Raw genomic sequence first — 72,089 nt, forward strand, 5'->3', positions numbered from 1 at the left:
GCCCATGTCCAAGGCTCCAAAGCCAGCTAAAAAGTCAATAATCAGTAGCTAAAACTTGAATTGTACTACATCTTACTGGCTAGTACATCAACTTAGAAGCTTCATCGGTGTTTTACTATGGTGCTTTTACTGTCTCCGCATACCGCAGCATGCGACATAGCTTTGCAGACGATAAGTACAACCGTTTCGGAGGGAAGAGCAGCCAATGTGACGATCTGGCTTTAAGTCGATTCGATAACAAATGACGAAAACGGACGGATTTCTCAGGTTTTTACTACATATGAACACTTTTCACATTCTCCCGTGCAACTCGGCTGCTAGTCCTCCTTTCATGCAGAATCTTAAGGTAATATCTCATGTCCAAGGCACCAAAGCCAACTAAGAAGTCAATAATCGATACCTAAAACTTGAATTGTACTACTTCTTACTGGCTATTACATCAAATTAGAAGCTTCATCTGTGTTCTAGTATGGTGATTTTAGTGTCCCCGCATACCGCAGCACGCGACATAGCTTTGCAGACGATAAGTACAACCGTTTCAGAGAGAAGAGCGGCCGATGTGACAATCTGGCTTTAAGTCGATTCGATAACAAATGACGAAAACGGACGGATTTCTCAGGTATTTACTACATATGAACACTTCTCACATTCTCCTGTGCAACTCGGCAGCTAGTCCTCCTTTCATGCAGAATCTTAAGGTCCGAGCTCATGTCCAAGGCACCAAAGCAAGCCAAAAAGGCATAATCGATACCTAAAACTTGAATTGTAGTACTTCTTACTGGCTATTACATCAACATAGAAGCTTCATCTGTGTTCTACTATGGTGCTTTTAGTGTCTCCGCATACCGCATCACGCGACATAGCTTTGCAGACGATAAGCACAACTGTTTCAGAGAGAAGAGCAGCCAATGTGACGATCTGGCTTTAAGTCGATTCGATAACAAATGACGAAAACGGACGGATTTCTCAGGTTTTTGCTACATATGAACACTTTTCACATTCTCCCGTGCAACTCGGCTGCTAGTCCTCCTTTCATGCAGAATCTTAAGGTAACAGCTCATGTCCAAGGCACCAAAGCCAGCTAAAAAGTCAATAATCGATACCTAAATCTTGAATTGTACTACTTCTTACTGGCTATTACATCTTCTTAGAAGCTTCATATGTGTTCTACTATGGTGCTTTTAGTGTCTCCGCATACCGCAGCACGCGACATAGCTTTGCAGACGATAAGTACAACCGTTTCAGAGAGAAGAGCGGCCAATGTGACGATCTGGCTTTAAGTCGATTCGATAACAAATGACGAAAACGGACGGATTTCTCAGGTTTTTACTACATATAAACACTTATCACATTCTCCTGTGTAACTCGGCTGCTAGTCCTCCTTTCATGCAGAATCTTAAGGTCCTAGCTCATGTCTAAGGCTCCAAAGTTAGCTAAAAAGTCAATAATCAGTAGCTAAAACTTGAATTGTACTACATCTTACTGGCTATTACATCAACTTAGAAGCTTCATCTGTGTTCTACTATGGTGCTTTTAGTGTCTCCGCATACCGCAGCATGCGACATAGCTTTGCAGACGATAAGTACAACCGTTTCAGAGAGAAGAGCGGCCAATGTGACAATCAGGCTTTAAGTCGATTCGATAACAAATGACGAAAACGAACGGATTTCTCAGGTTTTTACTACATATGAACACTTTACACATTCTCCCGTGCAACACGGCTGCTAGTCCTCATGCATGTAAAATCTTAAGGTCCTAGCTCATGTCCAAGGCATCAAAGCCAGCTAAAAAGTCAATAATCAATACCTAAAACTTGAATTGTACTACTTCTTACTGGCTATTACATCAACTTAGAAACTTCATCTGTGTTCTACTATGGTGCTTTTAGTTTCTCCGCATACCGCAGCACGCGACACAGCTTTGCAGACGATAAGTACAACCATTTCAGAGAGAAGAGCGGCCAATGTGACAATCAGGCTTTAAGTCGATTCGATAACAAATGACGTAAACGGACGGATTTCTCAGGTTTTTACTACATATGAACAGTTTTCAAATTCTCCCGTGCAACTCGGATGCTAGTCCTCCTTTCATGCAGAATCTTAAGGTAATATCTCATGTCCAAGGCACCAAAGCCAACTAAGAAGTCAATAATCTATACCTAAAACTTGAATTGTACTACTTCTTACTGGCTATTACATCAAATTAGAAGCTTCATCTGTGTTCTAGTATGGTGATTTTAGTGTCCCCGCATACCGCAGCACGCGACATAGCTTTGCAGACGATAAGTACAACCGTTTCAGAGAGAAGAGCGGACAATGTGACGATCTGGCTTTAAGTCGATTCGATAACAAATGACGAAAACGGACGGATTTCTCAGGTTTTTACTACATATAAACACTTATCACATTCTCCTGTGTAACTCGGCTGCTAGTCCTCCTTTCATGCAGAATCTTAAGGTAATATATCATGTCCAAGGAACCAAAGCCAACTAAGAAGTCAATAATCGATACCTAAAACTTGAATTGTACTACTTCTTACTGGCTATTACATCAAATTAGAAGCTTCATCTGTGTTCTAGTATGGTGATTTTAGTGTCCCCGCATACCGCAGCACGCGACATAGCTTTGCAGACGATAAGTACAACCGTTTCAGAGAGAAGAGCGGCCAATGTGACGATCTGCTTTAAGTCGATTCGATAACAAATGATGAAAACGGACGGATTTCTCAGGTTTTTACTACATATAAACACTTTTCACATTCTCCCGTGCAACTCGGCAGCTAGTCCTCCTTTCATGCAGAATCTTAAGGTCCGAGCTCATGTCCAAGGCACCAAAGCAAGCCAAAAAGGCATAATCGATACCTAAAACTTGAATTGTACTACTTCTTACTGGCTATTACATCAACATAGAAGCTTCATCTGTGTTCTACTATGGTGCTTTTAGTGTCTCCGCATACCGCATCACGCGACATAGCTTTGCAGTCGATAAGTACAACCGTTTCAGAGAGAAGAGCAGCCAATGTGACGATCTGGCTTTAAGTCGATTCGATAACAAATGACGAAAACGGACGGATTTCTCAGGTTTTTGCTACATATGAACACTTTTCACATTCTCCCGTGCAACTCGGCTGCTAGTCCTCCTTTCATGCAGAATCTTAAGGTAACAGCTCATGTCCAAGGCACCAAAGCCAGCTAAGAAGTCAATAATCGATACCTAAAACTTGAATTGTACTACTTCTTACTGGCTATTACATCATCATAGAAGCTTCATCTGTGTTCTACTATGGTGCTTTTAGTGTCTCCGCATACCGCAGCACGCGACATAGCTTTGCAGACGATAAGTACAACCGTCTCAGAGAGAAGAGCGGCCAATGTGACGATCTGGCGATTCGATAACAAATGACGAAAACGGACGGATTTCTCAGGATTTTACTACATATGAACACTTTTCACATTCTCCCGTGCAACTCGGCTGCTAGTCCTCCTTTCATGCAGAATCAAAAGGTCCTAGCTCATGTCCAAGGCACCAAATCCATCTAACAAGTCAATAATCGATACCTTAAACTTGAATTGTACTACATCTTACTGGCTATTACATCAACTTAGAAGCTTCATCTGTGGTCTACTATGGTGCTTTTAGTGTCTCCGCATACCGCAGCACGCGACATAGCTTTGAAGACGATAAGTACAACCGTTTCCGAGAGAAGAGCGGCCAATGTGACGATCTGGTTTAAGTCGATTCGATAACAAATGACGAAAACGGACGGGTTTCTCAAGTATGTACTACGTATGAACACTTTTCACATTCTCCCGTGCAACTCGGCTGCTACTCCTCCTTTCATGCAGAATCTTATGGTCCAAGCTCATCTCCAAGGCACCACAGCCAGCTAAAAAGTCAATAATCGATACCTAAAACTTTAATTGTACTACTTCTTACTGGCTATTACATCTTCTTGGAAGCTTCATATGTGTTCTACTATGGTGCTTTTAGTGTCTCCGCATACCGCAGCACGCGACATAGCTTTGCAGACGATAAGTACAACCGTTTCAGAGAGAAGAGCGGCCAATGTGACGATCTGGCTTTAAGTCGATTCGATAACAAATGACGAAAACGGACGGATTTCTCAGGTTTTTACTACATATAAACACTTATCACATTCTCCTGTGTAACTCGGCTGCTAGTCCTCCTTTCATGCAGAATCTTAAGGTAATATATCATGTCCAAGGCACCAAAGCCAACTAAGAAGTCAATAATCGATACCTAAAACTTGAATTGTACTACTTCTTACTGGCTATTACATCAAATTAGAAGCTTCATCTGTGTTCTAGTATGGTGATTTTAGTGTCCCCGCATACCGCAGCACGCGACATAGCTTTGCAGACGATAAGTACAACCGTTTCAGAGAGAAGAGCGGCCAGTTGTGACGATCTGCTTTAAGTCGATTCGATAACAAATGATGAAAACGGACGGATTTCTCAGGTTTTTACTACATATAAACACTTTTCACATTCTCCCGTGCAACTCGGCAGCTAGTCCTCCTTTCATGCAGAAACTTAAGGTCCGAGCTCATGTCCAAGGCACCAAAGCAAGCCAAAAAGGCATAATCGATACCTAAAACTTGAATTGTACTACTTCTTACTGGCTATTACATCAACATAGAAGCTTCATCTGTGTTCTACTATGGTGCTTTTAGTGTCTCCGCATACCGCATCACGCGACATAGCTTTGCAGACGATAAGTACAACCGTTTCAGAGAGAAGAGCAGCCAATTTGACGATCTGGCTTTAAGTCGATTCGATAACAAATGACGAAAACGGACGGATTTCTCAGGTTTTTGCTACATATGAACACTTTTCACATTCTCCCGTGCAACTCGGCTGCTAGTCCTCCTTTCATGCAGAATCTAAAGGTAACAGCTCATGTCCAAGGCACCAAAGCCAGCTAAAAAGTCAATAATCGATACCTAAAACTTGAATTGTACTACTTCTTACTGGCTATTACATCATCATAGAAGCTTCATCTGTGTTCTACTATGGTGCTTTTAGTGTCTCCGCATACCGCAGCACGCGACATAGCTTTGCAGACGATAAGTACAACCGTCTCAGAGAGAAGAGCGGCCAATGTGACGATCTGGCGAGTCGATAACAAATGACGAATACGGACGGATTTCTCAGGATTTTACTACATATGAACACTTTTCACATTCTCCCGTGCAACTCGGCTGCTAGTCCTCCTTTCATGCAGAATCAAAAGGTCCTAGCTCATGTCCAAGGCACCAAATCCATCTAACAAGTCAATAATCGTTACCTTAAACTTGAATTGTACTACATCTTACTGGCTATTACATCAACTTAGAAGCTTCATCTGTGGTCTACTATGGTGCTTTTAGTGTCTCCGCATACCGCAGCACACGACATAGCTTTGAAGACGATAAGTACAACCGTTTCCGAGAGAAGAGCGGCCAATGTGACGATCTGGCTTTAAGTCGATTCGATAACAAATGACGAAAACGGACGGGTTTCTCAAGTTTGTACTACGTATGAACACTTTTCACATTCTCCCGTGCAACTCGGCTGCTACTCCTAGTTTCATGCAGAATCTTATGGTCCAAGCCCATCTCCAAGGCACCAAATCCAGCTAAAAAGTCAATAATCGATACCTAAAACTTGAATTGTACTACTTCTTACTGGCTATTACATCTTCTTGGAAGCTTCATATGTGTTCTACTATGGTGCTTTTAGTGTCTCCGCATACCGCAGCACGCGACATAGCTTTGCAGACGATAAGTACAACCGTTTCAGAGAGAAGAGCAGCCAATGTGACGATCTGGCTTTAAGTCGATTCGATAACAAATGACGAAAACGGACGGATTTCTCAGGTTTTTACTACATATAAACACTTTTCACATTCTCCCGTGCAACTCGGCAGCTAGTCCTCCTTTCATGCAGAATCTTAAGGTGCTAGCTCATGTCCAAGGCACCAAATCCTTCTAAGAAGTCAATAATCGATACCTTAAACTTGAAGTGTACTACTTCTTACTGGCTATTATATCAACTTAGAGGCATCATCTGTGTTCCAATATGGTGCTTTTAGTGTCTCCGCATATCGCAGCACGCGATATAGCTTTGCAGACGATAAGTACAACCGTTTCAGAGAGAAGAGCGGCCAATGTGACAATCAGGCTTTAAGTCGATTCGATAACAAATGACGAAAACGAACGGATTTCTCAGGTTTTTACTACATATGAACACTTTACACATTCTCCCGTGCAACTCGGCTGCTAGTCCTCATGCATGTAAAATCTTAAGGTCCTAGCTCTTGTCCAAGGCATCAAAGCCAGCTAAAAAGTCAATAATCAATACCTAAAACTTGAATTGTACTACTTCTTACTGGCTATTACATCAACTTAGAAGCTTCATCTGTGTTCTACTATGGTGCTTTTAGTTTCTCCGCATACCGCAGCACGCGACACAGCTTTGCAGACGATAAGTACAACCGTTTCAGAGAGAAGAGCGGCCAATGTGACAATCAGGCTTTAAGTCGATTCGATAACAAATGACGTAAACGGACGGATTTCTCAGGTTTTTACTACATATGAACAGTTTTCAAATTCTCCCGTGCAACTCGGATGCTAGTCCTCTTTCATGCAGAATCTTAAGGTCCTAGCTGATGTCCAAGGCGTCAAAGCCAGCTAAAAAGTCAATAATCGATACCTAAAACTTGAATTGTACTACTTCTTACAGGCTATTACATTTAATTAGATGCTTCATCGGTGTTCTACTATGGTGCTTTTAGTGTCTCCGCATACCGCAGCATGCGACATAGCTTTGCAGACGATAAGTACAACCGTTTCGGAGGGAGGAGCGGCCAATGTGACGATCTGGCTTTAAGTCGATTCGATAACAAATGACGAAAACGGACGGATTTCTCAGGTTTTTACTACATATGAACACTTTTCACATTCTCCCGTGCAACTCGGCTGCTAGTCCTCCTTTCATGCAGAATCTTAAGGTAATATCTCATGTCCAAGGCACCAAAGCCAACTAAGAAGTCAATAATCGATACCTAAAACTTGAATTGTACTACTTCTTACTGGCTATTACATCAAATTAGAAGCTTCATCTGTGTTCTAGTATGGTGATTTTAGTGTCCCCGCATACCGGAGCACGCGACATAGCTTTCAGACGATAAGTACAACCGTTTCAGAGAGAAGAGCGGCCAATGTGACGACTTGGCTTTAAGCCGATTCGATAACAAATGACGAAAACGGACGGATTTCTCAGGTTTTTACTACATATGAACACTTTTCACATTCTCCTGTGCAACTCGGCTGCTAGTCCTCCTTTCATGCAGAATCTTAAGGTCCTAGCTGATGTCCAAGGCGTCAAAGCCAGCTAAAAAGTCAATAATCGATACTTAAAACTGAATTGTACTACTCCTTACTGGCTATTACATCAACTTAGAAGCTTCATCTGTGTTCTACTATGGTGCTTTTACTGTCTCCGCATACCGCAGCATGCGACATAGCTTTGCAGACGATAAGTACAACCGTTTCAGAGAGAAGAGTGGCCAGTGTGACGATCTGGCTTTAAGTCGATTCGATAACAAATGACGTAAACGGACCGATTTCTCAGGTTTTTACTACATATGAACACTTTTCACATTCTCCTGGGCAACTCGGCTGCTAGTCCTCCTTTCATGCAGAATCTTAAGGTCCTAGCTCATGTCCAAGGCACCAAATCCATCTAAGAAGTCAATAATCGATACCTTAAACTTGAAGTGTACTACTTCTTACTGGCTATTACATCAACTTAGAGGCTTCATCTGTGTTCCAATATGGTGCTTTTAGTGTCTCCGCATACCGCAGCACGCGATATAGCTTTGCAGACGATAAGTACAACCGTTTCAGAGAGAAGAGCGGCCAATGTGACAATCAGGCTTTAAGTCGATTCGATAACAAATGACGAAAACGAACGGATTTCTCAGGTTTTTACTACATATGAACACTTTACACATTCTCCCGTGCAACACGGCTGCTAGTCCTCATGCATGTAAAATCTTAAGGTCCTAGCTCATGTCCAAGGCATCAAAGCCAGCTAAAAAGTCAATAATCAATACTTAAAACTTGAATTGTACTACTTCTTACTGGCTATTACATCAACTTAGAAGCTTCATCTGTGTTCTACTATGGTGCTTTTAGTTTCTCCGCATACCGCAGCACGCGACACAGCTTTGCAGACGATAAGTACAACCATTTCAGAGAGAAGAGCGGCCAATGTGACAATCAGGCTTTAAGTCGATTCGATAACAAATGACGTAAACGGACGGATTTCTCAGGTTTTTACTACATATGAACACTTTTCACATTCTCCCGTGCAACTCGGCTGCTAGTCCTCCTTTCATGCAGAATCTTAAGGTAATATCTCATGTCCAAGGCACCAAAGCCAACTAAGAAGTCAATAATCGATACCTAAAACTTGAATTGTACTACTTATTACTGGCTATTACATCAAATTAGAAGCTTCATCTGTGTTCTAGTATGGTGATTTTAGTGTCCCCGCATACCGCAGCACGCGACATAGCTTTGCAGACGATAAGTACAACCGTTTCAGAGAGAAGAGCGGCCAATGTGACGACTTGGCTTTAAGTCGATTCGATAACAAATGACGAAAACGGACGGATTTCTCAGGTTTTTACTACATATGAACACTTTTCACATTCTCCTGTGCAACTCGGCTGCTAGTCCTCCTTTCATGCAGAATCTTAAGGTCCTAGCCCATGTCCAAGGCTCCAAAGCCAGCTAAAAAGTCAATAATCAGTAGCTAAAACTTGAATTGTGCTACATCTTACTGGCTAGTACATCAACTTAGAAGCTTCATCGGTGTTTTACTATGGTGCTTTTACTGTCTCCGCATACCGCAGCATGCGACATAGCTTTGCAGACGATAAGTACAACCGTTTCGGAGGGAAGAGCAGCCAATGTGACGATCTGGCTTTAAGTCGATTCGATAACAAATGACGAAAACGGACGGATTTCTCAGGTTTTTACTACATATGAACACTTTTCACATTCTCCCGTGCAACTCGGCTGCTAGTCCTCCTTTAATGCAGAATCTTAAGGTAATATCTCATGTCCAAGGCACCAAAGCCAACTAAGAAGTCAATAATCGATACCTAAAACTTGAATTGTACTACTTCTTACTGGCTATTACATCAAATTAGAAGCTTCATCTGTGTTCTAGTATGGTGATTTTAGTGCCCCCGCATACCGCAGCACGCGACATAGCTTTGCAGACGATAAGTACAACCGTTTCAGAGAGAAGAGCGGCCAATGTGACAATCTGGCTTTAAGTCGATTCGATAACAAATGACGAAAACGGACGGATTTCTCAGGTATTTACTACATATGAACACTTCTCACATTCTCCTGTGCAACTCGGCAGCTAGTCCTCCTTTCATGCAGAATCTTAAGGTCCGAGCTCATGTCCAAGGCACCAAAGCAAGCCAAAAAGGCATAATCGATACCTAAAACTTGAATTGTAGCACTTCTTACTGGCTATTACATCAACATAGAAACTTCATCTGTGTTCTACTATGGTGCTTTTAGTGTCGCCGCATACCGCATCACGCGACATAGCTTTGCAGACGATAAGTACAACTGTTTCAGAGAGAAGAGCAGCCAATGTGACGATCTGGCTTTAAGTCGATTCGATAACAAATGACGAAAACGGACGGATTTCTCAGGTTTTTGCTACATATGAACACTTTTCACATTCTCCCGTGCAACTCGGCTGCTAGTCCTCCTTTCATGCACAATCTTAAGGTAACAGCTCATGTCCAAGGCACCAAAGCCAGCTAAAAAGTCAATAATCGATACCTAAAACTTGAATTGTACTACTTCTTACTGGCTATTACATCTTCTTAGAAGCTTCATATGTGTTCTACTATGGTGCTTTTAGTGTCTCTGCATACCGCAGCACGCGACATAGCTTTGCAGACGATAAGTACAATCGTTTCAGAGAGAAGAGCGGCCAATGTGGCGATCTGGCTTTAAGTCGATTCGATAACAAATGACGTAAACGGACCGATTTCTCAGGTTTTTACTACATATGAACACTTTTCACATTCTCCTGGGCAACTCGGCTGCTAGTCCTCCTTTCATGCAGAATCTTAAGGTCCTAGCTCATGTCCAAGGCACCAAATCCATCTAAGAAGTCAATAATCGATACCTTAAACTTGAAGTGTACTACTTCTTACTGGCTATTACATCAACTTAGAGGCTTCATCTGTGTTCCAATATGGTGCTTTTAGTGTCTCCGCATACCGCAGCACGCGATATAGCTTTGCAGACGATAAGTACAACCGTTTCAGAGAGAAGAGCGGCCAATGTGACAATCAGGCTTTAAGTCGATTCGATAACAAATGACGAAAACGAACGGATTTCTCAGGTTTTTACTACATATGAACACTTTACACATTCTCCCGTGCAACACGGCTGCTAGTCCTCATGCATGTAAAATCTTAAGGTCCTAGCTCATGTCCAAGGCATCAAAGCCAGCTAAAAAGTCAATAATCAATACCTAAAACTTGAATTGTACTACTTCTTACTGGCTATTACATCAACTTAGAAGCTTCATCTGTGTTCTACTATGGTGCTTTTAGTTTCTCCGCATACCGCAGCACGCAACACAGCTTTGCAGACGATAAGTACAACCATTTCAGAGAGAAGAGCGGCCAATGTGACAATCAGGCTTTAAGTCGATTCGATAACAAATGACGTAAACGGACGGATTTCTCAGGTTTTTACTACATATGAACAGTTTTCAAATTCTCCCGTGCAACTCGGATGCTAGTCCTCCTTTTATGCAGAATCTTAAGGTCCTAGCTGATGTCCAAGGCGTCAAAGCCAGCTAAAAAGTCAATAATCGATACCTAAAACTTGAATTGTACTACTTCTTACAGGCTATTACATTTAATTAGATGCTTCATCGGTGTTCTACTATGGTGCTTTTAGTGTCTCCGCATACCGCAGCATGCGACATAGCTTTGCAGACGATAAGTACAACCGTTTCGGAGGGAAGAGCGGCCAATGTGACGATCTGGCTTTAAGTCGATTCGATAACAAATGACGAAAACGGACGGATTTCTCAGGTTTTTACTACATATGAACACTTTTCACATTCTCCCGTACAACTCGGCTGCTAGTCCTCCTTTCATGCAGAATCTTAAGGTAATATCTCATGTCCAAGGCACCAAAGCCAACTAAGAAGTCAATAATCGATACCTAAAACTTGAATTGTACTACTTATTACTGGCTATTACATCAAATTAGAAGCTTCATCTGTGTTCTAGTATGGTGATTTTAGTGTCCCCGCATACCGCAGCACGCGACATAGCTTTGCAGACGATAAGTACAACCGTTTCAGAGAGAAGAGCGGCCAATGTGACGACTTGGCTTTAAGTCGATTCGATAACAAATGACGAAAACGGACGGATTTCTCAGGTTTTTACTACATATGAACACTTTTCACATTCTCCTGTGCAACTCGGCTGCTAGTCCTCCTTTCATGCAGAATCTTAAGGTCCTAGCCCATGTCCAAGGTTCCAAAGCCAGCTAAAAAGTCAATAATCCGTAGCTAAAACTTGAATTGTACTACATCTTACTGGCTAGTACATCAACTTAGAAGCTTCATCGGTGTTTTACTATGGTGCTTTTACTGTCTCCGCATACCACAGCATGTGACATAGCTTTGCAGACGATAAGTACAACCGTTTCGGAGGGAAGAGCAGCCAATGTGACGATCTGGCTTTAAGTCGATTCGATAACAAATGACGAAAACGGACGGATTTCTCAGGTTTTTACTACATATGAACACTTTTCACATTCTCCCGTGCAACTCGGCTGCTAGTCCTCCTTTCATGCAGAATCTTAAGGTAATATCTCATGTCCAAGGCACCAAAGCCAACTAAGAAGTCAATAATCGATACCTAAAACTTGAATTGTACTACTTCTTACTGGCTATTACATCAAATTAGAAGCTTCATCTGTGTTCTAGTATGGTGATTTTAGTGTCCCCGCATACCGCAGCACGCGACATAGCTTTGCAGACGATAAGTACAACCGTTTCAGAGAGAAGAGCGGCCAATGTGACAATCTGGCTTTAAGTCGATTCGATAACAAATGACGAAAACGGACGGATTTCTCAGGTATTTACTACATATGAACACTTCTCACATTCTCCTGTGCAACTCGGCAGCTAGTCCTCCTTTCATGCAGAATCTTAAGGTCCGAGCTCATGTCCAAGGCACCAAAGCAAGCCAAAAAGGCATAATCGATACCTAAAACTTGAATTGTAGCACTTCTTACTGGCTATTACATCAACATAGAAGCTTCATCTGTGTTCTACTATGGTGCTTTTAGTGTCGCCGCATACCGCATCACGCGACATAGCTTTGCAGACGATAAGTACAACTGTTTCAGAGAGAAGAGCAGCCAATGTGACGATCTGGCTTTAAGTCGATTCGATAACAAATGACGAAAACGGACGGATTTCTCAGGTTTTTGCTACATATGAACACTTTTCACATTCTCCCGTGCAACTCGGCTGCTAGTCCTCCTTTCATGCACAATCTTAAGGTAACAGCTCATGTCCAAGGCACCAAAGCCAGCTAAAAAGTCAATAATCGATACCTAAAACTTGAATTGTACTACTTCTTACTGGCTATTACATCTTCTTAGAAGCTTCATATGTGTTCTACTATGGTGCTTTTAGTGTCTCTGCATACCGCAGCACGCGACATAGCTTTGCAGACGATAAGTACAATCGTTTCAGAGAGAAGAGCGGCCAATGTGGCGATCTGGCTTTAAGTCGATTCGATAACAAATGACGTAAACGGACCGATTTCTCAGGTTTTTACTACATATGAACACTTTTCACATTCTCCTGGGCAACTCGGCTGCTAGTCCTCCTTTCATGCAGAATCTTAAGGTCCTAGCTCATGTCCAAGGCACCAAATCCATCTAAGAAGTCAATAATCGATACCTTAAACTTGAAGTGTACTACTTCTTACTGGCTATTACATCAACTTAGAGGCTTCATCTGTGTTCCAATATGGTGCTTTTAGTGTCTCCGCATACCGCAGCACGCGATATAGCTTTGCAGACGATAAGTACAACCGTTTCAGAGAGAAGAGCGGCCAATGTGACAATCAGGCTTTAAGTCGATTCGATAACAAATGACGAAAACGAACGGATTTCTCAGGTTTTTACTACATATGAACACTTTACACATTCTCCCGTGCAACACGGCTGCTAGTCCTCATGCATGTAAAATCTTAAGGTCCTAGCTCATGTCCAAGGCATCAAAGCCAGCTAAAAAGTCAATAATCAATACCTAAAACTTGAATTGTACTACTTCTTACTGGCTATTACATCAACTTAGAAGCTTCATCTGTGTTCTACTATGGTGCTTTTAGTTTCTCCGCATACCGCAGCACGCAACACAGCTTTGCAGACGATAAGTACAACCATTTCAGAGAGAAGAGCGGCCAATGTGACAATCAGGCTTTAAGTCGATTCGATAACAAATGATGAAAACGGACGGATTTCTCAGGTTTTTACTACATATAAACACTTTTCACATTCTCCCGTGCAACTCGGCAGCTAGTATTCCTTTCATGCAGAATCTTAAGGTCCTAGCCCATGTCCAAGGTTCCAAAGCCAGCTAAAAAGTCAATAATCCGTAGCTAAAACTTGAATTGTACTACATCTTACTGGCTAGTACATCAACTTAGAAGCTTCATCGGTGTTTTACTATGGTGCTTTTACTGTCTCCGCATACCACAGCATGTGACATAGCTTTGCAGACGATAAGTACAACCGTTTCGGAGGGAAGAGCAGCCAATGTGACGATCTGGCTTTAAGTCGATTCGATAACAAATGACGAAAACGGACGGATTTCTCAGGTTTTTACTACATATGAACACTTTTCACATTCTCCCGTGCAACTCGGCTGCTAGTCCTCCTTTCATGCAGAATCTTAAGGTAATATCTCATGTCCAAGGCACCAAAGCCAACTAAGAAGTCAATAATCGATACCTAAAACTTGAATTGTACTACTTCTTACTGGCTATTACATCAAATTAGAAGCTTCATCTGTGTTCTAGTATGGTGATTTTAGTGTCCCCGCATACCGCAGCACGCGACATAGCTTTGCAGACGATAAGTACAACCGTTTCAGAGAGAAGAGCGGCCAATGTGACGATCTGGCTTTAAGTCGATTCGATAACAAATGACGAAAACGGACGGATTTCTCAGGTTTTTACTACATATAAACACTTATCACATTCTCCTGTGTAACTCGGCTGCTAGTCCTCCTTTCATGCAGAATCTTAAGGTAATATATCATGTCCAAGGCACCAAAGCCAACTAAGAAGTCAATAATCGATACCTAAAACTTGAATTGTACTACTTCTTACTGGCTATTACATCAAATTAGAAGCTTCATCTGTGTTCTAGTATGGTGATTTTAGTGTCCCCGCATACCGCAGCACGCGACATAGCTTTGCAGACGATAAGTACAACCGTTTCAGAGAGAAGAGCGGCCAATGTGACGATCTGCTTTAAGTCGATTCGATAACAAATGATGAAAACGGACGGATTTCTCAGGTTTTTACTACATATAAACACTTTTCACATTCTCCCGTGCAACTCGGCAGCTAGTATTCCTTTCATGCAGAATCTTAAGGTCCGAGCTCATGTCCAAGGCACCAAAGCAAGCCAAAAAGGCATAATCCATACCTAAAACTTGAATTGTACTACTTCTTACTGGCTATTACATCAACATAGAAGCTTCATCTGTGTTCTACTATGGTGCTTTTAGTGTCTCCGCATACCGCATCACGCGACATAGCTTTGCAGACGATAAGTACAACCGTTTCAGAGAGAAGAGCAGCCAATGTGACGATCTGGCTTTAAGTCGATTCGATAACAAATGACGAAAACGGACGGATTTCTCAGGTTTTTGCTACATATGAACACTTTTCACATTCACCCGTGCAACTCGGCTGCTAGTCCTCCTTTCATGCAGAATCTTAAGGTAACAGCTCATGTCCAAGGCACCAAAGCCAGCTAAGAAGTCAATAATCGATACCTAAAACTTGAATTGTACTACTTCTTACTGGCTATTACATCATCATAGAAGCTTCATCTGTGTTCTACTATGGTGCTTTTAGTGTCTCCGCATACCGCAGCACGCGACATAGCTTTGCAGACGATAAGTACAACCGTCTCAGAGAGAAGAGCGGCCAATGTGACGATCTGGCGAGTCGATAACAAATGACGAAAGCGGACGGATTTCTCAGGGTTTTACTACCTATGAACACTTTTCACATTCTCCCGTGCAACTCGGCTGCTACTCCTCCTTTCATGCAGAATCTTATGGTCCAAGCTCATCTCCAAGGCACCAAAGCCAGCTAAAAAGTCAATAATCGATACCTAAAACTTGAATTGTACTACTTCTTACTGGCTATTACATCTTCTTGGAAGCTTCATATGTGTTCTACTATGGTGCTTTTAGTGTCTCCGCATACCGCAGCACGCGACATAGCTTTGCAGACGATAAGTACAACCGTTTCAGAGAGAAGAGCGGCCAATGTGACGATCTGGCTTTAAGTCGATTCGATAACAAATGACGAAAACGGACGGATTTCTCAGGTTTTTACTACATATAAACACTTATCACATTCTCCTGTGTAACTCGGCTGCTAGTCCTCCTTTCATGCAGAATCTTAAGGTAATATATCATGTCCAAGGCACCAAAGCCAACTAAGAAGTCAATAATCGATACCTAAAACTTGAATTGTACTACTTCTTACTGGCTATTACATCAAATTAGAAGCTTCATCTGTGTTCTAGTATGGTGATTTTAGTGTCCCCGCATACCGCAGCACGCGACATAGCTTTGCAGACGATAAGTACAACCGTTTCAGAGAGAAGAGCGGCCAGTTGTGACGATCTGCTTTAAGTCGATTCGATAACAAATGATGAAAACGGACGGATTTCTCAGGTTTTTACTACATATAAACACTTTTCACATTCTCCCGTGCAACTCGGCAGCTAGTCCTCCTTTCATGCAGAATCTTAAGGTCCGAGCTCATGTCCAAGGCACCAAAGCAAGCCAAAAGGCATAATCGATACCTAAAACTTGAATTGTACTACTTCTTACTGGCTATTACATCAACATAGAAGCTTCATCTGTGTTCTACTATGGTGCTTTTAGTGTCTCCGCATACCGCATCACGCGACATAGCTTTGCAGACGATAAGTACAACCGTTTCAGAGAGAAGAGCAGCCAATGTGACGATCTGGCTTTAAGTCGATTCGATAACAAATGACGAAAACGGACGGATTTCTCAGGTTTTTGCTACATATGAACACTTTTCACATTCTCCCGTGCAACTCGGCTGCTAGTCCTCCTTTCATGCAGAATCTTAAGGTAACAGCTCATGTCCAAGGCACCAAAGCCAGCTAAAAAGTCAATAATCGATACCTAAAACTTGAATTGTACTACTTCTTACTGGCTACTACATCATCATAGAAGCTTCATCTGTGTTCTACTATGGTGCTTTTAGTGTCTCCGCATACCGCAGCACGCGACATAACTTTGCAGACGATAAGTACAACCGTCTCAGAGAGAAGAGCGGCCAATGTGACGATCTGGCGAGTCGATAACAAATGACGAATACGGACGGATTTCTCAGGATTTTACTACATATGAACACTTTTCACATTCTCCCGTGCAACTCGGCTGCTAGTCCTCCTTTCATGCAGAATCAAAAGGTCCTAGCTCATGTCCAAGGCACCAAATCCATCTAACAAGTCAATAATCGATACCTTAAACTTGAATTGTACTACATCTTACTGGCTATTACATCAACTTAGAAGCTTCATCTGTGGTCTACTATGGTGCTTTTAGTGTCTCCGCATACCGCAGCACGCGACATAGCTTTGAAGACGATAAGTACAACCGTTTCCGAGAGAAGAGCGGCCAATGTGACGATCTGGCTTTAAGTCGATTCGATAACAAATGACGAAAACGGACGGGTTTCTCAAGTTTGTACTACGTATGAACACTTTTCACATTCTCCCGTGCAACTCGGCTGCTACTCCTAGTTTCATGCAGAATCTTATGGTCCAAGCCCATCTCCAAGGCACCAAATCCAGCTAAAAAGTCAATAATCGATACCTAAAACTTGAATTGTACTACTTCTTACTGGCTATTACATCTTCTTGGAAGCTTCATATGTGTTCTACTATGGTGCTTTTAGTGTCTCCGCATACCGCAGCACGCGACATAGCTTTGCAGACGATAAGTACAACCGTTTCAGAGAGAAGAGCAGCCAATGTGACGATCTGGCTTTAAGTCGATTCGATAACAAATGACGAAAACGGACGGATTTCTCAGGTTTTTACTACATATAAACACTTATCACATTCTCCTGTGTAACTCGGCTGCTAGTCCTCCTTTCATAGAGAATCTTAAGGTCCTAGCTCATGTCCAAGGCTCCAAAGCCAGCTAAAAAGTCAATAATCAGTAGTTAAAACTTGAATTGTACTACATCTTACTGGCTATTACATCAACTTAGAAGCTTCATCTGTGTTCTACTATGGTGCTTTTAGTTTCTCCGCATACCGCAGCACGCGACACAGCTTTGCAGACGATAAGTACAACCGTTTCAGAGAGAAGAGCGGCCAATGTGACAATCAGGCTTTAAGTCGATTCGATAACAAATGACGTAAACGGACGGATTTCTCAGGTTTTTACTACATATGAACAGTTTTCAAATTCTCCCGTGCAACTCGGATGCTAGTCCTCTTTCATGCAGAATCTTAAGGTCCTAGCTGATGTCCAAGGCGTCAAAGCCAGCTAAAAAGTCAATAATCGATACCTAAAACTTGAATTGTACTACTTCTTACAGGCTATTACATTTAATTAGATGCTTCATCGGTGTTCTACTATCGTGCTTTTAGTGTCTCCGCATACCGCAGCATGCGACATAGCTTTGCAGACGATAAGTACAACCGTTTCGGAGGGAGGAGCGGCCAATGTGACGATCTGGCTTTATGTCGATTCGATAACAAATGACGAAAACGGACGGATTTCTCAGGTTTTTACTACATATGAACACTTTTCACATTCTCCCGTGCAACTCGGCTGCAAGTCCTCCTTTCATGCAGAATCTTAAGGTAATATCTCATGTCCAAGGCACCAAAGCCAACTAAGAAGTCAATAATCGATACCTAAAACTTGAATTGTACTACTTCTTACTGGCTATTACATCAAATTAGAAGCTTCATCTGTGTTCTAGTATGGTGATTTTAGTGTCCCCGCATACCGCAGCACGCGACATAGCTTTCAGACGATAAGTACAACCGTTTCAGAGAGAAGAGCGGCCAATGTGACGACTTGGCTTTAAGCCGATTCGATAACAAATGACGAAAACGGACGGATTTCTCAGGTTTTTACTACATATGAACACTTTTCACATTCTCCTGTGCAACTCGGCTGCTAGTCCTCCTTTCATGCAGAATCTTAAGGTCCTAGCTGATGTCCAAGGCGTCAAAGCCAGCTAAAAAGTCAATAATCGATACTTAAAACTGAATTGTACTACTCCTTACTGGCTATTACATCAACTTAGAAGCTTCATCTGTGTTCTACTATGGTGCTTTTACTGTCTCCGCATACCGCAGCATGCGACATAGCTTTGCAGACGATAAGTACAACCGTTTCAGAGAGAAGAGTGGCCAGTGTGACGATCTGGCTTTAAGTCGATACGATAACAAATGACAGAAACGGACGGATTTCTCACGTTTTTACTACATATGAACACTTTTCAAATTCTCCCGTGCAACTCGGATGGTAGTCCTCCTTTCATGCAGAATCTTAAGGTCCTAGCTGATGTCCAAGGCGTCAAAGCCAGCTAAAAAGTCAATAATCGATACTTAAAACTGAATTGTACTACTCCTTACTGGCTATTACATCAACTTAGAAGCTTCATCTGTGTTCCACTATGGTGCTTTTAGTGTCTCCGCATACCGCAGCACGCGACATAGCTTTGCAGACGATAAGTACAACCGTTTCAGAGAGGAGAGCGGCCAATGTGACGATCTGGCTTTAAGTCGATTCGATAACAATTGACGAAAACGGACGGATTACTCAGGTTTTTACTACATATGAACACTTATCAAATTCTCCCGTGCAACTTGGCTGCTAGTCCTCCTTTCATGCAGAATATTAAGGTCCTAGCTCATGTCCAAGGCATCAAAGCCAGCTAAAAAGTCAATAATCGATAACTAAAACTTGAATTGTACTACTTCTTACTGGCTATTAAATCAACTTAGAAGCTTCATCTGTGTTCCACTATGGTGATTTTAGTGTCCCCGCATGCCGCAGCACGCGACATAGCTTTGCAGACGATAAGTACAACCGTTTCAGAGAGAAGAGCGGCCAATGTGACGATCTGGCTTTAAGTCGATTCGATAACAAATGACGAAAACGAACGGATTTCTCAGGTTTTTACTACATATGAACACTTTACACATTCTCCCGTGCAACTCGTCTGCTAGTCCTCCTGCATGTAAAATCTTAAGTTCCTAGCTCATGTCCAAGGCACCAAACAAGGGTAAAAAGTCAATAACCGATTCCTAAAACTTGAATGGTACTATTTCTTACTGGCTATTACATCATCTTAGAAGCTTCATCTGTGTTCTACTATGGTGCTTTTAGTTTCTCCGCATACCGCAGCACGCGACACAGCTTTGCAGACGATAAGTACAACTGTTTGAGAGAGCAGAGCGGCATATGTGACGATTTGGCTTTAAGTCGATTCGATAAAAATGACGAAAACGGACGGATTTCTCAGGTTTTTACTCTATTTGAACACTTTTCACATTCTCCCGTGCAACTCGGCTGCTAGTCCTCCTTTCATGCAGAATCTTAAGGTCCTAGCTCATGTCCAAGGCACCAAAGCCAGCTAAAAAGTCAATAATCGATACCTAAAACTAGAATTGTACTACTTCTTACTGGCTATTACATCAACTTAGAAGCTTCATCTGTGTTCTACTATGGTGATTTTAGTGTCTCCGCATAGCGCAGCACGCGACATAGCATTGCAGACGATAAGTACAACCGTTTCAGAGAGAAGAGCGGCCAATAAGACAATCTGGCTTTAAGTCGATTCGATAACAAATGACGAAATCGGACGGATTTCTCAGGTTTTTACTACATATGAACACTTTTCAAATTCTCCCGTGCAACTCGGCTGCTAGTCCTCCTTTCATGGAGAATCTTAAGGTCCTAGCTCATGTCCAAGGCATCAAAGCCAGCTAAAAAGTCAATAATCGATACCTAAAACTTGAATTATACTACTTCTTACTGGCTATTACATCAACTTAGAAGCCTCATCTGTGTTCCACTATGGTGCTTTTAGTGTCTCCGCAAAGCGCATCACGCGACATAGCATTGCAGACGATAAGTACAACCGTTTCTGAGAGAAGAGCGGCCAATGTGACGATCTGGCTTTAAGTCGATTCGATAACAAATGACGAAAACGTACGGATTTCTCAGGTTTTTACTACATATAAACACTTTTCACATTCTCCTGTGTAACTCGGCTGCTAGTCCTCCTTTCATGCAGAATCTTAAGGTCCTAGCTCATGTCCAAGGCTCCAAAGCCAGCTAAAAAGCAAATAATCAGAAGCTAAAACTTGAATTGTACTACATCTTACTGGCTATTACATCAACTTAGAAGCTTCATCTGTGTTCTACTATGGTGCTTTTAGTGTCTCCGCATACTGCAGCATGCGACGTAGCTTTGCAGACGATAAATACAACCGTTTCGGAGGGAACAGCGGCCAATGTGACGATCTGGCTTTAAGTCGATTCGATAACAAATGACGAAAACGGACGGATTTCTCAGGTTTTTACTACATATGAACACTTTTCACATTCTCCTGGGCAACTCGGCTGCTAGTCCTCCTTTCATGCAGAATCTTAAGGTCCTAGCTCATGTCCAATTCACCAAAGCCAGCTAAAAAGTCAATAATTAGTAACTAAAACTTGAATTGTACTACTTCTTACTGGCTATTACATCAACTTGGAAGTCTCATCTGTGTTCTACTATGGTGCTTTTAGTGTCTCTGCATACCGCAGCACGCGACATAGCTCTGCAGACGATAAGTACAACCGTTTCAGAGAGAAGAGCGGCCAATGTGACGATCTGGCTTTAAGTCGATTCGATAACAAATGACGAAAACGAACGGATTTCTCAGGTTTTTACTACATATAAACACTTTTCACATTCTCCTGTGTAACTCGGCTGCTAGTCCTCCTTTCATGCAGAATCTTAAGGTCCTAGCTCATGTCCAAGGCACCAAAGCCAGCTAAAAAGTCAATAATCGATACCTAAAACTTGAATTGTACTACTTCTTACTGGCTATTACATCAACTTAGAAGCCTCATCTGTGTTCTACTATGGTGATTTTAGTGTCTCCGCATAGCGCAGCGCGCGACATAGCATTGCAGACGATAGGTACAACCGTTTCAGAGAGAAGAGCGGCCAATAAGACAATCTGGCTTTAAGTCGATTCGATAACAAATGACGAAAACGGACGGATTTCTCAGGTTATTACTACATATGAACACTTTTCAAATTCTCCCGTGCAACTCGGCTGCTAGTCCTCCTTTCATGGAGAATCTTAAGGTCCTAGCTCATGTCCAAGGCATCAAAGCCAGCTAAAAAGTCAATAATCGATACCTAAAACTTGAATTATACTACTTCTTACTGGCTATTACATCAACTTAGAAGCCTCATCTGTGTTCCACTATGGTGATTTTAGTGTCTCCGCATACCGCATCACGCGACATAGCTTTGCAGACGATAAGTACAACCGTTTCAGACAGAAGAGCAGCCAATGTGACGATCTGGCTTTAAGTCGATTCGATAACAAATGACGAAAACGTACGGATTTCTCAGGTTTTTACTACATATAAACACTTTTCACATTCTCCTGTGTAACTCGGCTGCTAGTCCTCCTTTCATGCAGAATCTTAAGGTCCTAGCTCATGTCCAAGTCTCCAAAGCCAGCTAAAAAGCAAATAATCATAAGCTAAAACTTGAATTGTACTACATCTTACTGGCTATTACATCAACTTAGAAGCTTCATCTGTGTTCTACTATGGTGCTTTTAGTGTCTGCGCATACCGCAGCATGCGACATAGCTTTGCAGACGATAAGTACAACCGTTTCGGAGGGAACAGCGGCCAATGTGACGATCTGGCTTTAAGTCGATTCGATAACAAATGACGAAAACGGACGGATTTCTCAGGTTTTTACTACATATGAACACTTTTCACATTCTCATGGGCAACTAGGCTGCTAGTCCTCCTTTCATGCAGAATCTTAAGGTCCTAGCTCATGTCCAATTCACCAAAGCCAGCTAAAAAGTCAATAATTAGTAACTAAAACTTGAATTGTACTACTTCTTACTGGCTATTACATCAACTTGGAAGTGTCATCTGTGTTCTACCATGGTGCTTTTAGTGTCCCTGCATACCGCAGCACGCGACATAGCTCTGCAGACGATAAGTACAACCGTTTCAGAGAGAAGAGCGGCCAATGTGACGATCTGGCTTTAAGTCGATTCGATAACAAATGACGAAAACGAACGGATTTCTCAGGTTTTTACTACATATAAACACTTTTCACATTCTCCTGTGTAACTCGGCTGCTAGTCCTCCTTTCATGCAGAATCTTAAGGTCCTAGCTCATGTCCAAGGCTCCAAGGCCAGCTAAAATGTCAATAATCAGTAGCTAAAACTTGAATTGTACTACATCTTACTGGCTATTACATCAACTTAGAAGCTTCATCTGTGTTCTACTATGGTGCTTTTAGTGTCTCCGCATACCGCAGCATGCGACATAGCTTTGCAGACGATAAGTACAATCGTTTCGGAGGGAAGAGCAGCCAATGTGACGATCTGGCTTTAAGTCGATTCGATAACAAATGACGAAAACGGACGGATTTCTCAGGTTTTTACTACATATAAACACTTTTCACATTATCCTGTGTAACTCGGCGGCTAGTCCTCCTTTCATGCAGAATCTTAAGGTCCTAGCTCATGTCCAAGGCACCAAAGCCAGCTAAAAAGTCAATAATCAGTAACTAAAACTTGAATTGTACTACTTCTTACTGGCTATTACATCAACTTGGAAGTGTCATCTGTGTTCTACCATGGTGCTTTTAGTGTCCCTGCATACCGCAGCACGCGACATAGCTCTGCACACGATAATTACAACCGTTTCAGAGAGAAGAGTGGCCAATGTGACGATCTGGCTTTAAGTCGATTCGATAACAAATGACGAAATCGGGCGGATTTCTGAGGTTTTTACTACATATGAACACTTTTCACAACCTCCCGTGCAACTCGGCTGCTAGTCCTCCTTTCATGCAGAATCTTAAGGTCCTAGCTCATGTCCAAGGCACCAAAGCCAGCTAAAAAGTCAATAATCGATACCTAAAACTTGAATTGTACTACTTCTTACTGGCTATTACATCAACTTAGAAGCTTCATCTGTGTTCTACTATGGTGCTTTTAGTGTCTCCGCATACCGCATCACGCGACATAGCTTTGCAGACGATAAGTACAACCGTTTCAGACAGAAGAGCAGCCAATGTGACGATCTGGCTTTAAGTCGATTCGATAACAAATGACGAAAACGGACGGATTTCTCAGGTTTTTACTACATATGAACACTTTTCACATTCTCCCGTGCTACTCGGCTGCTAGTCCTCCTTTCATGCAGAATCTTAAGGTAACAGCTCATGTCCAAGGCACCAAAGCCAGATAAAGTCAATAATCGATACCTAAAACTTGAATTGTACTACTTCTTACTGGCTATTACATCATCATAGAAGCTTCATCTGTGTTCTACTATGGTGCTTTTAGTGTCTCCGCATACCGCAGCACTCGACATAGCTTTGCAGACGATAAGTACAACCGTTTCAGAGAGAAGAGCGGCAAATGTGACGATCTGGCGAGTCGATAACAAATGACGAAAACGGACGGATTTTTCAGGTTTTTACTACATATGAACACTTTTCACATTCTCCCGTGCAACTCGGCTGCTAGTCCTCCTTTCATGCAGAATCTTAAGGTCCTAGCTCATGTCCAAGGCACCAAATCCATCTAAGAAGTCAATAATCGATACCTTAAACTTGAATTGTACTACTTCTTACTGGCTATTACATCAACGTAGAAGCTTCATCTGTGTTCTACTATGGTGCTTTTAGTGTCTCCGCATACCGCAGCACGCGACATAGCTTTGAAGACGATAAGTACAACTGTTTCCGAGAGAAGAGCGGCCAATGTGACGATCTGGCTTTAAGTCGATTCGATAACAAATGACGAAAACGGACGGATTTCTCAAGTTTGTACTACATATGAACACTTTTCACATTCTCCCGTGCAACTCGGCTGCTACTCCTCCTTTCATGCAGAATCTTATGGTCCAAGCTCATCTCCAAGGCACCAAAGCCAGCTAAAAAGTGAATAATCGATACCTAAAACTTGAATTGTACTACTTCTTACTGGCTATTACATCTTCTTAGAAGCTTAATATGTGTTCTACTATGGTGCTTTTAGTGTCTCCGCATACCGCAGCACGCGACATAGCTTTGCAGACGACAAGTACAACCGTTTCAGAGAGAAGAGCGGCCAATGTGACGATCTGGCTTTAAGTCGATTCGATGACAAATGACGAAAACGGACGGATTTCTCAGGTTTTTACTACATATGAACACTTTTCACATTCTCCTGGGCAACTCGGCTGCTAGTCCTCCTTTCATGCAGAATCTTAAGGTCCTAGCTCTGTCCAAGGCACCAAATCCATCTAAGAAGTCAATAATCGATACCTTAAACTTGAAGTGTACTACTTCTTACTGGCTATTACATCAACTTAGAAGCTTCATCTGTGTTCCAATATGGTGCTTTTAGTGTCTCCGCATACCGCAGCACGCGACATAGCTTTGCAGACGATAAGTACAACCGTTTCAGAGAGAAGAGCGGCCAATGTGACAATCAGGCTTTAAGTCGATTCGATAACAAATGACGAAAACGAACGGATTTCTCAGGTTTTTACTACATATGAACACTTTACACATTCTCCCGTGCAACACGGCTGCTAGTCCTCCTGCATGTAAAATCTTAAGGTCCTAGCTCATGTCCAAGGCATCAAAGCCAGCTAAAAAGTCAATAATCAATACCTAAAACTTGAATTGTACTACTTCTTACTGTCTATTACATCAAATTAGAAGCTTCATCTGTGTTCTACTGTGGTGGTTTTAGTGTCTCCGCCTACCGCAGCATACGACATAGCTTTGCAGACGATAAGTACAACCGTTTCAGAGAGAAGAGCGGCCAATGTAACGATCTGGCTTAAAGTCGATTCGATAACAAATGACGAAAACGGACCGATTTCTCAGGTTTTTACTACATATGAACACTTTTCAAATTCTCCCGTGCAACTCGGCTGCTAGGCCTCCTTTCATGCAGAATCTTAAGGTCCTAGCTCATGTCCAAGGCATCAAAGCCAGCTAAAAAGTCAATAATCGATACCTAAAACTTGAATTGTACTAGTTCTTACTGGCTATTACATCTACTTAGAAGCTTCATCTGTGTTCCAAAATGGTGATTTTAGTGTCTCCGCATACCGCAGCACGCGACATAGCTTTGCAGACGATAAGTACAACCGTTTCAGAGAGGAGAGCGGCCAATGTGACGATCTGGCTTTAAGTCGATTCGATAACAAATGACAAAAACGGACGGATTTATCAGGTTTTTACTACATATGAACACTTTTCACATTCTCCTGTGCAACTCGGCTGCTAGTCCTCCTTTCATGCAGAATCTTAAGGTCCTAGCCCATGTCCAAGGCTCCAAAGCCAGCTAAAAAGTCAATAATCTGTAGCTAAAACTTGAATTGTACTACATCTTACTGGCTATTACATCAACTTAGAAGCTTCATCGATGTTTTACTATGGTGCTTTTACTGTCTCCGCATACCGCAGCATGCGACATAGCTTTGCAGACGATAAGTACAACCGTTTCAGAGAGAAGAGTGGCCAGTGTGACGATCTGGCTTTAAGTCGATACGATAACAAATGACAAAAACGGACGGATTTCTCACGTTTTTACTACATATGAACTCTCTTCACATTCCCCCGTGCTACTCGGCTGTTAGTCCTCCTTTCATGCAGAATCTTAAGGTCCTAGCTCATGTCCAAGGCACCAAAGACAGCTAAAAAGTCAATAATCGATACCTAAAACGTGAATTGTACTACTTCTTACTGACTATTACATCAACTTAGAAGCTTCATCTGTGTTCTACTATGGTGCTTTTAGTTTCTCCGCATACCGCAGCACGCGACACAGCTTTGCAGACGATAAGTACAATGGTTTCAGAGAGAAGAGCGGCCAATGTGACAATCTGGCTTTAAGTCGATTCGATAACAAATGACGAAAACGGACGGATTTCTCAGGTTTTTACTACATATCAACACTTTTCAAATTCTCCCGTGCAACTGGGCTGCTAGTCCTCCTTTCATGCAGAATATTAAGGTCCTAGCTCATGTCAAAGGCATCAAAGCCAGCTAAAAAGTCAATAATCGATAACTAAAACTTGAATTGTACTACCTCTTACTGGCTATTACATCAACTTAGAAGCTTCATCTGTGTTCCACTATGGTGCTTTTAGTGTCCCCGCATGCCGCAGCACGCGACATAGCTTTGCAGACGATAAGTACAACCGTTTCAGAGAGAAGAGCGGCCAATGTGACGATCTGGCTTTAAGTCGATTCGATAACAAATGACGAAAACGAACGGATTTCTCAGGTTTTTACTACATATGAACACTTTACACATTCTCCCGTGCAACACGGCTGCTAGTCCTCCTGCATGTAAAATCTTAAGGTCCTATCTCATGTCCAAGGCATCAAAGCCAGCTAAAAAGTCAATAATCAATACCTAAAACTTGAATTGTACTACTTCTTACTGGCTATTACATCAAATTAGAAGCTTCATCTGTGTTCTACTGTGGTGGTTTTAGTGTCTCCGCCTACCGCAGCATACGACATAGCTTTGCACTTTTCACATTCCCCCGTGCTACTCGGCTGTTAGTCCTCCATTCATGCAGAATCTTAAGGTCCTAGCTCATGTCCAAGGCACCAAAGACAGCTAAAAAGTCAATAATCGATACCTAAAACGTGAATTGTACTACTTCTTACCGACTATTACATCAATTTAGAAGCTTCATCTGTGTTCTACTATGGTGCTTTTAGTTTCTCCGCATACCGCAGCACGCGACACAGCTTTGCAGACGATAAGTACAACCGTTTCAGAGAGAAGAGCGGCCGATGTGACACTCAGGCTTTAAGACGATTCGATAACAAATGACGTAAACGGACGGATTTCTCAGGTTTTTACTACATATGAACACTTTACACATTCTCCCGTGCAACACGGCTGCTAGTCCTCCTGCATGTAAAATCTTAAGGTCCTATCTCATGTCCAAGGCATCAAAGCCAGCTAAAAAGTCAATAATCAATACCTAAAACTTGAATTGTACTACTTCTTACTGGCTATTACATCAACTTAGAAGCTTCATCTGTGTTCTACTGTGGTGGTTTTAGTGTCTCCGCCTACCGCAGCATACGACATAGCTTTGCACTTTTCACATTCCCCCGTGCTACTCGGCTGTTAGTCCTCCATTCATGCAGAATCTTAAGGTCCTAGCTCATGTCCAAGGCACCAAAGACAGCTAAAAAGTCAATAATCGATACCTAAAACGTGAATTGTACTACTTCTTACCGACTATTACATCAACTTAGAAGCTTCATCTGTGTTCTACTATGGTGCTTTTAGTTTCTCCGCATACCGCAGCACGCGACACAGCTTTGCAGACGATAAGTACAACCGTTTCAGAGAGAAGAGCGGCCGATGTGACACTCAGGCTTTAAGACGATTCGATAACAAATGACGTAAACGGACGGATTTCTCAGGTTTTTACTACATATGAACACTTTACACATTCTCCCGTGCAACACGGCTGCTAGTCCTCCTGCATGTAAAATCTTAAGGTCCTATCTCATGTCCAAGGCATCAAAGCCAGCTAAAAAGTCAATAATCAATACCTAAAACTTGAATTGTACTACTTCTTACTGGCTATTACATCAAATTAGAAGCTTCATCTGTGTTCTACTGTGGTGGTTTTAGTGTCTCCGCCTACCGCAGCATACGACATAGCTTTGCACTTTTCACATTCCCCCGTGCTACTCGGCTGTTAGTCCTCCTTTCATGCAGAATCTTAAGGTCCTAGCTCATGTCCAAGGCACCAAAGACAGCTAAAAAGTCAATAATCGATACCTAAAACGTGAATTGTACTACTTCTTACTGACTATTACATCAACTTAGAAGCTTCATCTGTGTTCTACTATGGTGCTTTTAGTTTCTCCGCATACCGCAGCACGCGACACAGCTTTGCAGACGATAATTACAATGGTTTCAGAGAGAAGAGCGGCCAATGTGACAATCTGGCTTTAAGTCGATTCGATAACAAATGACGAAAACGGACGGATTTCTCAGGTTTTTACTACATATCAACACTTTTCAAATTCTCCCGTGCAACTGGGCTGCTAGTCCTCCTTTCATGCAGAATATTAAGGTCCTAGCTCATGTCAAAGGCATCAAAGCCAGCTAAAAAGTCAATAATCGATAACTAAAACTTGAATTGTACTACCTCTTACTGGCTATTACATCAACTTAGAAGCTTCATCTGTGTTCCACTATGGTGCTTTTAGTGTCCCCGCATGCCGCAGCACGCGACATAGCTTTGCAGACGATAAGTACAACCGTTTCAGAGAGAAGAGCGGCCAATGTGACGATCTGGCTTTAAGTCGATTCGATAACAAATGACGAAAACGAACGGATTTCTCAGGTTTTTACTACATATGAACACTTTACACATTCTCCCGTGCAACACGGCTGCTAGTCCTCCTGCATGTAAAATCTTAAGGTCCTATCTCATGTCCAAGGCATCAAAGCCAGCTAAAAAGTCAATAATCAATACCTAAAACGTGAATTGTACTACTTCTTACTGACTATTACATCAACTTAGAAGCTTCATCTGTGTTCTACTATGGTGCTTTTAGTTTCTCCGCATACCGCAGCACGCGACACAGCTTTGCAGACGATAAGTACAATGGTTTCAGAGAGAAGAGCGGCCAATGTGACAATCTGGCTTTAAGTCGATTCGATAACAAATGACGAAAACGGACGGATTTCTCAGGTTTTTACTACATATCAACACTTTTCAAATTCTCCCGTGCAACTGGGCTGCTAGTCCTCCTTTCATGCAGAATATTAAGGTCCTAGCTCATGTCAAAGGCATCAAAGCCAGCTAAAAAGTCAATAATCGATAACTAAAACTTGAATTGTACTACCTCTTACTGGCTATTACATCAACTTAGAAGCTTCATCTGTGTTCCACTATGGTGCTTTTAGTGTCCCCGCATGCCGCAGCACGCGACATAGCTTTGCAGACGATAAGTACAACCGTTTCAGAGAGAAGAGCGGCCAATGTGACGATCTGGCTTTAAGTCGATTCGATAACAAATGACGAAAACGAACGGATTTCTCAGGTTTTTACTACATATGAACACTTTACACATTCTCCCGTGCAACACGGCTGCTAGTCCTCCTGCATGTAAAATCTTAAGGTCCTATCTCATGTCCAAGGCATCAAAGCCAGCTAAAAAGTCAATAATCAATACCTAAAACTTGAATTGTACTACTTCTTACTGGCTATTACATCAAATTAGAAGCTTCATCTGTGTTCTACTGTGGTGGTTTTAGTGTCTCCGCCTACCGCAGCATACGACATAGCTTTGCACTTTTCACATTCCCCCGTGCTACTCGGCTGTTAGTCCTCCTTTCATGCAGAATCTTAAGGTCCTAGCTCATGTCCAAGGCACCAAAGACAGCTAAAAAGTCAATAATCGATACCTAAAACGTGAATTGTACTACTTCTTACCGACTATTACATCAACTTAGAAGCTTCATCTGTGTTCTACTATGGTGCTTTTAGTTTCTCCGCATACCGCAGCACGCGACACAGCTTTGCAGACGATAAGTACAACCGTTTCAGAGAGAAGAGCGGCCGATGTGACACTCAGGCTTTAAGACGATTCGATAATAAATGACGTAAACGGACGGATTTCTCAGGTTTTTACTACATATGAACACTTTACACATTCTCCCGTGCAACACGGCTGCTAGTCCTCCTGCATGTAAAATCTTAAGGTCCTATCTCATGTCCAAGGCATCAAAGCCAGCTAAAAAGTCAATAATCAATACCTAAAACTTGAATTGTACTACTTCTTACTGGCTATTACATCAAATTAGAAGCTTCATCTGTGTTCTACTGTGGTGGTTTTAGTGTCTCCGCCTACCGCAGCATACGACATAGCTTTGCACTTTTCACATTCCCCCGTGCTACTCGGCTGTTAGTCCTCCTTTCATGCAGAATCTTAAGGTCCTAGCTCATGTCCAAGGCACCAAAGACAGCTAAAAAGTCAATAATCGATACCTAAAACGTGAATTGTACTACTTCTTACTGACTATTACATCAACTTAGAAGCTTCATCTGTGTTCTACTATGGTGCTTTTAGTTTCTCCGCATACCGCAGCACGCGACACAGCTTTGCAGACGATAAGTACAACCGTTTCAGAGAGAAGAGCGGCCAATGTGACAATCAGGCTTTAAGACGATTCGATAACAAATGACGTAAACGGACGGATTTCTCAGGTTTTTACTACATATGAACACTTTTCAAATTCTCCCGTGCAACTCGGATGCTAGTCCTCCTTTCATGCAGAATCTTAAGGTCCTAGCTGATGTCCAAGGCGTCAAAGCCAGCTAAAAAGTCAATAATCGATACCTAAAACTTGAATTGTACTAGTTCTTACTGGCTATTACATCTACTTAGAAGCTTCATCTGTGTTCCAAAATGGTGCTTTTAGTGTCTCCGCATACCGCAGCACGCGACATAGCTTTGAAGACGATAAGTACAACCGTTTCAGAGATTAGAGCGGCCAATGTGACGATCTGGCTTTAAGTCGATTCGATAACAAATGACGAAAACGGACGGATTTCTCAGGTTTTTACTACATATGAACACTTTTCACATTCTCCTGTGCAACTCGGCTGTTAGTCCTCCTTTCATGCAGAATGTTAAGGTCCTAGCCCATGTCCAAGGCTCCAAAGCCAGCTAAAAAGTCAATAATCTGTAGCTAAAACTTGAATTGTACTACATCTTACTGGCTATTACATCAACTTAGAAGCTTCATCGATGTTTTACTATGGTGCTTTTACTGTCTCCGCATACCGCAGCATGCGACATAGCTTTGCAGACGATAAGTACAACCGTTTCAGAGAGAAGAGTGGCCAGTGTGACGATCTGGCTTTAAGTCGATACGATAACAAATGACAAAAGCGGACGGATTTCTCACGTTTTTACTACATATGAACTCTCTTCACATTCCCCCGTGCTACTCGGCTGTTAGTCCTCCTTTCATGCAGAATCTTAAGGTCCTAGCTCATGTCCAAGGAACCAAAGACAGCTAAAAAGTCAATAATCGATACCTAAAACGTGAATTGTACTACTTCTTACTGACTATTACATCAACTTAGAAGCTTCATCTGTGTTCTACTATGGTGCTTTTAGTTTCTCCGCATACCGCAGCACGCGACACAGCTTTGCAGACGATAAGTACAACCGTTTCAGAGAGAAGAGCGGCCAATGTGACAATCTGGCTTTAAGTCGATTCGATAACAAATGACGAAAACGGACGGATTTCTCAGGTGTTTACTACATATGAACACTTTTCAAATTCTCCCGTGCAACTTGGCTGCTAGTCCTCCTTTCATGCAGAATATTAAGGTCCTAGCTCATGTCCAAGGCATCAAAGCCAGCTAAAAAGTCAATAATCGATAACTAAAACTTGAATTGTACTACCTCTTACTGGCTATTACATCAACTTAGAAGCTTCATCTGTGTTCCACTATGGTGCTTTTAGTGTCCCCGCATGCCGCAGCACGCGACATAGCTTTGCAGACGATAAGTACAACCGTTTCAGAGAGAAGAGCGGCCAATGTGACGATCTGGCTTTAAGTCGATTCGATAACAAATGACGAAAACGAACGGATTTCTCAGGTATTTACTACATATGAACACTTTACACATTCTCTCGTGCAACACGGCTGCTAGTCCTCCTGCATGTAAAATCTTAAGGTCCTATCTCATGTCCAAGGCATCAAATCCAGCTAAAAAGTCAATAATCAATACCTAAAACTTGAATTGTACTACTTCTTACTGGCTATTACATCAAATTAGAAGCTTCATCTGTGTTCTACTGTGGTGGTTTTAGTGTCTCCGCCTACCGCAGCATACGACATAGCTTTGCACTTTTCACATTCCCCCGTGCTACTCGGCTGTTAGTCCTCCTTTCATGCAGAATCTTAAGGTCCTAGCTCATGTCCAAGGCACCAAAGACAGCTAAAAAGTCAATAATCGATACCTAAAACGTGAATTGTACTACTTCTTACCGACTATTACATCAACTTAGAAGCTTCATCTGTGTTCTACTATGGTGCTTTTAGTTTCTCCGCATACCGCAGCACGCGACACAGCTTTGCAGACGATAAGTACAACCGTTTCAGAGAGAAGAGCGGCCGATGTGACACTCAGGCTTTAAGAAGATTCGATAACAAATGACGTAAACGGACGGATTTCTCAGGTTTTTACTACATATGAACACTTTTCAAATTCTCCCGTGCAACTCGGATGCTAGTGCTCCTTTCATGCAGAATCTTAAGGTCCTAGCTGATGTCCAAGGCGTCAAAGCCAGCTAAAAAGTCAATAATCGATACCTAAAACTTGAATTGTACTACTTCTTACTGGCTATTACATCAACTTAGAAGCTTCATCTGTGTTCCACTATGGTGCTTTTAGTGTCTCCGCAAAGCGCATCACGCGACATAGCATTGCAGACGATAAGTACAACCGTTTCTGAGAGAAGAGCGGCCAATGTGACGATCTGGCTTTAAGTCGATTCGATAACAAATGACGAAAATGGACGGATTTCTCAGGTTTTTGCTACATATAAACACTTGTCACACTCTCCTGTGTACCTCGGCTGCTAGTCCTCCTTTCATGCAGAATCTTAAGGTCCTAGCCCATGTCCAAGGCTCCAAAGCCAGCTAAAAAGCAAATAATCAGTAGCTAAAACTTGAATTGTACTACATCTTACTGGCTATTACATCAACTTAGAAGCTTCATCTGTGTTCCACTATGGTGCTTTTAGTGTCTCCGCATACCGCAGCATGCGACATAGCTTTGCAGACGATAAGTACAACCGTTTCGGAGGGAAGGGCGGCCAATGTGACGATCTGGCTTTAAGTCGATTCGATAACACATGACGAAAATGGACGGATTTCTCAGGTTTTTACTACATATGAACACTTTTCACATTCTCCTGGGCAACTCGGCAGCTAGTCCTCCTTTCATGCAGAATCTTAAGGTCCTAGCTCAAGTCCAAGGCACCAAAGCCAGCTAAAAAGTCAATAATCAGTAACTAAAACTTGAATTGTACTACTTCTTACTGGCTATGACATCAACTTGGAAGTGTCATCTGTGTTCTACTATGGTGCTTTTAGTGTCTCTGCATACCGCAGCACGCGACATAGCTCTGCAGACGATAAGTACAACCGTTTCAGAGAGAAGAGCGGCCAATGTGACGATCTGGCTTTAAGGAGATTCGATAACAAATGACTAAGACGGACGGATTTCTCAGGTTTTTACTACATATGAACACTTTTCACATTCTCCCGTGCAACTCGGCTGCTAGTCCTCCTTCTATGCAGAATCTTAAGGTCCTAGCTCACGTCCAAGGCATCAAAGCCAGCTAAAAAGTCAATAATCAATACCTAAAACTTGAATTGTACTACTTCTTACTGGCTATTACATCAAATTAGAAGCTTCATCTGTGTTCTACTGTGGTGGTTTTAGTGTCTCCGCCTACCGCAGCATACGACATAGCTTTGCAGACGATAAGTACAACCGTTTCAGAGAGAAGAGCGGCCAATGTGACGATCTGGCTTTAAGTCGATTCGATAACAAATGACGAAAACGGACGGATTTCTCAGGTTTTTACTACATATGAACACTTTTCACATTCTCCCGTGCAACTCGGCTGCTAGTCCTCCTTTCATGCAGAATCTTAAGGAAATAGCTCATGTCCAAGGCACCAAAGCCAGCTAAAAAGTCAATAATCAGAAGCTAAAACTTGAATTGTACTACATCTTACTGGCTATTACATCAACTTAGAAGCTTCATCGGTGTTCTACTATGGTGCTTTTAGTGTCTCCGCATACCGCATCATGCGACATAGCTTTGCAGACGATAAGTACAACCGCTTCGGAGGGAAGAGCGGCCAATGTGACTATCTGGCTTTAAGTCGATTCGATAACAAATGACGAAAACGGACGGATTTCTCAGGTTTTTACTACATATGAACACTTTTCACATTCTCCTGTGCAACTCTACTGCTAGTCCTCCTTTCATGCAGAATCTTAAGGTAATAGCTCATGTCCAAGGCACCAAAGCCAACTAAGAAGTCAAAAATCGATACCTAAAACTTGAATTGTACTACTCCTTACTGGCTATTACATCAACTTAGAAGCTTCATCTGTGTTCTACTATGGTGATTTTAGTGTCCCCGCATACCGCAGCACGCGACATAGCTTTACAGACGATAAGTACAACCGTTTCAGAGAGAAGAGCGGCCAATGTGACGATTTGGCTTTAAGTCGATTCGATAACAAGTGACCAAAACGGACGGATTTCTCAGGTTTTTACTACATATGAACACTTCTCACATTCTCCTGTGCAACTCGGCTGCTAGTCCTCCTTTCATGCAGAATCTTAAGGTCCTAGCCCATGTCCAAGGCTCCAAAGCCAGTTAAAAAGTCAATAATCAGTAGCTAAATCTTGAATTGTACTACATCTTACTGACTATTACATCAACTTAGAAGCTTCATCGGTGTTTTACTATGGTGCTTTTACTGTCTCCGCATACCGCAGCATGCGACATAGCTTTGCAGACGATAAGTACAACCGTTTCAGAGAGAAGAGTGGCCAGTGTGACTATCTTTCTTTAAGTCGATACGATAACAAATGACAAAAACGGACGGATTTCTCACGTTTTTACTACATATGAACACTTTTCACATTCTCCCGTGCAACTCGGCTGTTAGTCCTCCTTTCATGCAGAATCTTAAGGTCCTAGCTCATGTCCAAGGCACCATAGCCAGCTAAAAAGTCAATAATCGATACCTAAAACGTGAATTGTACTACTTCTTACTGGCTATTACATCAACTTAGAAGCTTCATCTGTGTTCCAATATGGTGATTTTAGTGTCCCCGCATGCCGCAGCACGCGACATAGCTTTGCAGACGATAAGTACAACCGTTTCAGAGAGAAGAGCGGCCAATGTGACGATCGGGCTTTAAGTCGACTCGATAACAAATGACGAAAACGAACGGATTTCTCAGGTTTTTACTACATATGAACACTTTACACATTCTCCCGTGCAACTCGTCTGCTAGTCCTCCTGCATGTAAAATCTTAAGTTCCTAGCTCATGTCCAAGGCACCAAACAAGGGTAAAAAGTCAATAACCGATTCCTAAAACTTGAATGGTACTATTTCTTACTGGCTATTACATCATCTTAGAAGCTACATCTGTGTTCTACTATGGTGCTTTTAGTGTCTCCGAATACCGCAGTACGCGACATAGCTTTGCAGACGATAAGTACAACCGTTTCAGAGAGCAGAGCGGCCCATGTGACGATTTGGCTTTAAGTCGATTCGATAAAAATGACGAAAACGGACGGATTTCTCAGGTTTTTACTCTATTTGAACACTTTCCACATTCTCCCGTGCAATTCGGCTGCTAGTCCTCCTTTCATGCAGAATCTTAAGGTCCTAGCTCATGTCCAAGGCACCAAAGCCAGCTAAAAAGTCAATAATCGATACCTAAAACTTGAATTGTACTACTTCTTACTGGCTATTACATCAACTTAGAAGCTTCATCTGTATTCTACTATGGTGCTTTTACTGTCTCCGCATACCGCAGCATGCGACATAGCTTTGCAGACGATAAGTACAACCGTTTCAGAGAGAAGAGTGGCCAGTGTGACGATCTGGCTTTAAGTCGATACGATAACAAATGACAAAAACGGACGGATTTCTCACGTTTTTACTACATATGAACTCTCTTCACATTCCCCCGTGCTACTCGGCTGTTAGTCTTCCTTTCATGCAGAATCTTAAGGTCCTAGCTCATGTCCAAGGCACCAAAGACAGCTAAAAAGTCAATAATCGATACCTAAAACGTGAATTGTACTACTTCTTACTGACTATTACATCAACTTAGAAGCTTCATCTGTGTTCTACTATGGTGCTTTTAGTTTCTCCGTATACCGCAGCTCGCGACACAGCTTTGCAGACGATAAGTACAACCGTTTCAGAGAGAAGAGCGGCGAATGTGACAATCAGGCTGTGGCGTCGCAACTAGTGCGAGCGCACAGTTTTCTATCAAATATTTACTGTGAAATCTAGACAGACTGTAAAGTAGCCATCAGATTAGCATATGTGCTGTAGCGGGCAGATTACCGGTGTCCGTTCGTCTGACGTCACGACCATATGGCATGTCTGTACCGTGAGAATGTAAGACCTGTGCGCTAACTAGCCGCGTGTATAACGTGGAACTTTCATCTTTAATAACTTCTAACTGAGGAACCTGAGGAAATTAAAAGTTAATATACTAGTTTCTGTTATGAATAAAAATAAGTCATCCAAATTTGAGCTTTGAAACCTGCATATTTTGGAAATTAGAAAAATCTTACAGAAAAAGGCAAATTTCTACAATTTTCGAGTCTAAATAAGTACCATTATGTATAGATCACCTTCAGTGACCATCCAACTATGAAACAAAATCACCTTCCGTGCTTTTGTATTTATTTTGAGAATTTTACTTTTAGAAATTCACCTATAACTTTGTTAAAACCATAAATGTTTTGAATTTTTGTGAACAGTTATTTTATATGAGTAGGTGAGAGTGAATGAGTGTGCCTGAGTGAATGAAAGAGGGACATTCGCCATTCTTTGCAAGTGTATAAAATCTAGGTTGGAACTCGCAAGTGTTCAGACGATGTAACCGTGGGAACAGAGTCGCCAGTGGTTCCCCATCTTAGTGAATGTCGGATGTCCAAGAGTGTATGGTATTGTACAAGCAGCCAGAACGTTCGCGAGTATTTAAATAATTTCTGGAAATAAAGTAAAGTCTAGTTTTCCTTTCGGTTTGTTAAATTATACAGTAAATTTTGTGTAACAAGAAATCATGACGTAAATGATTCAGAAGTCATGACTGGTGCGTGCTAGATTTTGGCGCGAGGCGCACCCAAAGAGTTAATTCTGATTGGCGGTGTGATGTGTGAGCCAATGAGATGCGAGGACGGTTAGCAGACTAGGAGAGTGAGTCGAGAGTGGAAGAGGAGTCGCGAAGGAACTGTGATCGAGAAGAGACATGCTTGATGTGTCCTCGCGAATAATGTGTAAAATGAAGTCATAAAACGGCTTCATCGGTTCGGTACTGTGCGATTTGAGACTGGAAGAGTCCAGTAACGCGTAGTGTGAGTTTGAGCGAGTTGTGACTTTTCGTTCCGCGAAAGACGCGAGTAACTTTAATAATTAAAAGCGTGGCGGTACTTCGTAAACTTTTACTAAGTGCTTATGGCGAGCATTAACGTTAAAAAACGAACTATTATTGAACATCGACTGCAAACGTGTATGTTAGAAAATCGTCTGTGTTGCAGTTAAGTAAATTCCGTAACTTTGAAAGCTAATTCTGGCGGGGTTTGAGTGTGGATAGAATTGTGAACTGAACTTTCTTCAAACGTAGATTAGCGGGCTGATGATCAGGCTTAAAGACAATAAAGAGCTTAAATAGAATTACCAACTTCGCGTTCTCGTTTGAGTAAACAATTACTACCATTCCAATAACTCAATTTATTTAGGAAGATTGCTCATAGATTGTATTTCAGCAAACATGTATCGCGGCCTCCGGTGAGCGGCTATTAAATTGCAGTTTCTTCAACACTGCTTTTCTGCAATTTTTCCAGTAGCTGCTATCAGGAGAGGCGAGTGCAGCAACTACCTAAGAAACGAGGTAGGTGGATTTTCTTTCAGGGAAAGGAAACTGCGCGATAAGAGCCTGACCCGTCGCAAGGCTTTAAGACGATTCGATAACAAATGACGTAAACGGACGGATTTCTCAGGTTTTTACTACATATGAACACTTTTCAAATTCTCCCGTGCAACTCGGATGCTAGTCCTCCTTTCATGCAGAATCTTAAGGTCCTAGCTGATGTCCAAGGCGTCAAAGCCAGCTAAAAAGTCAATAATCGATACCTAAAACTTGAATTGTACTACTTCTTACTGGCTATTACATCAACTTAGAAGCTTCATCTGTGTTCCACCATGGTGCTTTTAGTGTCTCCGCAAAGCGCATCACGCGACATAGCATTGCAGACGATAAGTACAACCGTTTCAGAGAGAAGAGCGGCCAATGTGACGATCTGGCTTTAAGTCGATTCGATAACAAATGACGAAAACGAACGGATTTCTCAGGTTTTTACTACATATGAACACTTTACACATTCTCCCGTGCAACTCGTCTGCTAGTCCTCCTGCATGTAAAATCTTAAGTTCCTAGCTCATGTCCAAGGCACCAAACAAGGGTAAAAAGTCAATAACCGATTCCTAAAACTTGAATGGTACTATTTCTTACTGGCTATTACATCATCTTAGAAGCTTCATCTGTGTTCTACTATGGTGCTTTTAGTTTCTCCGCATACCGCAGCACGCGACACAGCTTTGCAGACGATAAGTACAACTGTTTGAGAGAGCAGAGCGGCATATGTGACGATTTGGCTTTAAGTCGATTCGATAAAAATGACGAAAACGGACGGATTTTTGTCAGGTTTTTACTCTATTTGAACACTTTTCACGTTCTCCCGTGCGACTCGGCTGCTAGTCCTCCTTTCATGCAGAATCTTAAGGTCCTAGCTCATGTCCAAGGCACCAAAGCCAGCAAAAAAGTCAATAATCGATACCTAAAACTTGAATTATACTACTTCTTACTGGCTATTACATCAACTTAGAAGCTTCATCTGTGTTCTACTATGGTGCTTTTAGTGTCTCCGCATAGCGCAGCACGCGACATAGCATTCAGACGATAACTACAACCGTTTCAGAGAGAAGAGCGGCCAATGTGACAATCTGACTTTAAGTCGATATCGATAACAAATGACGAAAACGGACGGATTTCTCAGGTTTTTACTACATATGAACACTTTTCAAATTCTCCCGTGCAACTCGGCTGCTAGTCCTCCTTTCATGGAGAATCTTAAGGTCCTAGCTCATGTCCAAGGCATCAAAGCCAGCTAAAAAGTCAATAATCGATACCTAAAACTTGAATTATACTACTTCTTACTGGCTATTACATCAACTTAGAAGCTTCATCTGTTTTCCACTATGGTGATTTTAGTGTCCCCGCATGCCGCAGCACGCGACATAGCTTTGCAGACGATAAGTACAACCGTTTCAGAGAGAAGAGCAGCCAATGTGACGATCTGGCTTTAAGTCGATTCGATAACAAATGACGAAAACGGACGGATTTCTCAGGTTTTTACTACATATAAACACTTTTCACACTCTCCTGTGTACCTCGGCTGCTAGTCCTCCTTTCATGCAGAATCTTAAGGTCCTAGCTCATGTCCAAGGCTCCAAAGCCAGCTAAAAAGCAAATAATCAGTAGCTAAAACTTGAATTGTACTACATCATACTGGCTATTACATCAACTTAGAAGCTTCATCTGTGTTCCACTATGGTGCTTTTAGTGTCTCCGCATACCGCAGCATGCGACATAGCTTTGCAGACGATAAGTACAACCGTTTCGAAGGAAGAGCGGCCAATGCGACGAACTGGCTTTAAGTCGATTCGATAACACATGACGAAAACGGACGGATTTCTCAGGTTTTTACTACATATGAACACTTTTCACATTCTCCTGGGCAACTCGGCAGCTAGTCCTCCTTTCATGCAGAATCTTAAGGTCCTAGCTCATGTCCAAGGCACCAAAGCCAGCTAAAAAGTCAATAATCAGTAACTAAAACTTGAATTGTACTACATCTTACTGGCTATTACATCAACTTGGAAGTGTCATCTGTGTTCTACTATGGTGCTTTTAGTGTCTCTGCATACCGCAACACGCGACATAGCTCTGCAGACGATAAGTACAACCGTTTCAGAGAGACGAGCAGCCAATGTGACGATCTGGCTTTAAGTCGATTCGATAACAAAGACGAAAACGAACGGATTTCTCAGGTTTTTACTACATATGAACACTTTACACATTCTCCCGTGCAACTCGGCTGCTAGTCCTCCTGCATGTAAAATCTTAAGTTCCTAGCTCATGTCCAAGGCGCCAAACAAGGGTAAAAAGTCAATAACCGATTAATAAAACTAGAATTGTACTATTTCTTACTGGCTATTACATCATCTTAGAAGCTACATCTGTGATCTACTATGGGGCTTTTTGTGTCTCCGAATACCGCCGTACGCGACATTGCTTTGCAGACGATAAGTACAACCGTTTCAGAGAGCAGAGCGGCCAATGTGACGATTTGGCTTTAAGTCGATTCGATAACAAATGACGAAAACGGACGGATTTCTCAGGTTTTTACTCTATTTGAACACTTTTAACATTCTCCCGTGCAACTCGGCTGCTAGTGCTCCTTTAATGCAGATTCTTAAGGTCCTAGCTCATGTCCAAGGCACCAAAGCCAGCTGAAAAGTCAATAATCGATACCTAAAACTTGAATTGTACTACTACTTACTGGCTATTACATCAACTTAGAAGCTTTATCTGTGTTCTACTATGGTGCTTTTAGAGTCTCTGCATACCGCAGCACGCGACATAGCTTTGCAGACGATAAGTACAACCGTTTCAGAGAGAAGAGCGGCCAATGTGTCGATCTGGCTTTAAGTCGATTCGATAACAAATGACGAAAGCTTCATCTGTGTTCTACTGTGGTGGTTTTAGTGTCTCCGCCTACCGCAGCATACGACATAGCTTTGCAGACGATAAGTACAACCGTTTCAGAGAGAAGAGCGGCCAATGTGACGATCTGGCTTTAAGTCGATTCGATAACAAATGACGAAAACGGACGGATTTCTCAGGTTTTTACTACATATGAACACTTTTCACATTCTCCCGTGCAACTCGGCTGCTAGTCCTCCTTTCATGCAGAATCTTAAGGAAATAGCTCATGTCCAAGGCACCAAAGCCAGCTAAAAAGTCAATAATCAGAAGCTAAAACTTGAATTGTACTACATCTTACTGGCTATTACATCAACTTAGAAGCTTCATCGGTGTTCTACTATGGTGCTTTTAGTGTCTCCGCATACCGCATCATGCGACATAGCTTTGCAGACGATAAGTACAACCGTTTCGGAGGGAAGAGCGGCCAATGTGACGATCTGGCTTTAAGTCGATTCGATAACAAATGACGAAAACGGACGGATTTCTCAGGTTTTTACTACATATGAACACTTTTCACATTCTCCCGTGCAACTCTGCTGCTAGTCCTCCTTTCATGCAGAATCTTAAGGTAATAGCTCATGTCCAAGGCACCAAAGCCAACTAAGAAGCAAAAATCGATACCTAAAACTTGAATTGTACTACTTCTTACTGGCTATTACATCAACTTAGAAGCTTCATCTGTGTTCTACTATGGTGATTTTAGTGTCCCCGCATACCGCAGCACGCGACATAGCTTTACAGACGATAAGTACAACCGTTTCAGAGAGAAGAGCGGCCAATGTGACGATTTGGCTTTAAGTCGATTCGATAACAAATGACCAAAACGGACGGATTTCTCAGGTTTTTACTACATATGAACACTTCTCACATTCTCCTGTGCAACTCGGCTGCTAGTCCTCCTTTCATGCAGAATCTTAAGGTCCTAGCCCATGTCCAAGGCTCCAAAGCCAGTTAAAAAGTCAATAATCAGTAGCTAAATCTTGAATTGTACTACATCTTACTGGCTATTACATCAACTTAGAAGCTTCATGGGTGTTTTACTATGGTGCTTTTACTGTCTCCGCATACCGCAGCATGCGACATAGCTTTGCAGACGATAAGTACAACCGTTTCAGAGAGAAGAGTGGCCAGTGTGACTACCTTTCTTTAAGTCGATACGATAACAAATGACAAAAACGGACGGATTTCTCACGTTTTTACTACATATGAACACTTTTCACATTCTCCCGTGCAACTCGGCTGTTAGTCCTCCTTTCATGCAGAATCTTAAGGTCCTAGCTCATGTCCAAGGCACCATAGCCAGCTAAAAAGTCAATAATCGATACCTAAAACGTGAATTGTACTACTTCTTACTGGCTATTACATCAACTTAGAAGCTTCATCTGTGTTCTAGTATGGTGATTTTAGTGTCCCCGCATACCGCAGCACGCGACATAGCTTTACAGACGATAAGTACAACCGTTTCAGAGAGAAGAGCGGCCAATGTGACGATTTGGCTTTAAGTCGATTCGATAACAAATGACGAAGACGGACGGATTTCTCAGGTTTTTACTACATATGAACACTTTTGAAATTCTCCCGTGCAACTTAGCTGCTAGTCCTCCTTTCATGCAGAATATTAAGGTCCTAGCTCATGTCCAAGGCATCAAAGCCAGCTAAAAAGTCAATAATAGATAACTAAAACTTGAATTGTACTACTTCTTACTGGCTATTATATCAACTTAGAAGCTTCATCTGTGTTCCACTATGGTGATTTTAGTGTCCCCGCATGCCGCAGCACGCGACATAGCTTTGCAGGCGATAAGTACAACCGTTTCAGAGAGCAGAGCGCCCCATGTGACGATTTGGCTTTAAGTCGATTCGATAAAAATGACGAAAACGGACGGATTTCTCAGGTTTTTACTCTATTTGAACACTTTCCACATTCTCCCGTGCAACTCGGCTGCTAGTCCTCCTTTCATGCAGAATCTTAAGGTCCTAGCTCATGTCCAAGGCACCAAAGCCAGCTAAAAAGTCAATAATCGATACCTAAAACTTGAATTGTACTACTTCTTACTGGCTATTACAACAACTTAGAAGCTTCATCTGTGTTCTACTATGGTGCTTTTAGTGTCTCCGCATAGCGCAGCACGCGACATAGCATTGCAGACGATAAGTACAACCGTTTCAGAGAGAAGAGCGGCCAATGTGACAATCTGGCTTTAAGTCGATTCGATAACAAATGACGAAAACGGACGGATTTCTCAGGTTTTTACTACATATGAAAACTTTTCAAATTCTCCCGTGCAACTCGGCTGCTAGTCCTCCTTTCATGGAGAAACTTAAGGACCTAGCTCATGTCCAAGGCTCAAATGCCAGCTAAAAAGCAAATAATCAGTAGCTAAAACTTGAATTGTACTACATCTTACTGGCTATTACATCAACTTAGAAGCTTCATCTGTGTTCTACTATGGTGCTTTTAGTGTCTCCGCATACCGCAGCATGCGACATAGCTTTGCAGACGATAAGTACAACCGTTTCGGAGGGAAGAGCGGCCAATGTGACGATCTGGCTTTAAGTCGATTCGATAACACATGACGAAAACGGACGGATTTCTCAGGTTTTTACTACATATGAACACTTTTCACATTCTCCTGGGCAACTCGGCTGCTAGTCCTCCTTTCATGCAGAATCTTAAGGTCCTAGCTCATGTCCAAGGCACCAAAGCCAGCTAAAAAGTCAATAATCAGTAACTAAAACTTGAATTGTACTACTTCTTACTGGCTATTACATCAACTTGGAAGTGTCATCTGTGTTCTACTATGGTGCTTTTAGTGTCTCTGCATACCGCAGCACGCGACATAGCTCTGCAGACGATAAGTACAACCGTTTCTGAGAGAAGAGCAGCCAATGTGACGATCTTGCTTTAAGTCGATTCGATAACAAAGACGAAAACGAACGGATTTCTCAGGTTTTTACTACATATGAACACTTTACACATTCTCCCGTGCAACTCGGCTTCTAGTCCTCCTGCATGTAAAATCTTAAGTTCCTAGCTCATGTCCAAGGCACCAAACAAGGGTAAAAAGTCAATAACCGATTAATAAAACTAGAATTGTACTATTTCTTACTGGCTATTACATCATCTTAGAAGCTACATCTGCGTTCTACTATGGGGCTTTTAGTGTCTCCGAATACCGCCGTACGCGACATTGCTTTGCAGACGATAAGTACAACCGTTTCAGAGAGCAGAGCGGCCAATGTGACGATCTGGCTTTAAGTCGATTCGATAACAAATGACGAAAACGGACGGATTTCTCAGGTTTTTACTGCATATAAACACTTTTCACATTCTCCTGTGTAACTCGGCTGCTAGTCCTCCTTTCATGCAGAATCTTAAGGTCCTAGCTCATGTCCATGGCACCAAAGCCAGTTAAAAAGTCAATAATCGATACCTAAAACTTGAATTGTACTACATCTTGCTGGCTATTACATCAACTTAGAAGCTTCATCTGTGTTCTACTATGGTGCTTTTAGTGTCTCCGCATAGCGCAGCACGCGACATAGCATTGCAGACGATAAGTACAACCGTTTCAGAGAGAAGAGCGGCCAATGTGACGATCTGGCTTTAAGTCGATTCGATAACAAATGACGAAAACGGACGGATTTCTCAGGTTTTTACTACATATGAACACTTTTCACATTCTCCCGTGCAACTCGGCTGCTAGTCCTCCTTTCATGCAGAATCTTAAGGAAATAGCTCATGTCCAAGGCACCAAAGCCAGCTAAAAGTCAATAATCAGAAGCTAAAACTTGAATTGTACTACATCTTACTGGCTATTACATCAACTTAAAAGCTTCATCGGTGTTTTACTATGGTGCTTTTACTGTCTCCGCATACCGCAGCATGCGACATAGCTTTGCAGACGATAAGTACAACCGTTTCAGAGAGAAGAGTGGCCAGTGTGACGATCTTTCTTTAAGTCGATACGATAACAAATGAAAAAAACGGACGGATTTCTCACGTTTTTACTACATATGAACACTTTACACATTCTCCTGTGCAACTCGTCTGCTAGTCCTCCTGCATGTAAAATCTTAAGTTACTAGCTCATGTCCAAGGCACCAATCAAGGGTAAAACGTCAATAACCGATTCCTAAAACTTGAATGGTACTATTTCTTACTGGCTATTACATCATCTTAGAAGCTACATCTGTGTTCTACTATGGTGCTTTTAGTGTCTCCGAATACCGCAGTACGCGACATAGCTTTGCAGACGATAAGTACAACCGTTTCAGAGAGCAAAGCGGCCCATGTGACGATTTGGCTTTAAGTCGATTCCATAAAAATGACGAAAACGGACGGATTTCTCAGGTTTTTACTCTATTTGAACACTTTTCACATTCTCCCGTGCAACTCGGCTGCTAGTCCTCCTTTCATGCAGAATCTTAAGGTCCTAGCTCATGTCCATGGCACCAAAGCCAGCTAAAAAGTCAATAATCGATACCTAAAACTTGAATTGTACTACATCTTGCTGGCTATTACATCAACTTAGAAGCTTCATCTGTGTTCTACTATGGTGCTTTTAGTGTCTCCGCATAGCGCAGCACGCGACATAGCATTGCAGACGATAAGTACAACCGTTTCAGAGAGAAGAGCGGCCAATGTGACAATCTGGCTTTAAGTCGATTCGATAACAAATGACGAAAACGGACGGATTTCTCAGGTTTTTACTACATATGAAAACTTTTCAAATTCTCCCGTGCAACTCGGCTGCTAGTCCTCCTTTCATGGAGAATCTTAAGGTCCTAGCTCATGTCCAAGGCATCAAAGCCAGGTAAAAAGTCAAAAATCGATACCTAAAACTTGAATTATACTACTTCTTACTGGCTATTACATCAACTTAGAAGCTTCATCTGTGTTCACTATGGTGATTTTAGTGTCCCCGCATGCCGCAGCACGCGACATAGCTTTGCAGACGATAAGTACAACCGTTTCAGAGAGAAGAGCGGCCAATGTGACGATCTGGCTTTAAGTCGATTCGATAACAAATGACGAAAACGGACGGATTTCTCAGGTTTTTACTGCATATAAACACTTTTCACATTCTCCTGTGTAACTCGGCTGCTAGTCCTCCTTTCATGCAGAATCTTAAGGTCCTAGCTCATGTCCAAGGCACCAAAGCCAGCTAAAAAGTCAATAATCAGTAACTAAAACTTGAATTGTACTACTTCTTACTGGCTATTACATCAACTTAGAAGCTTCATCGGTGTTTTACTATGGTGCTTTTACTGTCTCCGCATACCGCAGCATGCGACATAGCTTTGCAGACGATAAGTACAACCGTTTCAGAGAGAAGAGTGGCCAGTGTGACGATCTTTCTTTAAGTCGATACGATAACAAATGAAAAAAACGGACGGATTTCTCACGTTTTTACTACATATGAACACTTTACACATTCTCCTGTGCAACTCGTCTGCTAGTCCTCCTGCATGTAAAATCTTAAGTTACTAGCTCATGTCCAAGGCACCAAACAAGGGTAAAAAGTCAATAACCGATTCCTAAAACTTGAATGGTACTATTTCTTACTGGCTATTACATCATCTTAGAAGCTACATCTGTGTTCTACTATGGTGCTTTTAGTGTCTCCGAATACCGCAGTACGCGACATAGCTTTGCAGACGATAAGTACAACCGTTTCAGAGAGCAAAGCGGCCCATGTGACGATTTGGCTTTAAGTCGATTCGATTAAAATGACGAAAACGGACGGATTTCTCAGGTTTTTACTCTATTTGAACACTTTTCACATTCTCCCGTGCAACTCGGCAGCTAGTCCTCCTTTCATGCAGAATCTTAAGGTCCTAGCACATGTCCATGGCACCAAAGCCAGCTAAAAAGTCAATAATCGATACCTAAAACTTGAATTGTACTACATCTTACTGGCTATTACATCAACTTAGAAGCTTCATCTGTGTTCTACTATGGTGCTTTTAGTGTCTCCGCATAGCGCAGCACGCGACATAGCATTGCAGACGATAAGTACAACCGTTTCAGAGAGAAGAGCGGCCAATGTGACAATCTGGCTTTAAGTCGATTCGATAACAAATGACGAAAACGGACGGATTTCTCAGGTTTTTACTACATATGAAAACTTTTCAAATTCTCCCGTGCAACTCGGCTGCTAGTCCTCCTTTCATGGAGAATCTTAAGGTCCTAGCTCATGTCCAAGGCATCAAAGCCAGCTAAAAAGTCAATAATCGATACCTAAAACTTGAATTATACTACTTCTTACTGGCTATTACATCAACTTAGAAGCTTCATCTGTGTTCCACTATGGTGATTTTAGTGTCCCCGCATGCCGCAGCACGCGACATAGCTTTGCAGACGATAAGTATAACCGTTTCAGAGAGAAGAGTGGCCAATGTGACGATCTGGATTTAAGTCGATTCGATAACAAATGACGAAAACGGACGGATTTGTCAGGTTTTTACTGCATATAAACGCTTTTCACATTCTCCTGTGTAACTCGGCTGCTAGTCCTCCTTTCATGCAGAATCTTAAGGTCCTAGCTCATGTCCAAGGCACCAAAGCCAGCTAAAAAGTCAATAATCAGTAACTAAAACTTGAATTGTACTACTTCTTACTGGCTATTACATCAACTTGGAAGTGTCATCTGTGTTCTACTATGGTGCTTTTAGTGTCTCTGCATACCGCAGCACGCGACATAGCTCTGCAGACGATAAGTACAACCGTTTCAGAGAGAAGAGCGGCCAATGTGACGATCTGGCTTTAAGTCGATTCGATAACAAATGACGAAAACGGACGGATTTCTCAGGTTTTTACTACATATGAAAACTTTTCAAATTCTCCCGTGCAACTCGGCTGCTAGTCCTCCTTTCATGGAGAATCTTAAGGTCCTAGCTCATGTCCAAGGCATCAAAGCCAGGTAAAAAGTCAATAATCGATACCTAAAACTTGAATTATACTACTTCTTACTGGCTATTACATCAACTTAGAAGCTTCATCTGTGTTCACTATGGTGATTTTAGTGTCCCCGCATGCCGCAGCACGCGACATAGCTTTGCAGACGATAAGTACAACCGTTTCAGAGAGAAGAGCGGCCAATGTGACGATCTGGCTTTAAGTCGATTCGATAACAAATGACGAAAACGGACGGATTTCTCAGGTTTTTACTGCATATAATCACTTTTCACATTCTCCTGTGTAACTCGGCTGCTAGTCCTCCTTTCATGCAGAATCTTAAGGTCCTAGCTCATGTCCAAGGCACCAAAGCCAGCTAAAAAGTCAATAATCAGTAACTAAAACTTGAATTGTACTACTTCTTACTGGCTATTACATCAACTTAGAAGCTTCATCGGTGTTTTACTATGGTGCTTTTACTGTCTCCGCATACCGCAGCATGCGACATAGCTTTGCAGACGATAAGTACAACCGTTTCAGAGAGAAGAGTGGCCAGTGTGACGATCTTTCTTTAAGTCGATACGATAACAAATGAAAAAAACGGACGGATTTCTCACGTTTTTACTACATATGAACACTTTACACATTCTCCTGTGCAACTCGTCTGCTAGTCCTCCTGCATGTAAAATCTTAAGTTACTAGCTCATGTCCAAGGCACCAAACAAGGGTAAAAAGTCAATAACCGATTCCTAAAACTTGAATGGTACTATTTCTTACTGGCTATTACATCATCTTAGAAGCTACATCTGTGTTCTACTATGGTGCTTTTAGTGTCTCCGAATACCGCAGTACGCGACATAGCTTTGCAGACGATAAGTACAACCGTTTCAGAGAGCAAAGCGGCCCATGTGACGATTTGGCTTTAAGTCGATTCGATAAAAATGACGAAAACGGACGGATTTCTCAGGTTTTTACTCTATTTGAACACTTTTCACATTCTCCCGTGCAACTCGGCAGCTAGTCCTCCTTTCATGCAGAATCTTAAGGTCCTAGCTCATGTCCATGGCACCAAAGCCAGCTAAAAAGTCAATAATCGATACCTAAAACTTGAATTGTACTACATCTTACTGGCTATTACATCAACTTAGAAGCTTCATCTGTGTTCTACTATGGTGCTTTTAGTGTCTCCTCATAGCGCAGCACGCGACATAGCATTGCAGACGATAAGTACAACCGTTTCAGAGAGAAGAGCGGCCAATGTGACAATCTGGCTTTAAGTCGATTCGATAACAAATGACGAAAACGGACGGATTTCTCAGGTTTTTACTACATATGAAAACTTTTCAAATTCTCCCGTGCAACTCGGCTGCTAGTCCTCCTTTCATGGAGAATCTTAAGGTCCTAGCTCATGTCCAAGGCATCAAAGCCAGCTAAAAAGTCAATAATCGATACCTAAAACTTGAATTATACTACTTCTTACTGGCTATTACATCAACTTAGAAGCTTCATCTGTGTTCCACTATGGTGATTTTAGTGTCCCCGCATGCCGCAGCACGCGACATAGCTTTGCAGACGATAAGTATAACCGTTTCAGAGAGAAGAGTGGCCAATGTGACGATCTGGATTTAAGTCGATTCGATAACAAATGACGAAAACGGACGGATTTGTCAGGTTTTTACTGCATATAAACGCTTTTCACATTCTCCTGTGTAACTCGGCTGCTAGTCCTCCTTTCATGCAGAATCTTAAGGTCCTAGCTCATGTCCAAGGCACCAAAGCCAGCTAAAAAGTCAATAATCAGTAACTAAAACTTGAATTGTACTACTTCTTACTGGCTATTACATCAACTTGGAAGTGTCATCTGTGTTCTACTATGGTGCTTTTAGTGTCTCTGCATACCGCAGCACGCGACATAGCTCTGCAGACGATAAGTACAACCGTTTCAGAGAGAAGAGCGGCCAATGTGACGATCTGGCTTTAAGTCGATTCGATAACAAATGACGAAAACGGACGGATTTCTCAGGTTTTTACTACGTATGAACACTTCTCACATTCACCCGTGCAACTCCTCTGCTAGTCCTCCTTTCATGCAGAATCTTAAGGTCCTAGCTCATGTCCAAGGCATCAAAGCCAGCTAAAAAGTCAATAATCGATAACTAAAACTTGAATTGTACTACTTCTTACTGGCTATTACATCAACTTAGAAGCTTCATCTGTGTTCTACAATGAAGATTTTCTTGTCTCCGCATACCGCAGCACGCGACATAGCTTTGCAGACGATATGTACAACCGTTCAGAGAGAAGAGCGGCCAATGAGACGATCTGGCTTTAAGTCGATTCGATAACAAATGACGAAAATGGACGGATTTCTCAGGTTTTTACTACATATGAACACTTTTCACATTCTCCCGTGCAACTCGGCTGCTAGTCCTCCTTTCATGCAGAATCTTAAGGTCCTAGCTCATGTCCAAGTCACCAAAGCCAGCTAAAATGTCAATAACCGATACCAAAAGGTTCAATTGGACTACTTCTTACTGGCTATTACATCAACTTAGATGCTTCATCTGTGTTCTACTATGGTGATTTTAGTGTCTCCGCATACCGCAGCACGCGACATAGCTTTGCAGACGATAAGTACAACCGTATCAGAGAGAAGAGCGGCCAATGTGACGATCTGGCTATAAGTCGATTCGATAACAAATGACGAAAACGGACGGATTTCTCAGGTTTTTACTACATGCGAACACTTTTCACATTCTCCCGTGCAACTCGGCTGCTAGTCCTCCTTTCATGCAGAATCTCAAGGTCCTAGCTCATGTCCAAGGCACCAAGGCAGCTAAAAGGTCAATAATCAATACTTAAAACTTCAATTGTACTACTTCTTACTGGCTATTACATCAACTTAGAAGCTTCATCTGTGTTCTACTATGGTGCTTTTAGAGTCTCCGCATACCGCAGCAGGCGACATAGCTTTGCAGACGATAAGTACAACCGTTTCAGAGAGAAGAGCGGTCAATGTGACGATCTGGCTTTAAGACGATTCGATAACAAATGACGAAAACGGACGGATTTCTCAGGTTTTTACTACATTTGAACACTTTTCACATTCTCCCGTGCAACTCGGCAGTTAGTCCTCCTTTCATGCAGAATCTTAAGGTCCTAGCTCATGTCCAAGTCACCAAAGCCAGCTAAAAAGTCAATAACCGATACCTAAAACTTGAATTGTACTACTTCTTACTGGCTATTACATCAACTTGGAAGTGTCATCTGTGTTCTACTACGGTGCTTTTAGTGTCTCTGCATACCGCAGCACGCGACATAGCTCTGCAGACGATAAGTACAACCGTTTCTGAGAGAAGAGCAGCCAATGTGACGTTCTGGCTTTAAGTCGATTCGATAACAAAGACGAAAACGAACGGATTTCTCAGGTTTTTACTACATATGAACACTTTACACATTCTCCCGTGCAACTCGGCTGCTAGTCCTAATGCATGTAAAATCTTAAGTTCCTAGCTCATGTCCAAGGCACCAAACAAGGGTAAAAAGTCAATAACCGATTAATAAAACTAGAATTGTACTATTTCTTACTGGCTATTACATCATCTTAGAAGCTACATCTGTGTTCTACTATGGGGCCTTTAGTGTCTCCGAATACCGCCGTACGCGACATTGCTTTGCAGACGATAAGTACAACCGTTTCAGAGAGCAGAGCGGCCAATGTGACGATTTGGCTTTAAGTCGATTCGATAAAAATGACTAAAACGGACGGATTTCTCAGGTTTTTACTCTATTTGAACACTTTTAACATTCTCGCGTGCAACTCGGCTGCTAGTCCTCCTTTAATGCAGATTCTTAAGGTCCTAGCTCATGTCCAAGGCACCAAAGCCAGCTAAAAAGTCAATAATCGATACCTAAAACTTGAATTGTACTACTACTTACTGGCTATTACATCAACTTAGAAGCTTTATCTGTGTTCTACTATGCTGCTTTTAGAGTCTCCGCATACCGCAGCACGCGACATAGCTTTGCAGACGATATGTACAACCGTTTCAGAGAGAAAAGCGGCCAATGTGACGATCTGGCTTTAAGGAGATTCGATAACAAATGACTAAGACGGACGGATTTCTCAGGTTTTTACTACATATGAACACTTTTCACATTCTCCCGTGCAACTCGGCTGCTAGTCCTCCTTCTATGCAGAATCTTAAGGTCCTAGCTCATGTCCAAGGCATCAAAGCCAGCTAAAAAGTCAATAATCAATACCTAAAACTTGAATTGTACTACTTCTTACTGGCTATTACATCAAATTAGAAGCTTCATCTGTGTTCTACTGTGGTGGTTTTAGTGTCTCCGCCTACCGTAGCATACGACATAGCTTTGCAGACGATAAGTACAACCGTTTCAGAGAGAAGAGCGGCCAATGTGACGATCTGGCTTTAAGTCGATTCGATAACAAATGACGAAAACGGACGGATTTCTCAGGTTTTTACTACATATGAACACTTTTCACATTCTCCCGTGCAACTCGGCTGCTAGTACTCCTTTCATGGAGAATCTTAAGGTCCTAGCTCATGTCCAAGGCATCAAAGCCAGCTAAAAAGTCAATAATCGATAACTAAAAGTTGAATTGTACTACTTCTTACTGGCTATTACATCAACTTAGAAGCTTCATCTGTGTTCCACTATGGTGATTTTTGTGTAACCGCATGCCGCAGCACGCGACATAGCTTTGCAGACGATAAGTACAACCGTTTCAGAGACAAGAGCGGCCAATGTGACGATCTGGCTTTAAGTCGATTCGATAACAAATGACGAAAACGGAAGGATTTCTCAGGTTTTTACTGCATATAAACACTTTTCACATTCTCCTGTGTAACTCGGCTGCTAGTCCTCCTTTCATGCAGAATCTTAAGGTCCTAGCTCATGTCCAAGGCACCAAAGCCAGCTAAAAAGTCAATAATCAGTAACTAAAACTTGAATAGTACTACTTCTTACTGGCTATTACATCAACTTGGAAGTGTCATCTGTGTTCTACTATGGTGCTTTTAGTGTCTCTGCATACCGCAGCACGCGACATAGCTCTGCAGACGATAAGTACAACCGTTTCAGAGAGAAGAGCGGCCAATGTGACGATCTGGCTTTAAGTCGATTCGATAACAAATGACGAAAACGAACGGATTTCTCAGGTTTTTACTACATATGAACACTTTAAACATTCTCCCGTGCAACTCGGCTGCTAGTCCTCCTGCATGTAAAATCTTAAGTTCCTAGCTCATGTCCAAGGCACCAAACAAGGGTAAAATGTCAATAACCGATTAATAAAACTAGAATTGTACTATTTCTTACTGGCTATTACATCATCTTAGAAGCTACATCTGTGTTCTACTATGGGGCTTTTAGTGTCTCCGAATTCCGCCGTACGCGACATAGCTTTGCAGACGATAAGTACAACCGTTTCAGAGAGCAGAGCGGCCAATGTGACGATTTGGCTTTAAGTCGATTCGATAAAAATGACTAAAACGGACGGATTTCTAAGGCTTTTACTCTATTTGAACACTTTTCACATTCTCCCGTGCAACTCGGCTGCTAGTCCTCCTTTAATGCAGATTCTTAAGGTCCTAGCTCATGTCTAAGGCACCAAAGCCAGCTAAAAAGTCAATAATCGATAACTAAAAGTTGAATTGTACTACTTCTTACTGGCTATTACATCAACTTAGAAGCTTCATCTGTGTTCCACTATGGTGATTTTTGTGTAACCGCATGCCGCAGCACGCGACATAGCTTTGCAGACGATAAGTACAACCGTTTCAGAGACAAGAGCGGCCAATGTGACGATCTGGCTTTAAGTCGATTCGATAACAAATGACGAAAACGGAAGGATTTCTCAGGTTTTTACTGCATATAAACACTTTTCACATTCTCCTGTGTAACTCGGCTGCTAGTCCTCCTTTCATGCAGAATCTTAAGGTCCTAGCTCATGTCCAAGGCACCAAAGCCAGCTAAAAAGTCAATAATCAGTAACTAAAACTTGAATAGTACTACTTCTTACTGGCTATTACATCAACTTGGAAGTGTCATCTGTGTTCTACTATGGTGCTTTTAGTGTCTCTGCATACCGCAGCACGCGACATAGCTCTGCAGACGATAAGTACAACCGTTTCAGAGAGAAGAGCGGCCAATGTGACGATCTGGCTTTAAGTCGATTCGATAACAAATGACGAAAACGAACGGATTTCTCAGGTTTTTACTACATATGAACACTTTAAACATTCTCCCGTGCAACTCGGCTGCTAGTCCTCCTGCATGTAAAATCTTAAGTTCCTAGCTCATGTCCAAGGCACCAAACAAGGGTAAAATGTCAATAACCGATTAATAAAACTAGAATTGTACTATTTCTTACTGGCTATTACATCATCTTAGAAGCTACATCTGTGTTCTACTATGGGGCTTTTAGTGTCTCCGAATTCCGCCGTACGCGACATAGCTTTGCAGACGATAAGTACAACCGTTTCAGAGAGCAGAGCGGCCAATGTGACGATTTGGCTTTAAGTCGATTCGATAAAAATGACTAAAACGGACGGATTTCTAAGGCTTTTACTCTATTTGAACACTTTTCACATTCTCCCGTGCAACTCGGCTGCTAGTCCTCCTTTAATGCAGATTCTTAAGGTCCTAGCTCATGTCTAAGGCACCAAAGCCAGCTAAAATGTCAATAATCGATACCTAAAACTTGAATTGTACTGCTACTTGCTGGCTATTACATCAACTTAGAAGCTTTATCTGTGTTCTAGTATGGTGCTTTTAGAGTCTCCGCATACCGCAGCACGCGACATAGCTTTGCAGACGATAAGTACAACCGTTTCAGAGAGAAGAGCGGCCAATGTGACAATCTGGCTTTAAGTCGATTCGATAACAAATGACGAAGACGCACGGATTTCTCAGGTTTATACTACATATGAACACTTTTCACATTCTCCCGTGCAACTCGGCTGCTAGTCCTCCTTCTATGCAGAATCTTAAGGTCCTAGCTCATGTCCAAGGCATCAAAGCCAGCTAAAAAGTCAATAATCAATACTAAAACTTGAATTGTACTACTTCTTACTGGCTATTACATCAACTTAGAAGCTTCATCTGTGTTCCACTATGGTGCTTTTAGTGTTTCCGCATAGCGCAGCACGCGACATAGCATTGCAGACGATAAGTACAACCGTTTCTGAGAGAAGAGCGGCCAATGTGACAATCTGGCTTTAAGTCGATTCGATAACAAATGACGAAAACGGACGGATTTCTCAGGTTTTTACTACATATGAAAACTTTTCAAATTCTCCCGTGCAACTTAGCTGCTAGTCCTCCTTTCATGCAGAATATTAAGGTCCTAGCTCTTGTCCAAGGCATCAAAGCCAGCTAAAAAGTCAATAATAGATAACTTAAACTTGAATTGTACTACTTCTTACTGGCTATTACATCAACTTAGAAGCTTCATCTGTGTTCTACTATGGTGATTTTAGTGTCCCCGCATGCCGCAGCACGCGACATAGCTTTGCAGACGATAAGTACAACCGTTTCAGAGAGAAGGGCGGCTAATGTGACGATCGGGCTTTAAGTCGATTCGATAACAAATGACGAAAACGAACGGATTTCTCAGGTTTTTACTACATTTGAACACTTTACACATTCTCCCGTGCAACTCGGCTGCTAGTCCTCCTTCTATGCAGAATCTTAAGGTCCTAGCTCATGTCCAAGGCATCAAAGCCAGCTAAAAAGTCAATAATCAATACTAAAACTTGAATTGTACTACTTCTTACTGGCTATTACATCAACTTAGAAGCTTCATCTGTGTTCTACTATGGTGCTTTTAGTGTCTCCGAATACCGCAGTACGCGACATAGCTTTGCAGACGATAAGTACAACCGTTTCAGAGAGAAGAGCGGCCAATGTGACGATCTGGCTTTAAGTCGATTCGATAACAAATGACGAAAACGGACGGATTTCTCAGGTTTTTACTACATATAAACACTTTTCACATTCTCCTGTGTAACTCGGCTGCTAGTCCTCCTTTCATGCAGAATCTTAAGGTCCTAGCTCATGTCCAAGGCATCAAAGCCAGCTAAAAAGTCAATAATCGATACCTAAAACTTGAATTGTACTACTTCTTACTGGCTATTACATCAACTTAGATGCTTCATCTGTGTTCCACTATGGTGATTTTAGTGTCCCCGCATGCCGCAGCACGCGACATAGCTTTGCAGACGATAAGTACAACCGTTTCAGAGAGAACAGCGGCCATTGTGACGATCTGGCTTTAAGTCGATTCGATAACAAATAACGAAAACGGACGGATTTCTCAGGTTTTTACTCTATTTGAACACTTTTCACATTCTCCCGTGCAACTCGGCTGCTAGTCCTCCTTTCATGCAGAATCTTAAGGTCCTAGCTCATGTCCAAGGCGTCAAAGCCAGCTAAAAAGTCAATAATCGATACCTAAAACTTGAATTGTACTACTTCTTACTGGCTATTACATCAACTTAGATGCTTCATCTGTGTTCCACTATGGTGATTTTAGTGTCCCCGCATGCCGCAGCACGCGACATAGCTTTCCAGACGATAAGTACAACCGTTTCAGAGAGAACAGCGGCCAATGTGACGATCTGGCTTTAAGTCGATTCGATAACAAATGACGAAAACGGACGGATTTCTCAGGTTTTTACTACATATAAACACTTTTCACATTCTCCTGTGTAACTCGGCTGCTAGTCCTCCTTTCATGCAGAATCTTAAGGTCCTAGCTCATGTCCAAGGCTCCAAAGCCAGCTAAAAAGCAAATAATCAGTAGCTAAAACTTGAATTGTACTACACCTTACTGGCTATTACATCAACTTAGAAGCTTCATCTGTGTTCTACTATGGTGCTTTTAGTGTCTCCGCATACCGCAGCATGCGACATAGCTTTGCAGACGATAAGTACAACCGTTTCGGAGGGAAGAGCGGCCAATGTGACGATCTGGCTTTAAGTCGATTCGATAACAAATGACGAAAACGAACGGATTTCTCAGGTTTTTACTACATATGAACACTTTACACATTCTCCCGTGCAACTCGGCTGCTAGTCCTCCTGCATGTAAAATCTTAAGTTCCTAGCTCATGTCCAAGGCACAAAACATGGGTAAAAAGTCAATAACCGATTAATAAAACTAGAATTGTACTATTTCTTACTGGCTATTACATCATCTTAGAAGCTACATCTGTGTTCTACTATGGGGCTTTTAGTGTCTCCGAATACCGCCGTACGCGACATAGCTTTGCAGACGATAAGTACAACCGTTTCAGAGAGAAGAGCGGCCAATGTGACGATTTGGCTTTAAGTCGATTCGATAAAAATGACTAAAACGGACGGATTTCTCAGGTTTTTACTCTATTTGAACACTTTTCACATTCTCCCGTGCAACTCGGCTGCTAGTCCTCCTTTAATGCAGATTCTTAAGGTCCTAGCTCATGTCCAAGGCACCAAAGCCAGCTAAAAAGTCAATAATCGATACCTAAAACTTGAATTGTACTGCTACTTACTGGCTATTACATCAACTTAGAAGCTTTATCTGTGTTCTACTATGGTGCTTTTAGAGTCTCCGCATACCGCAGCACGCGACATAGCTTTGCAGACGATAAGTACAACCGTTTCAGAGAGAAGAGCGGCCAATGTGACGATCTGGCTTTAAGTCGATTCGATAACAAATGACGAAGACTGACAGATTTCTCAGGTTTTTACTACATATGATCACTTTTCACATTCTCCCGTCCAACTCGGCTGCTAGTCCTCCTCCTATGCAGAATCTTATGGTCCTAGCTCATGTCCAAGGCACCAAAGCCAGCTAAAAAGTCAATAATCAATACCTAAAACTTGAATTGTACTACTTCTTACTGGCTATTACATCAAATTAGAAGCTTCATCTGTGTTCTACTGTGGTGGTTTTAGTGTCTCCGCCTACCGCAGCATACGACATAGCTTTGCAGACGATAAGTACAACCGTTTCAGAGAGAAGAGCGGCCAATGTGACGATCTGGCTTTAAGTCGATTCGATAACAAATGACGAAAACGGACGGATTTCTCAGGTTTTTACTACATATGAACACTTTCCACATTCTCCCGTGCAACTCGGCTGCTAGTCCTCCTTTCATGCAGAATCTTAAGGTCCTAGCTCATGTCCAAGGCACCAAAGCCAGCTAAAAAGTCAATAATCGATACCTAAAACTTGAATTGTACTACTTCTTACTGGCTATTACATCAACTTAGAAGCTTCATCTATGTTCGACTATGGTGCTTTTAGTGTCTCCGCATACCGCATCACGCGACATAGCTTTGCAGACGATAAGTACTACCGTTTCAGAGAGAAGAGCGGCCAATGTGACGATCTGGCTTTAAGTCGATTCGATAACAAATGACGAAAACGGACGGATTTCTCAGGTTTTTATTACATATGAACACTTTTCACATTCTCCCGTGCAACTCGGCTGCTAGTCCTCCTTTCATGCAGAATCTTAAGGTAATAGCTCATGTCCAAGGCACCAAAGCCAGCTAAAAATTCATTAATCGATACCTAAAACTTGAATTGTACTACTTCTTACTGGCTATTACATCATCATAGAAGCTTCATCTGTGTTCTACTATGGTGCTTTTAGTGTCTCCGCATACCGCAGCTCGAACCATAGCTTTTCAGACGATAAGTACAACCGTTTCAGAGAGAAGAGCGGCCAATGTGACGATCTGGCTTTAAGTCGATTCGATAACAAATGACGAAAACGGACGGATTTCTCAGTTTGGTTTTTACTACATTTGAACACTTTTCACATTCTCCCGTGCAACGCGGCTGCTAGTCCTCCTTTCATGCAGAATCTTAAGGTCCTAGCTCATGTCCAAGTCACCAAAGCCAGCTAAAAAGTCAATAATCGATACCTAAAAGTTGAATTGTACTACTTCTTACTTGCTATTACATCAACTTAGAAGCTTCATCTGTGTTCCACTATGGTGCTTTTAGTGTCTCCGCATACCGCAGCACGCGACATAGCTTTGCAGACGATAAGTACAACCGTTTCAGAGAGGAGAGCGGCCAATGTGACGATCTGGCTTTAAGTCGATTCGATAACAAATGACGAAAACCGACGGATTTCTCAGGTTTTTACTACATATGAACACTTTTCACATTCTCCCGTGCAACTCGGCTGCTAGTCCTCCTTTCATGCAGAATCTTAAGGTAATAGCTCATGTCCAAGGCACCAAAGCCAGCTAAAAAGTCAATAATCGATACCTAAAACTTGAATTGTACTACTTCTTACTGGCTATTACATCAACTTAGAAGCTTCATCTGTGTTCTACTATGGTGCTTTTAGTGTCTCCGCATAGCGCAGCACGCGACATAGCACTGCAGACGATAAGTACAACCGTTTCAGAGAGAAGAGCGGCCAATGTGACGATCTGGCTTTAAGTCGATTCGATAACAAATGACGAAAACGGACGGATTTCTCAGGTTTTTACTACATATGAACACTTTTCAAATTCTCCCGTGCAACTCGGCTGCTAGTCCTCCTTTCATGCAGAATCTTAAGGTCCTAGCTCATGTCCAAGGCATCAAAGCCAGCTAAAAAGTCAATAATCGATACCTAAAACTGGAATTGTACTACTTCTTACTGGCTATTACGTCAACTTGGAAGCTTCATCTGTGTTCCACTATGGTGATTTTAGTGTCCCCGCATGCCGCAGCACGCGACATAGCTTTGCAGACGATAAGTACAACCGTTTCGGAGAGAAGAGCGGCCAATGTGACGATCTGGCTTTAAGTCCATTCGATAACAAATGACGAAAACGGACGGATTTCTCAGGTTTATACTACATATGAACACTTTTCACATTCTCCTGGGCAACTCGGCTGCTACTCCTCCTTTCATGCAGAATCTTAAGGTCCTACCTCATGTCCAAGGCACCAAAGCCAGCTAAAAAGTCAATAATCAGTAACTAAAACTTGAATTGTACTACTTCTTACTGGCTATTACATCAACTTGGAAGTGTCATCTGTGTTCTACTATGGTGCGTTTAGTGTCTCTGCATACCGCAGCATGCGACGTAGCTCTGCAGACGATAAGTACAACCGTTTCAGAGAGAAGAGCGGCCAATGTGACGATTTGGCTTTATGTCGATTCGATAAAAATGACGAAAACGGACGGATTTCTCAGATTTTTACTCTATTTGAACACTTTTCACATTCTCCCGTACAACTCGGCTGCTAGTCCTCCTTTCATGCAGAATCTTAAGGTCGTAGCTCATGTCCAAGGCTCCAAAGCCACCACATAAAAATTCAATAATCGATACCTAAAACTTGAATTGTACTACTTCTTACTGGCTATTACATCAACTTAGAAGCTTCATCTGTGTTCTACTATGGAGATTTTAGTGTCTCCGCATACCGCAGCACGCAACATAGCATTGCAGACGATAAGTACAACCGTTTCAGAGAGAAGAGCGGCCAATGTGACGATCGGGCTTTAAGTCATTTCGATAACAAATGACGAAAACGGACGGATTTCTCAGGTTTTTACTACATATAAACACTTTTCACATTCTCCCGTGCAACTCGGCAGCTAGTCCTCCTTTCATGCAGAATCTTAAGGTCCGAGCTCATGTCCAAGGCACCAAAGCAAGCCAAAAAGGCATAATCGATACCTAAAACTTGAATTGTACTACTTCTTACTGGCTATTACATCAACATAGAAGCTTCATGTGTGTTCTACTATGGTGCTTTTAGTGTCTCCGCATACCGCATCACGCGACATAGCTTTGCAGACGATAAGTACAACCGCTTCAGAGAGAAGAGTGGCCAGTGTGACGATCTGCCTTTAAGTCGATTCGATAACAAATGACAAAAACGGACGGATTTCTCACGTTTTTACTACATATGAACACTTTTCACATTCTCCCGTGCAACTCGGCTGCTAGTCCTCCTTTCATGCAGAATCTTAAGGTCCTAGCTCATGTCCAAGGTACCAAAGCCAACAAAAAGTCAATAATCGATACCAAAAACTTGAATTCTACTACTTCTTACTGGCTATTACATCAACTTAGAAGCTTCATCGGTGTTCTACTATGGTGCTTTTAGTGTCTCCGCATACCGCAGCACGCTACATAGCTTTGCAGACGATAAGTACAACCGTTTCAGAGAGCAGAGCGCCCCATGTGACGATTTGGCTTTAAGTCGATTCGATAAAAATGACGAAAACGGACGGATTTCTCAGGTTTTTACTCTATTTGAACACTTTCCACATTCTCCCGTGCAACTCGGCTGCTAGTCCTCCTTTCATGCAGAATCTTAAGGTCCTAGCTCATGTCCAAGGCACCAAAGCCAGCTAAAAAGTCAATAATCGATACCTAAAACTTGAATTGTACTACTTCGTACTGGCTATTACAACAACTTAGAAGCTTCATCTGTGTTCTACTATGGTGCTTTTAGTGTCTCCGCATAGCGCAGCACGCGACATAGCATTGCAGACGATAAGTACAACCGTTTCAGAGAGAAGAGCGGCCAATGTGACAATCTGGCTTTAAGTCGATTCGATAACAAATGACGAAAACGGACGGATTTCTCAGGTTTTTACTACATATGAAAACTTTTCAAATTCTCCCGTGCAACTCGGCTGCTAGTCCTCCTTTCATGGAGAATCTTAAGGTCCTAGCTCATGTCCAAGGCATCAAAGCCAGCTAAAAAGTCAATAATCGATACCTAAAACTTGAATTATACTACTTCTTACTGGCTATTACATCAACTTAGAAGCTTCATCTGTGTTACACTATGGTGATTTTAGTGTCCCCGCATGCCGCAGCACGCGACATAGCTTTGCAGGCGATAAGTACAACCGTTTCAGAGAGAAGAGCGGCCAATGTGACGATCTGGCTTTAAGTCGATTCGATAACACATGACGAAAACGGACGGATTTCTCAGGTTTTTACTACATATGAACACTTTTCACATTCTCCTGGGCAACTCGGCTGCTAGTCCTCCTTTCATGCAGAATCTTAAGGTCCTAGCTCATGTCCAAGGCACCAAAGCCAGCTAAAAAGTCAATAATCAGTAACTAAAACTTGAATTGTACTACTTCTTACTGGCTATTACATCAACTTGGAAGTGTCATCTGTGTTCTACTATGGTGCTTTTAGTGTCTCTGCATACCGCAGCACGCGACATAGCTCTGCAGACGATAAGTACAACCGTTTCAGAGAGAAGAGCAGCCAATGTGACGATCTGGCTTTAAGTCGATTCGATAACAAAGACGAAAACGAACGGATTTCTCAGGTTTTTACTACATATGAACACTTTACACATTCTCCTGTGCAACTCGGCTGCTAGTCCTCCTTTCATGCAGAATCTTAAGGTCCTAGCTCATGTCCAAGGCACCAAACAAGGGTAAAATGTCAATAACCGATTAATAAAACTAGAATTGTACTATTTCTTACTGGCTATTACATCATCTTAGAAGCTACATCTGTGTTCTACTATGGGGCTTTTAGTGTCTCCGAATACCGCCGTACGCGACATTGCTTTGCAGACGATAAGTACAACCGTTTCAGAGAGCAGAGCGGCCAATGTGACGATTTGGCTTTAAGTCGATTCGATAAAAATGACTAAAACGGACGGATTTCTCAGGTTTTTACTCTATTTGAACACTTTTAACATTCTCGCGTGCAACTCGGCTGCTAGTCCTCCTTTAATGCAGATTCTTAAGGTCCTAGCTCATGTCCAAGGCACCAAAGCCAGCTAAAAAGTCAATAATCGATACCTAAAACTTGAATTGTACTACTACTTACTGGCTATTACATCAACTTAGAAGCTTTATCTGTGTTCTACTATGGTGCTTTTAGAGTCTCCGCCTACCGCAGCACGCGACATAGCTTTGCAGACGATAAGTACAACCGTTTCAGAGAGAAAAGCGGCCAATGTGACGATCTGGCTTTAAGGAGATTCGATAACAAATGACTAAGACGGACGGATTTCTCAGGTTTTTACTACATATGAACACTTTTCACATTCTCCCGTGCAACTCGGCTGCTAGTCCTCCTTCTATGCAGAATCTTAAGGTCCTAGCTCATGTCCAAGGCATCAAAGCCAGCTAAAAAGTCAATAATCAATTCCTAAAACTTGAATTGTACTACTTCTTACTGGCTATTACATCAAATTAGAAGCTTCATCTGTGTTCTACTGTGGTGGTTTTAGTGTCTCCGCCTACCGTAGCATACGACATAGCTTTGCAGACGATAAGTACAACCGTTTCAGAGAGAAGAGCGGCCAATGTGACGATCTGGCTTTAAGTCGATTCGATAACAAATGACGAAAACGGACGGATTTCTCAGGTTTTTACTACATATGAACACTTTTCACATTCTCCCGTGCAACTCTGCTGCTAGTCCTCCTTTCATGCAGAATCTTAAGGAAATAGCTCATGTCCAAGGCACCAAAGCCAGCTAAAAGTCAATAATCAGAAGCTAAAACTTGAATTGTACTACATCTTACTGGCTATTACATCAACTTAGAAGCTTCATCGGTGTTTTACTATGGTGCTTTTACTGTCTCCGCATACCGCAGCATGCGACATAGCTTTGCAGACGATAAGTACAACCGTTTCAGAGAGAAGAGTGGCCAGTGTGACGATCTTTCTTTAAGTCGATACGATAACAAATGACAAAAACGGACGGATTTCTCACGTTTTTACTACATATGAACACTTTACACATTCTCCTGTGCAACTCGTCTGCTAGTCCTCCTGCATGTAAAATCTTAAGTTACTAGCTCATGTCCAAGGCACCAAACAAGGGTAAAAAGTCAATAACCGATTCCTAAAACTTGAATGGTACTATTTCTTACTGGCTATTACATCATCTTAGAAGCTACATCTGTGTTCTACTATGGTGCTTTTAGTGTCTCCGAATACCGCAGTACGCGACATAGCTTTGCAGACGATAAGTACAACCGTTTCAGAGAGCAAAGCGGCATATGTGACGATTTGGCTTTAAGTCGATTCGATAAAAATGACGAAAACGGACGGATTTCTCAGGTTTTTACTACATATGAACACTTTTCACATTCTCCCGTGCAACTCGGCTGCTAGTCCTCCTTTCATGCAGAATCTTAAGGTCCTAGCTCATGTCCATGGCACCAAAGCCAGCTAAAAGTCAAAAATCGATACCTCAAACTTTAATTGTACTACTTCTTACTGGCTATTACATCAACTTAGAAGCTTCATCTGTGTTCTACTATGGTGCTTTTAGAGTCTCCGCATACCGCAGCACGCGATATAGCTTTGCAGACGATAAGTACAACCGTTTCAGAGAGAAGAGCGGCCAATGTGACAATCTGGCTTCAAGTCGATTCGATAACAAATGACGAAGACGCACGGATTTCTCAGGTTTATACTACATATGAACACTTTTCACATTCTCCCGTGCAACTCGGCTGCTAGTCCTCCTTCTATGCAGAATCTTAAGGTCCTAGCTCATGTCCAAGGAATCAAAGCCAGCTAAAAAGTCAATAATCAATACTAAAACTTGAATTGTACTACTTCTTACTGGCTATTACATCAACTTGGAAGCTTCATCTGTGTTCCACTATGGTGCTTTTAGTGTTTCCGCATAGCGCAGCACGCGACATAGCATTGCAGACGATAAGTACAACCGTTTCTGAGAGAAGAGCGGCCAATGTGACAATCTGGCTTTAAGTCGATTCGATAACAAGTGACGAAAACGGACGGATTTCTCAGGTTTTTACTACATATGAACACTTTTCAAATTCTCCCGTGCAACTTAGCTGCTAGTCCTCCTTTCATGCAGAATATTAAGGTCCTAGCTCATGTCCAAGGCATCAAAGCCAGCTAAAAAGTCAATAATAGATAACTTAAACTTGAATTGTACTACTTCTTACTGGCTATTACATCAACTTAGAAGCTTCATCTGTGTTCCACTATGGTGATTTTAGTGTCCCCGCATGCCGCAGCACGCGACATAGCTTTGCAGACGATAAGTACAACCGTTTCAGAGAGAAGGGCGGCTAATGTGACGATCGGGCTTTAAGTCGATTCGATAACAAATGACGAAAACGAACGGAATTCTTAGGTTTTTACTACATATGAACACTTTACACATTCTCCCGTGCAACTCGTCTGCTAGTCCTCCTTCATGTAAAATCTTAAGTTCCTAGCTCATGTCCAAGGCACCAAACAAGGGTAAAAAGTCAATAACCGATTCCTAAAACTTGAATGGTACTATTTCTTACTGGCTATTACATCATCTTAGAAGCTACATCTGTGTTCTACTATGGTGCTTTTAGTGTCTCCGAATACTGCAGTACGCGACATAGCTTTGCAGACGATAAGTACAACCGTTTCAGAGAGAACAGCGGCCAATGTGACGATGTGGCTTTAAGTCGATTCGATAACAAATGACGAAAACGGACGGATTTCTCAGGTTTTTACTACATATAAACCCTTTTCACATTCTCCTGTGTAACTCGGCTGCTAGTCCTCCTTTCATGCAGAATCTTAAGGTCCTAGCTCATGTCCAAGGCATCAAAGCCAGCTAAAAAATCAATAATCGATACCTAAAACTTGAATTGTACTACTTCTTACTGGCTATTACATCAACTTAGATGCTTCATCTGTGGTCCACTATGGTGATTTTAGTGTCCCCGCATGCCGCAGCACGCGACATAGCTTTGCAGACGATAAGTACAACCGTTTCAGAGAGAACAGCGGCCAATGTGACGATCTGGCTTTAAGTCGATTCGATAACAAATGACGAAAACGGACGGATTTCTCAGGTTTTTACTCTATTTGAACACTTTTCACATTCTCCCGTGCAACTCGGCTGCTAGTCCTCCTTTCATGCAGAATCTTAAGGTCCTAGCTCATGTCCAAGGCATCAAAGCCAGCTAAAAAGTCAATAATCGATACCTAAAACTTGAATTGTACTACTTCTTACTGGCTATTACATCAACTTAGATGCTTCATCTGTGTTCCACTATGGTGATTTTAGTGTCCCCGCATGACGCAGCACGCGACATAGCTTTGCAGACGATAAGTACAACCGTTTCAGAGAGAACAGCGGCCAATGTGACGATCTGGCTTTAAGTCGATTCGATAACAAATGACGAAAACGGACGGATTTCTCAGGTTTTTACTACATATAAACACTTTTCACTTTCTCCTGTGTAACTCGGCTGCTAGTCCTCCTTTCATGCAGAATCTTAAGGTCCTAGCTCATGGCCAAGGCTCCAAAGCCAGCTAAAAAGCAAATAATCAGTAGCTAAAACTTGAATTGTACTACACCTTACTGGCTATTACATCAACTTAGAAGCTTCATCTGTGTTCTACTATGGTGCTTTTAGTGTCTCCGCATACCGCAGCATGCGACATAGCTTTGCAGACGATAAGTACAACCGTTTCGGAGGGAAGAGCGGCCAATGTGACGATCTGGCTTTAAGTCGATTCGATAACACATGACGAAAACGGACGGATTTCTCAGGTTTTTACTACATATGAACACTTTTCACATTCTCCTGGGCAACTCGGCTGCTAGTCCTCCTTTCATGCAGAGTCTTAAGGTCCTAGCTCATGTCCAAGGCACCAAAGCCAGCTAAAAAGTCAATAATCAGTAACTAAAACTTGAATTGTACTACTTCTTACTGGCTATTACATCAACTTGGAAGTGTCATCTGTGTTCTACTATGGTGCTTTTAGTGTCTCTGCATACCGCAGCACGCGACATAGCTCTGCAGACGATAAGTACAACCGTTTCAGAGAGAAGAGCGGCCAATGTGACGATCTGGCTTTAAGTCGATTCGATAACAAATGACGAAAACGAACGGATTTCTCAGGTTTTTACTACATATGAACACTTTACACATTCTCCCGTGCAACTCGGCTGCTAGTCCTCCTGCATGTAAAATCTTAAGTTCCTAGCTCATGTCCAAGGCACAAAACATGGGTAAAAAGTCAATAACCGATTAATAAAACTAGAATTGTACTATTTCTTACTGGCTATTACATCATCTTAGAAGCTACATCTGTGTTCTACTATGGGGCTTTTAGTGTCTCCGAATACCGCCGTACGCGACATAGCTTTGCAGACGATAAGTACAACCGTTTCAGAGAGAAGAGCGGCCAATGTGACGATTTGGCTTTAAGTCGATTCGATAAAAATGACTAAAACGGACGGATTTCTCAGGTTTTTACTCTATTTGAACACTTTTCACATTCTCCCGTGCAACTCGGCTGCTAGTCCTCCTTTACTGCAGATTCTTAAGGTCCTAGCTCATGTCCAAGGCACCAAAGCCAGCTAAAAAGTCAATAATCGATACATAAAACTTGAATTGTACTGCTACTTACTGGCTATTACATCAACTTAGAAGCTTTATCTGTGTTCTACTATGGTGCCTTTAGAGTCTCCGCATACCGCAGCACGCGACATAGCTTTGCAGACGATAAGTACAACCGTTTCAGAGAGAAGAGCGGCCAATGTGACGATCTGGCTTTAAGTCGATTCGATAACAAATGACGAAGACGGACGGATTTCTCAGGTTTTTACTACATATAAACACTCTTCACATTCTCCCGTGCACCTCGGCTGCTAGTCCTCCTTCTATTCAGAATCTTAAGGTCCTAGTTCATGTCCAAGGCACCAAAGCCAGCTAAAAAGTCAATAATCAATACCTAAAACTTGAATTGTACTACTTCTTACTGGCTATTACATCAAATTAGAAGCTTCATCTGTGTTCTACTGTGGTGGTTTTAGTGTCTCCTCCTACCGCAGCATACGACATAGCTTTGCAGACGATAAGTACAACCGTTTCAGAGAGAAGAGCTGCCAATGTGACGATCTGGCTTTAAGTCCATTCGATAACAAATGACGAAAACGGACGGATTTCTCAGGTTTTTACTACATATGAACACTTTCCACATTCTCCCGTGCAACTGGGCTGCTAGTCCTCCTTTCATGCAGAATCTTAAGGTCCTAGCTCATGTCCAAGGCACCAAAGCCAGCTAAAAAGTCAATAATCGATACCTAAAACTTGAATTGTACTACTTCTTACTGGCTATTACATCAACTTAGATGCTTCATCTATGTTCGACTATGGTGCTTTTAGTGTCTCCGCATACCGCATCACGCGACATAGCTTTGCAGACGATAAGTACTACCGTTTCAGAGAGAAGAGCGGCCAATGTGACGATCTGGCTTTAAGTCGATTCGATAACAAATGACGAAAACGGACGGATTTCTCAGGTTTTTACTACATATGAACACTTTTCACATTCTCCCGTGCAACTCGGCTGCTAGTCCTCCTTTCATGCAGAATCTTAAGGTAATAGCTCATGTCCAAGGCACCAAAGCCAGCTAAAAAGTCATTAATCGATACCTAAAACTTGAATTGTACTACTTCTTACTGGCTATTACATCATCATAGAAGCTTCATCTGTGTTCTACTATGGTGCTTTTAGTGTCTCCGCATACCGCAGCTCGAACCATAGCTTTTCAGGCGATAAGTACAACCGTTTCAGAGAGAAGAGCGGCCAATGTGACGATCTGGCTTTAAGTCGATTCGATAACAAATGACGAAAACGGACGGATTTCTCAGGTTTTTCCTACATATGAACACTTTTCACATTCTCCCGTGCAACTCGGTTGCTAGTCCTCCTTTCATGCAGAATCTTAAGGTCCTAGCTCATGTCCAAGGCACCAAATCCATCTAAGAAGTCAATAATCGATACCTTAAACTTGAATTGTACTACTTCTTACTGGCTATTACATCAACTTAGAAGATTCACCTGTGTTCTACTATGGTGCTTTTAGTGTCTCTGCATACCGCAGCACGCGACATAGCTTTGAAGACGATAAGTACAACCGTTTTCGAGAGAAGAGCGGCCAATGTGACGATCTGGCTTTAAGTCGATTCGATAACAAATGACGAAAACGGACGGATTTCTCAGGTTTTTACTACATATGAACACTTTTCACATTCTCCCGTGCAACTCGGCTGCTAGCCCTCCTTGAATGCAGAATCTTAAGGCCCTAGCTCATCTCCAAGGCACCAAAGCCAGCTAAAAAGTAAATAATCGGTACCTAAAACTTGAATTGTACTACTTGTTACTGGCTATTACATCATCTTAGAAGCTTCATATGTGTTCTACTATGGTGCCTTTAGGGTCTCCGCATACCGCAGCTCGCGACATAGCTTTGCAGACGATAAGTACAGCCGTTTCAGAGAGAAGAGCGGCCAATGTGACGATCTGGCTTTAAGTCGATTCGATAACAAATGACGAAAACTGACGGATTTCTCAGTTTGGTTTTTACTACATTTGAACACTTTTCACATTCTCCCGTGCAACGCGGCTGCTAGTCCTCCTTTCATGCAGAATCTTAAGGTCCTAGCTCATGTCCAAGGCACCAAAGCCAGCTAAAAAGTCAATAATCGATACCTAAAAGTTGAATTGTACTACTTCTTACTTGCTATTACATCAACTTAGAAGCTTCATCTGTGTTCCACTATGGTGCTTTTAGTGTCTCCGCATACCGCAGCACGCGACATAGCTTTGCAGACGATAAGTACAACCGTTTCAGAGAGGAGATCGGCTAATGTGACGATCTGGCTTTAAGTCGATTCGATAACAAATGACGAAAACGGACGGATTTCTCAGGTTTTTACTACATATGAACACTTTTCAAATTCTCCCGTGCAACTCGGCTGCTAGTCCTCCTTTCATGCAGAATCTTAAGGACCTAGCTCATGTCCAAGGCATCAAAGCCAGCTAAAATGTCAATAATAGATACCTAAAACTGGAATTGTACTACTTCTTACTGGCTATTACGTCAACTTGGAAGCTTCATCTGTGTTCCACTATGGTGATTTTAGTGTCCCCGCATGCCGCAGCACGCGACATAGCTTTGCAGACGATAAGTACAACCGTTTCGGAGAGAAGAGCGGCCAATGTGACGATCTGGCTTTAAGTCCATTCGATAACAAATGACGAAAACGGACGGATTTCTCAGGTTTATACTACATATGAACACTTTTCACATTCTCCTGGGCAACTCGGCTGCTACTCCTCCTTTCATGCAGAATCTTAAGGTCCTACCTCATGTCCAAGGCACCAAAGCCAGCTAAAAAGTCAATAATCAGTAACTAAAACTTGAATTGTACTACTTCTTACTGGCTATTACATCAACTTGGAAGTGTCATCTGTGTTCTACTATGGTGCGTTTAGTGTCTCTGCATACCGCAGCACGCGACGTAGCTCTGCAGACGATAAGTACAACCGTTTCAGAGAGAAGAGCGGCCAATGTGACGATTTGACTTTATGTCGATTCGATAAAAATGACGAAAACGGACGGATTTCTCAGGTTTTTACTCTATTTGAACACTTTTCACATTCTCCCGTACAACTCGGCTGCTAGTCCTCCTTTCATGCAGAATCTTAAGGTCCTAGCTCATGTCCAAGGCACCAAAGCCACATAAAAATTCAATAATCGATACCTAAAACTTGAATTGTACTACTTCTTACTGGCTATTACATCAACTTAGAAGCTTCATCTGTGTTCTACTATGGAGATTTTAGTGTCTCCGCATACCGCAGCACGCAACATAGCATTGCAGACGATAAGTACAACAGTTTCAGAGAGAAGAGCGGCCAATGTGACGATCGGGCTTTAAGTCATTTCGATAACAAATGACGAAAACGGACGGATTTCTCAGGTTTTTACTACATATGAACACATTTCACATTCTCCTGTGCAACTCGGCTGCTAGTTCTCCTTTCATGCAGAATCTTAAGGTCCTAGCTCATGTCCAAGGCTCCAAAGCCAGCTAAAAAGTCAATAATCAGTAGCTAAAACTTGAATTGTACTACATCTTACTGGCTATTACATCAACTTAGAAGCTTCATCGGTGTTTTACTATGGTGCTTTTAGTGTCTCCGCATACCGCAGCATGCGACATAGCTTTGCAGACGATAAGTACAACCGTTTCAGAGAGAAGAGTGGCCAGTGTGACGATCTGCCTTTAAGTCGATTCGATAACAAATGACGAAAACGGACGGATTTCTCACGTTTTTACTACATATGAACACTTTTCACATTCTCCCGTGCAACTCGGCTGCTAGTCCTCCTTTCATGCAGAATCTTAAGGTCCTAGCTCATGTCCAAGGTACCAAAGCCAACAAAAAGTCAATAATCGATACCAAAAACTTGAATTCTACTACTTCTTACTGGCTATTACTTCAACTTAGAAGCTTCATCGGTGTTCTACTATGGTGCTTTTAGTGTCTCCGCATAGCGCAGCATGCGACATAGCTTTGCAGACGATAAGTACAACCGTTTCGGAGAGAAGAGCGGCCAATGTGACGATCTGGCTTTAAGTCGATTCGATAACAAATGACGAAAACGGACGGATTTTTCAGGTTTTTACTACATATGAACACTTTTCACATTCTCCTGTGCAACTCGGCTGCTAGTCCTCCTTTCATGCAGAATCTTAAGGTCCTAGCTCGTGTCCAAGGCTCCAAAGCCAGCTAAAAAGTCAATAATCAGTAGCTAAAACTTGAATTGTACTACATCTTACTGGCTATTACATTAACTTAGAAGCTTCATCTGTGTTCTACTATGGAGATTTTAGTGCCTCCGCATACCGCAGCACGCGACATAGCATTGCAGACGATAAGTACAACCGTTTCAGAGAGAAGAGCGGCCAATGTGACGATCGGGCTTTAAGTTGATTCGATAACAAATGACGAAAACGGACGGATTTCTCAGGTTTTTACTACATATGAA

This window comes from Schistocerca gregaria, unplaced genomic scaffold (genome assembly GCF_023897955.1).
Source record: "Schistocerca gregaria isolate iqSchGreg1 unplaced genomic scaffold, iqSchGreg1.2 ptg000327l, whole genome shotgun sequence".
Taxonomy (NCBI): Eukaryota; Metazoa; Arthropoda; class Insecta; order Orthoptera; family Acrididae; genus Schistocerca; species Schistocerca gregaria.